Here is a 67,076-nt window from a genome sequence, read left to right as displayed (position 1 = left end):
GGAAATTCGGCAGGGCAGAAAGACCAACTGTGGCGTGTGCCTTGTTTTGGAAGCAGTTATTGTTTTTGTTTGTATCTGACCAGTTTATAGCTCTGTGAAAGTGGATCTGCAATATTTTTGCTGTCATTACAGTTGACTATATTTCCAACAATTCACTGAACTGAATAGCGAGCATGATGAAAAATTGTTTTTGAAGAGGTAGCTAGAAGTAGGTATTTTATTATACAGGTTGATGGGCCTGAAATTTCACATCACCATTTTATGCAGAGAATGTCATACAACTTTTATAAAACATCCAATTAGCTTATCACTATAACTTGTTACTTGTGTGACTTGTGTATCATGACATTTAGAGTTACAAAAAAGCAACTTGTACAGTTGTATTTATGTATTTCTAATGCATCATCACCAGAAATCATTTCAATGGGATCAGTGTATGTGCTTCTCTATTTTAGTTTTGCCTTTGCTAAAGGCTGAAAAAGCAGCATCATATGATAAGCCAAAGGTTCGGTGAATCTGTATCAGTTTTATTTGCCACATTATAAAGCAAAACAAAGTGTGGTTTGTTTTCAGTAAAAAGCAATGGCCAACAGTGTGACCCAGTGCAATAAGAAGACGATCAGCAACATTGAGTGAGCAACATATGCTATGAGTTTATACTGTAAATACTCATCCACAAATAACATTTTGCCTGACATGACCTGGAAACCATGGCAACAACACAGCATCATTTGTGGAGAGTCTCCTTCCTGCTCAGATGGAGGTGAAAAAACAAATAAAAACAGAAGAATGGATGTTTGCAGCGGTTACAGATAATGAATGGAAACAAGGATCTGCTGCCGCCCTTCATGACTGACACATGAGTGATGAATTTCCATAATCTCTCAGACTGTACATCAAGCCACAGCTCCATCCTCCGACTCTGCCCTTTTAACTTATGGCTCTATCCACCCACTTTGTGCGCTAATCAAAGTGGCATGCTTTCTTTTTCATTTGTATAATGATAATGATGACAGCAGTATGTGTGTGTGTGTGTGTGTGTATGTGTGTTCTGCAGCCTGGTGATATAATTACAGGATTCTGCTGCCTCTAAGTATTAGGACCATTTAACAGTTTTTACTGGGTTTCCCCGTTCCTAGCAACAAGAGACTGATTACAGCTTAAAAGCTGAAATTCCTATAAATGACTCATCATTCACTATTTGAGCTAATGAGCAATGCAATAGCTCAAGTCAAATATAAGAGATGAGATCATCCTTGATGTAGTTTTATTGCCTAAACCTAGCCTTCATGACTGTCTGTTAATTACGTAACTGCACGTTAAGGATGTAACGTCATTGTGGGGAGCAAATTCATATGATATCATACCGACTATTGTGTTTGTATTTTTTTAGTATTATATGTTTCATATGAACCGCTCTCTGAGGATATGTTGTTTATTCATGTTCACCTGTTTTTTGTGGCAAAACCCTGTTTTGAAATGCAGCAATATCTTGGTGAAAAAAACAACTGGCAGACAACACAATGATGGCACGGTATAAAACACTTGATATATGTTGCACTATCCCCAGTGGAAACACAGTGACAGGTTGCCAAAAAACATCTATGTATTGATAAGTAAATAGCTGCTAGAAACACATAACTTGCTAAAACAAACAAACAAACAGTCACCGTAAAGTATCCATGGTTTGCAGATGATATAATTCCTGACGTAGCCTTAACACTAAACTCCTGTGTATATCTATTGACAAACTGAATACATACATACACACACACACACACACACACATATATAGTTCCCTTGAATCCATTGATTTTAATTTCGATAATAATGGTTTTCATCAAAGACATTAACTCCAAATTGCATGGTTGTCATTATTTTCCATATCATATTCATTAAATTGAACATGCTGTCCTGTGGCCGAGTGCCAAACCAGAGAAAATTTAGTGCCTTGTTCAGGGAGCTTGTTGAACTTAGCATGACATTAATTTTGAAATGGAAGCATTGAAAGGCGAACTATGGACTTTAAGCTTCTGTGTGCAGCAAGAAAAAAAGATACTTTTCAACCTCAAGTGATGAGGTTGATCTAATCGGGCAACTTTCTTTCTCTAAACACCATTTTTTGTCAACGCTTATACTGAGATGTAAGAAAAAGCAAATATGTTGATAAAGGTGTATATGTACATACATTAACCCAACTGGCAACCAACATTGTTAGAGCTTTATTTTTTGGTTAAATTTAGAGTGTGATATAATGTGACCAAAATTTAATGTCACGACTTCATCTAATAAGTGTTGTTAAGTAACCAAAATGTCTACAAAACATTTTATGCCAGTGTCATCTTGCAAATGTCATACCACTCTTCCACCAAAACTAGCAAGCTTACACAGGTGTTTTAAATTTGGATAAACCTGCTGAAAATAGGCTATAGACTCCTTTCTCATTGCCAGTAAAGTTAAGTTGGGGACATGGCTCAGCAGCAGACAAGTATGCCTTTTTCTGTGTGTAGTTTGTTTTTGATGTGTCTCGTACGAGGCCACAGACAGGACGGAGAACAGGTTAGTGGCAGACAGCAGAAAGCAGCATGGATGGAGAACAGTAAAAAATGTATGGTGGTTACCTCTTTTTATATAACGCTTACGTATTTAGCCTCTGTTTCAAACTCATTGCAGACTAATTTGGATTGATGTTTCAGCACTGCTTGGAAGAAAACAGGTGGTAATTAGTAGCGGCATGTCATTGCATCTTGATTGTTCAGGGGCTAAAATTAGGTTGTTACCCGGGTATTGTGTTTTCATTGAAGTCAACTGGGGCCGTAGGGGATAAATACCTGTGACTACTGCAGAGTGGTTTGACGTGGGTGAGACTGATGATTGTTACTTTCAACATTACTTTAAAAAGCCAGACATTGGTGGGTTTTAGCGTGTTTTTTTGTGAAGAGGAAAGGGCCTTTATTGCAGAGGATGTAGAACAAAACCCAACGTCTGCAAAATATCATAATATAAATGTAAAGACATTGTGAAATTCCTACGTTGTCATTCCAACCAAAATTTAATGTCTGTTGTAAAAGTCCCAACGTCTCTCTGTCATCATGTTAACCATTTGGTGCCTGTTGGGTGGTGACAAAAATAAAGGAATAAAACACCATTTGCCTTTGCACAAGTCTCTGGTCATTCTTCGATTACATAATTCTTTCCACCTGTATTAATTTCTTGTATTTAGCATATGATTTGCCTCATTGTCATTCTCATCAAACCCTTCGGTGACCCCTCATGCCTTGTATGAAAATACCTGCATTAATGTCCCTGAATCATTCATTTATATGCAATCACAACTCTGTGTGCTTTAAAAAAGGACAGTAACCCATATTACAAATGTATTAACAGTGAATAAGAGGCTGCCATCATTTAAATAAATTAAATCAAATAACTTTCCATAGTTGATATTTCACACATTGTGAATGAGTTCTGACTGAATCAGCTATACAGCAATGTTGGAATGAAACCAGATTAATTGTTAGAGCTAATGACTAATTACTGACTCGCTTTTCAAGCATCAGTTAACATTTGCCAAATAAGCCACTTTGTCACAACAATTAAAAGCAATGATTTAGCGAAAATTGTCTCAGTTAATGATTATTTTGCTTGTACTTTATTCAAACAAATAGAAAAGATTTACGCCAAGTCCTTTCATCTGCTGCTTTATACATCCGGCGAGAGAGATACAGAAACCCATAATTAACATCATAAGTGTAAAGAAAGAGGGAGAGGTTAGGCCAGGTGCTGAAGTGGCTGTTAATGGCTCAATTTGTGTTAATGGCACAGACCAATGCATTCAGGAGTGTCATATTTATTTCAGAAATGGAGGAGTCATGACAGCAGAAACTCTTGTTGGTGAAAAGGAAATACAGTAACACCTAGTTGGAGCAGTTACGTGGCGATTACCTTCTGGTAACAACCCTTTAGGAGTACTGTCGGCATGGAAACACAAAGCAGATCTATGGTTAAGCTAGGCCTTTATGTCTGCAGAGTTCTGTACACTTCTGAGGGTACAATACTGAAAGTGTTTGGTGTAAACTATATATATCAAAAGTGTGAGTTCATCAAAGGGATTTTGGTTACTGTTAACCTGGCGATTTCATTTTACTGTGTATGTAAATTATACTTGATCACCTTTAAAACTGTAAAGATACCATGCCAATAAAACTATTCGGTATAAGCCATAAAATCCACTATTGTCAATTTGTTATGTGGGACAACTTAAAATTTAAGCTGGAATGAATTTACCTCCTACAACAGGACCAGTATTGCGTGTCTAGCCTGCGGTCAGAGTGGGACAGGTCAAAGGTCACTGAGGAAACAAAGATTCACATAATTTGTGTTGTCAGTTTCAGGGTCCGTGCTCATTTCACTTTCTCCAAATTTTATGAGACTGGAAGTCTACCTCCTCGTCTGAAAGCCACAGACCTCACAGGCATGAGACAAAGATAATGAAAATTGCATTGTTGAATTAAATCAAGGATTATATTTCAGCCAAATGAGAAGGGTAATTTAATTTCTCCAAATTCAGGGGTCATTTGTGGTAACAAACACAGGAGCCTCCTTGCAGGGCGAGTCTCTCTGCAGACTCAAAGCTGCTGTTGTGTTTGTCAGCATGATAGATGATAAGATGACAGATAAAAGAATTACAAGCGCTCTCAGTCTGATTTTAATGAAGGACAGCTTTTTAATATCATTGCCTTTGTTGTTACTGTCAGTGTGAAAGGCTGATATTGCAGTGGCTGAAGAGATAAGTGTGTGTATTGGGAGAAGATTATGTAATACACAAAGTGAGATGTTGCATGTTTTAGTGCTTCCTCTGCATGTTTTTTTTTCATATAATGTGAGTGGCACAAAATACAGAAACCTAGTGGTGGTTTTGCATCTCTTAGTAGTTTTCATATGACCCTCATTTTAAAATGATGAGACTACTTTAAAAGAGAAGCATTTTACAAAAATCTAAATCTTTTTTGGTTATATATTTCTTTAACAAGTTATTTTTTCTAATTATAGGCTGCAGCACACCAATATACTGCCAAAAAAGAACTCCTACTCTTGGTAGCACATCAGAGGCTGACAAATTGCAGCGCTGAACATGTGGGAGGTTATTATTTTTCTTTCACTGCTTTAATTTTCTGGTATCGTCAAGGTCCACAAATAATCCTGAGAAAGGTCTAGAATACATGCTTCAGTTAGGATTGCATATTGCACACATGCAGAAGTGCCGAAAGAATTCAAGGAGACACAATATGGCCAAAAAAGACACAACCCCAAAAGTCACTAAAAGGCCTCAAGAAGTTATGTTAAGAAATTAGGGAATTTCAGTTTGTGGTGTGTTTTATACTGTCTGTTTTGCCTGTTTGTGCTTTGAAAAAGATTTTCCTCTTAGGGGACAAATAAACTACCTTGACATTGTGGCCAAACCCTGCAATTACAACTTCCAGGTCCATCACATGATGCCATGGGCTTTTTCTCATAGACTTGGGAGCCTTGTAGTTACCTTACAATCCTGCACCTTGTTGTTTTTCAATCACAAATAACGCCCTGGCTCAGATAATGGAGCCTGACACCTACCTTGTCTGGGGGAAGAAACATTTGCAATTACAGTCCAAACCATGCTCCTTCCTAGCAATCAGTGCGACAGCTACATTTGCTGCAGTACTTTGAATAGCATCGGAGTCTCACTGCGAGGAAGTGTCCCGTCTAACACCTCACCATGCAACACTTGAGGCATGAAGAAGAAGCACTTTTAAGAATTACTACGTTCATCTGGCCCTGGAATTGCTGTTGCTGCAGCCATCTGGTCAATAGCTGCTTCTCAGATTGACAGCTAAACTTGAAAAGAATAAAAAGCCCAAAACACTTATGTTTCACAGCAGCATGAGGAAACCGTGGGAACAAGCTGTGTGCTCACTACAGATAGTAATTGTTCCAAAACGCTATATTTTTGTTCTTTGAGCTGCAGTAATCAGAAGGAAACTGTAGCTTCTGGAGGAAGAGGCTGTCAATCTGCTTAGCACAGATTATTTTTTTAAATGCTTTACTCAAACGTTGACCCTTAAAAGACCATACTCATTTTCAGTCATTTAATATGGAACTTTGTGCAACATTAAGCCCTCTTTTGGAGCATCTTTATCAAAATGTGAAAAGCTTATTTCGTCTTCACCGTATGGCAGTTTTACACCTCCACTGAAAGGTCCTGGGCCAATAATCTTTCCTCTTGTGTAGGTAGATAATACCATGAGCCAAAGAGGAGGAAATAGCTTTTGAAAATTGTATACCAGATGCAGTGGAAGTGGTAATGATTACTGGTGTGTGTAGGTGTGTGTGTCTGTGTGTGTGTGTAGTGTGTGTGGTGTGGAAGCAAGATGAGTTTGCAATACAGTTTCCCAGAAATGCTACAATTTGCAATTATTGCTTTCTTACTGTGATGACGCCTGAGTCAAGAACATAAAGGAGTAAATGCAGGCCAGTCAGTCAGTCAGGGTTCAAACACTTAAATCAGCATCACATTTGACACTTGAAAAAAAAAATCAGTAGTAGTTACATAGAATAAGGGAAGTGAGGATTCATCAACAGACTTCAGCTTCTCAACTTTGCTGTGATTGGCATAATGTGACATTTTTCTTGCACCTTTCTCAAACTGCTGGAGCTCTTTTCTTCGCTCTCAGTATCAACTTGTGCAACTGCACATTCAAAAGTCTTTAAACATCAATAGAGGTCTGTAGTAGAGGTATCGGCTATGTCAGAGTTTGGCAACACAATACTTGTTGGTAGAATTCTCAGTCTGAACCTGAGCCCTGTAAGACCGGATGTACCTGCTACGTACAAGTACACATGATGGCTGCCACGCTTCCCCTGTGTGGTTTTGGCACGTCAGCTGTGCATGCCCTCCAGAATTAACAGACATGAGATGCAGTATGTATATAAACAGCAGGGGGCAGTGTAGAGGCAGATTTAGAGGCCTTATACATGACGTTGTCACCACTGTCACCCTTTTGGCCAAGTTGGGTAGGGCTCAGGTTCGGTATTTTTTATTTATTTATTTTTTCTCAAATACATAAATAAATCATTAATCACTATAATAATCACTAACTATAATCACTTAATTTATTTAAATATTATTCAACTGTAAATCGAACATTTATTGTAGATATTGAATATTCATTAATTGATTGATATCTTTTATCTTATATCTTCTTCTCTTTTTTGGCATGTTGAGAACTCTTGTTAGTTGGATCACTCCAATGTGGTGTTGGACTTTTCAAATATACCTGTACAAAAAAAATTATAATAATAAAACAGACTCATTCTTTAATTTCTTCCAGTATGAGCAACAGCCTGATCCACAGGCAACAAGACACACAGTGTCATTGCAGCAACCATGTTAAAGAAGAGATAATTGGAGACTAATCTAATATGTTGCCTGTTGCAGGTAAACAGCAGGCGATGGATTAAAATCTGGTTAGCCCATATCCATTCCCTGCCGGTATAATTTCCACACAGATGGCACTTGTTCTCTGGTGAGATAGCAGAAAACACTAATATTATGAGTAAAAAACATGTGGAGATGAACCACAAACACTGCGGAGCTGTTTCCCCATTCCTATTCATTGTGGCTGTGAGCGGCTGAGTAAGTGATATCTGCTGTGACGTACATGGCAGGGAGCACTGCGATCTTAACACCCACACTATTCATCAAAGTGACGTGACGTTTCCATCCAAGCCTAACCCAAGCCTGAAACCACTGCAGCAGTTTTGTCCCTGAGCCTGATGAAAAAAAAGCAACAAAAAGGTAGGCCTATATAGATTATTATGCAGATGATGATCCACTCTTTGCTGCATGTTACTGACATACTGTATCTCTCCCACTGCTGGGGAGGTAGAAGCAAACACTGCCAACCAAGTCGCCTTGCAGCCCCCCAATCTTCCTCTCTCTTTCTCATTTTCCATCCCTCTTTGTGTGAACTACATTTTTCTTCCCCAGTTCCCCACTGTATTGCTCCATTGTTCTGTCCCTTTCCCCCTCTCAGTTTCAGCCCCCCCTCTTTCACTCTCTTTCACTTTTGATTCAGTCCATTAAAACTTCTGCCTTTTATGCATGAGGATCGCCAGTTTCTTTTTTAATTTTTTTATTTTTTTTTATGTGTAGGGAACAAAGGCATGGGTGGTTAGGATAAGATAACAAAAGCACATTGTTAGGTTTGGGAAAAAACATGTTGGTTTTGCTCAACATTCATATGGGAAGGGTGCTAGGGACAGACATATCTATTGCTCGTCTGGATCCCTCCTCAGCCGCTCTTCCTGAGGTTTCTACCATTCCTTTGCCCCTATAACAGGGGTTTTTTGGGGGAGTATTTTCTTAGATGATGTGAGGGTCTAAGGACAGAGGGATGTCGTATGCTGTAAAGCCCTCTGAGGCAAACTGTGTTTTGTGATAATGGGTTTTATAAATAAAATTGACTTGACTTGACTGGACTCCTGCATAAAAATTCCAGGCTTTGTTGGACCAATTCAGCACCAATCCTGCCTGCCCTATAAGGACCTTTGGGGTAACTGGCAGCATTTCAATCTGACACTGTCCACGGTGTATTATGCTGCCATGCCAAGTTCCAGCTAACCTGTAACATGTAACATAGAGAAAGCTTCCTTCTGGCCGCATTACACACTGACACCGCCCAGTGGCATATCATGCTGCCGAGATGATGGCTTTTGGTGCCAGTGTCTGATACCAAAATCACCAACAAAGCAGCAATTTTTGATGACTTTGGAGTGACAATGGGCTGGGCCACCATGAAAAACTTCTGGAAACCACAGTATACAGCACACACACAGTCAGAGTTTTGGAGTTTCCAATACGCATTAGCTATTAGTCTCTACAGGAACATCCTTTTTGTTGTAAATCAAAGAAACCAGAAAAGCAGACCTCTGTGGTTTGGTGATGTTGTTGTTTTTCCAGTGATAGTGTCTACAGGGAGCAGCAAAGTGGAGTTAAATATAAAAGCCCAATTCACTTGTATGGATCCTCCAGTTGAGCTCTCAGACGTATATTGATTATTCTGTCATTGTCTCTGACCGCTTTTTGTCACTCGCCTGTGAAAAGACCGGTAAGTGCTCAGGCGTCTGAGCTTAAAGCAAAGTGAAGGTTATTGTGTAAATTAGTGTGTGTATGTCTGTGTGTGTGTGTGTGTGTGTGTGTGTGTGTGTGTGTGTGTGTGTGTTTAAACCTAAAAGAGTGACAGACAGTGGAGGAGTAGCCATAGAATCTGGAAAAAAATCAAATTATTATTAAGCCCTATCATTTTTCTGTTCTAAAGACACCTTTTGAATTAAGGAATCAATCTACTGAGGAGTGCGTGTGTCACACCATTAAAGAAAGATGTCATTCTGTCAGTGTTATGAATACTTCCCATAATTTCACCACACAGTGCTGTTATTTAAAAAGCTCACTCTGTGTGTTATTTGTCACAGCTGCTGGCATTGTGTGTGCGTGCATCTTGCATTCTGCAAACCTGCCTGTCAAACAAACAACCCCCAAGGAAAAGTTCCTTATTTTCTTCATGACAGGATGCAGTGCTGATCCAATAACAATCTTTGATTCTGCAGAAGGAAAAAACTCTGGAAAGAGCAGAGTCATTGGTAACAAAGAAAGACCCTACACTATCATCATCATGAATAGAGCAGCAGAGGTTCATATTACTGTGGAGCTGCTATCTGTATCTTTTTCTAAGAAAAAAAAAGTGAATTCTGTGACTCATGTGTGACATATGCTGCCTAATATGTAACTGTTGGCAACTTCTCAAGCATCTTCAGCCAACCCACCTTCTGTCGATTCATCTTTAGCTGATAAAGACTCACACTAATACCTTCTCCTGCACCTAATTAAAGCTCATTATGTTGGTATTATAAATCGTTCCCCCAAAGAGACCAAAGCCAAGAATTAATCCCAACAAAAGCCTGAAACATACTTCTCTACATTCCTGTATACACATGTTTATCAGTGTTGTTAATGAACATCAGTGAGGCTTGTCTTTCATACTTATGTTCATATTTGAGGCAATGGGCCTCTGGGCACATATTGTATCTGCAAAGGGCCCCACCATATCTCCTTAACAGGCACAAGATACAGAGACCTAGTGGTGGTTTTGCATCTTTTTGTACTTATTCTGACATTAGATTAGATAGAAAATATTCTGCATACAGTCCAAATTACAGCAAAGAATTTAATATTACAGCAGACTCACTCACTTTGACTGATCTGAACACCATCTGAAACACTTGATATCTAATATTCAGCAGCGAGCCTTGCTGCTGGGACCCCTAAATATAAAAGAAAATGGATGTACTGGTCCCCCTTCGCCCTGATCAACATTACAATAAACTGGCATTATTATTCTCTAAACTTTGTGAGGTAGACTTTCTGACTTTTCTAGTTTGACAATCTAAGCATAAACTACTCTTGTCTTGTTTATCGTTAATGTGTAGCTTGTCAATTTTGTGACCTGGAGCACACTTGTAACATGTCACTGAACATATCACTGAAGAGTACAATAATTGCCACAGTCATTTCAAGTGACCCTTCAGGAGTGAGAATGATGTATGGACAAGCAGAACAGACACATTACTCTGTAGTTTATAGCCCTTATGTGGTTTGTGATGAAAGTTGCAATTGAGAGGCCCCATTAGAACAACATCAACATTTTAAATTTATAATATTATTCTTTCATTGCTTAATCACACTCTCATGGATACATTTTATTGCATTGTGCACTCACAGCCCGCTGGTTATCTCCTCTCACCAGACTGCATACTGAAGTGTGTGTGTGAGTTTATGTGTGTGTGTGTGTAAGCTCAATCAGCATTACCTTTCACATTAATCTTAATTAACCCCCTGTTGTTGAGGTGTACCACTGAGAAAGAGCGATATGGGATAGGTGACACTGACATCTCAGTGGGTGGTGAAGAACACGGGGGCATCGAAGTCTGATGTAAGAGAAAATCTGAGAGTCACTGCCAACCTTTAAACATGTTTCAAATAATAGATAACTACTGTAAATGGTGATATTTATATTGTTATAACAGAAATAACTACAGCATCTGTGCAGTTTTCATCTTTGGCACTAGCCTTTATAGCTTGAGACCAGCATGATATTCAAATTTTTCCATTCCCTTTAAGGCATGCCTAAACCCATTGATGGTGTTGCTTTGAGTCTCCAGCTGTGACATTCTGTGCATGAAGTTTAGTTTTGCCTCTTTCCTGCCATTGCAAGTATCACTGTTGAAGGAAATGAAAAAAAATGCTATTTTACTAGTTACTGTTTAAGACACGTGGTACATTTTTGACTTATGTTACAAAAAATGTCTTCCAATGTGAAACAAAGAACATGCCTCCCATCTGTTGAAAAAAATGTTATTATAAAAGCGAGTTGCACTTAAATGCTGCATTTGATGCTGAATTTTTGGCATATGGGCGCTGTATGCAACATCAAGAGCACATCTAGGATTCAGAGTCTTAGCTGAGATTGTCTGCACATGGTTCTTAACATGGCGGTTGCTTAGGCAACGGCTATAAAATATCTTATTTTGATCCAAAGAAGCAAAATGACAGGCAGCTCCAGCCAATCTACCTTTCTATATTGTGATGTAATAAACAACATGTTAGGGCACTTTAATTGTTGGATGCATGTAAATGGGAGTGCTAGAGGAATATTCTTTTTCAGTATTTAGCTAATTATAATTATTGTCATTTTGTCAGAATAAGGGTGAAAAAATGTGCATGAAAATAAACTTAGTAATAAATCCCTCTTCAGTGATAACAAATGCTTCTACACTAATAAGTGCCTTTTCGGTGATAAACAAATGTGTTTCTAGTAATAACCAAATGTATTTTTATATTTGGTGGTTATATTGGATCTCAAATAAATTAAATATATCGCCTGTGGGCATTCGTTTTGGCAAGCAAATCTCTTACACAGAAACATTTAAAAAAGCCCAGATGCAGGTGACACAGTGTTAACACGTTATTTAATATTGCCTCCACTGAGGTTTTAAAATGTACATAATCACCCTCAAACAGCAAAAGACAGAACTGAAGTCTAAAAAGGGCCTAAAGACTAGAGTGTCTGGCTGACAGTGTCTGCCAACATGAGGTCTGCATTAGATTGAGGAAGGATCAGAATATCCTGAGTGTGTGTTTCCTCACCTCTCTTAAGCCCTCAGAAAGGGCGCCGTTACACCCTGATAGTCCCAAAGGGGAAATGCACCAAGCTGCTCCCAATTCTTAATTAGGAGTCAGTCCATACACACTGCGCAGCAGGTGATCTGAATAACCCTCCAATCATCTCTACGCTGCTAGACTGCTACAATATGATTACCCTAAAAAACCCCAGAGGTTTAAAAATAAACTCCACAACATTTTTCCTGAGGTGCTATCACAGTGTAATTTTGCCGAGGACACCTTGGCCTGTTAATCTGACTTAACATTAAGATCACATGGTCAGCGTCATTTTTAAAATGGTGGTTTGACATTTTATCCTGAACCCAAACTGATCATTTGTGGCACAGACACTGAACTCATTCATTCACTCTGTTTTCGCTGTGTATTTTCCTCTTTGTAGAGCACACCATGTGAAATTACTTTACCCTGACTCACTTCTTTCTCCGCCTGTTTCTCTCAATTTGTCTCTCCCCTGTGTGTGTATCTCACTCAGCATAACAAGTGCCGTCGAGGCTAGAAATGCTGAACCTATTAAAGTAGCGCTCCGTAAATTTTTAATGATTCTCAATAATTAATCAGTTACATGTCCAGGTAGGATGGTGTAGGGCTTGGTCTGACTATTGGCAACCTTGCAGGGGATGAAGAGGGATGGCAGGTTAACAAGCAGGCACGTTTTGGTAACTTTTTTAAACAAGGCTGATGGCTTCCCTCAAGATTGCCAGCTGGCCTTATAATGGTGAAGAAAGTTCTCCAGCACCATGTGACGTTAAAATGATCTGCTCTCCACACAAGTCCACACCAAACCTGACTCTGGTCCTCAGAGGACAATCCCGGAGGAGTCGGACTAAAGTGGCTTACTCTCTTCACACTTAATCTATAATATGTAATTGGCTTGAAACCGCATGTGAATACACCAAACTATGAATGCCCAAGAGGCGGAATATATATATATATATATATATATATATATATATATATATATATATATATATACTTTTTTTAAACCATAACCAAGTGTTTTTTCTGCCTAAACCCTTTCACACTTTATTCAGAGTGTTGTTGAAATGTAAATTTTAAGCATATTTGTTAAATAATAACATGCAAATACTCATGGTTTGCTGAAATGGACAACACCAACATTTTCTGTTGTTTGGTTTGCACATATGAAGCTCCACCTGCATCTATAATAGAGAAGCGTTTCAACAAAGCGTTGGACCCTTAGCACTAATGTGTGTTTGTCAGGAAGGGATAACACAGCGTTGTATAATGATTGAGTGAAATGTTGTTGACCTTATCCACTTCAACTCCTTCATTTTTCTTTGAACGTCTATGATATCCAAAAGGTGCCCTCGACTGCCTGATGAATACCTTGTCAAGACTGCTGGGTAATTATTGTTGCTGCACAAACTGCTGATTTTCCTCCCCTGCACTCCAGGCTTTATACTTCAAAGCACTACAGGCACCAGAGCGAGCTCACATTGTGTGTGTTAATTTAATGGCCATGTATGTGTGTGCGTTAGCAGGTGTTTCATGTGTACACACACAAGAGTTCATTTTGCTCAGTTGTTCATGATGATTGATTTCCGCAGAGCTCAGTTGAACGAACAGGAGATGAAAGACCTTTGTCTACCTTGAAACCACAATTATTCTTTTTGAGTTCTGTCATCTATCAAGGACCAGCAACTGGAACAACCACACACATTTGCCCCATAAAACTTCATAGAACGAAGATGTTTTAGAAAGACTTAATTATATTTATGGTCTCACTTACTTAACTTAAATTCAGTCTCTCTAAAGCAAACACATATCTGGAGGAGTTGATACTTCACCTTTAGAAAAATTACAGATGACGAAAAGCCCATTTCTTATCACAAAGCCCATTTCAAACCACAACAACACTTGGTGGTGGTTTGGAAAAGATCATAATTTAGCTTAAAATACCTCCTCTGGTGGAAAAAGAGCCACTGGAAAAGCAGGGAAAGTGTGCAAAAAGACACCTAGGTCTAATTGCTCAAACATGGCTGAGAATCAGCATTAAGACTTGGTTAAAAAACACCTGGGATCGGTTGCTCAGACCCCACTGAGAAATACCATGAACAGTCGGCAAAAACAACCAGAATGGAATTCTGCTGGGAAGCCATGCAACCAGTCAATAAAACCACTTGGGCTTGGTGACTCAGACACCGCTGAGAAACGCCACAGAAGGTTGGTAAAATCAACCAAGATCATTTGCTCAAATGTCAATGAGAAATGGTACAAAGGGTTGGTAAAACCACCTGGGACCGGTGTCTCAAAAGCTGCTGAGAAATGCAGTGAAGAGTCTTTCAGAGAAATGGGCTTATGGTCCAACTGGACAGTTTTTAACTAATTATGCTTTGAAATTTTGGCAACGCACCAGAGTGTCATATTAAGCTTTCTTTAAATATGGGTTTTTTTTTGTGGTTTTTAACAACAAAAAGTCAAAACGTGTGTGGAGTTGTGCACCACTTTCATATATGTGAATTTGATTAGAGATGATAGATCAATATCAAAGCAAACATAAAGGCTCCTGCTGCTGAAATACTGCTGATAATTTACTGCAGGAAGAAACTGCAGCCTCAGTAGAAATGATTCAGGTTCATTCAGCAGGATTTGGTGTTGAGGTGCGATTTGTTTGTGATACCTGAGTCATTACAATGCAAGCTTGCAGGCAAGAGTATGAAATATACATGTTCAGTCATATAAAATACATTCAACTTTCAGCATTTATATTTGCTGATGTTGCAGGTCATCTGTACTGAGTTTTTTCCAGCTATTGCTGCCACAGTCTGACCAGGAATACTGCAGTATGTTTGTATTACTCTATATGAATAAACAAGCAGGGAACTGAAACTGATCTCCAACTATTTGTTCATTAGATGCAATATAAATATTTTGGAGAAATTTTGAATATCCACAAAATATCCACATCACTGAGCACAGCTCCCTCAAATTAACCACAAATAGATGATGTAAAACCTTTAAATTGGAGTTAGTTTTAATGTGTTCATGGATTAACTTAAAATCACAAAGCACATAATCTGATTTATAATTAATGTTAGATTTCTGTAGGAAAGCACTTTGTAAGCACCTTTTGTCAAACAGGTCACAGGGGAACTGTAAAATGGCTTACTTTACCAGTGTCTGGCATTTTGCTGTGACATCAGACGAGATTACTATGGTAATCGAGTCCATTAACGCAACAAAGTCACCGATAATAAGATTACTGTCATGTAACAAAAGCCACATGTTCCTGCGACAGGTGCTGTCTTGTTCGAGAGAAACAATCTGCAAATTAGGACAAGAGATGCTGAAGCATGAGGTTATATCTCACAAGGAGATTATTAATGAGATGACAAAAAGAGGGGTGCATTCATTAAATTGCTTACTGTCCAAAAATTCCACATTGAAACTCTTAAAACATACCCCAAACCTCCTCCTGAGTAAGATTACAAAAGTTGACGATGTATCAATGTAACAGTTGTCTGGTAACAAGGTTCGGAAACAGCCTTAATCAGGCTTTATACCTCATGTCCTCAGAGCACTCATGTTTAGTAACTCTAATTTAGTTTTGAAGAATAACAATATTTTAATAGATGAAATGCTTTCAAAGTAAATGGAAATTCAGATCATAACAGATAGCAAATAAACATGAGCTGGCAGGCAATTTAGAGATAAGTCTTGTGTCATTGCATGAATCGGGCTGCGAGAGCTTCTTTAATGTAGGTAGAGGCTTTTGAATGAAGTTTTTCACCTTTGTCCTTGATGAGAAATACAACTGCGTTGTCTGACTTTCCACCAAAGCTATGACATAATTAGAAGAAGAAGAAGAAATAGAAATTGCTGTAAAGGACCAATATGTTCGAGCTCCCAACTCATCAGATACAGCAGTGCGATCATTGGCCGTATGCTTCAAACTATGATGCTCTGGGTACCCCTCTAGCCAGCCTGGTCTCACTACCAGAGCGTCAGAAAAGGGCACTGCTTGGGCAGTGGTCCTTAGTGTCAGATACAGACGTCAATGTACTCTCTAGCGTCTGTTTGAGATGTACTGGGCTTGCAACTAACTCCAATGTAATCCACATCAACAACAGACAGTCAGAGCAAGGGGCATAGTGCAAAGAGTAAGAAAATCATCATAGATGGTTCGGTCCAAAAAGTACAGTACGTTGACCCAGGAGACGGATGTTTGTGTCCCACGTGAAATATAAAGTCTACGTTAAGTAACTTGACTGACATGATTAATGCCAACCACAATATTTCCAAACCCTAACCAAGTAGTCGTGTTGTAATGTAAGTGTAAAGTAATGAACCCCCTGCATCATGATACAATGAAAAAAGCTTCTGCCCAAGTGTCAAAATATGATGAGTAGAGATGAGATCAAGTTGCTCTAGCTTGAGTTTTGGACATGTCAGTTTGCACTCTCTACATGCATAGTGTCTTTCAAAATAAATTACTGTGTTTAAAGTAAACACAAGTTTCAGTACCAAAACTATATCAGGTTGAGACAAAAAACCCAACAACCTGCTTTTCATATTTATGTATTTCTAGCATCATTATAGATGTTTAAAAAATACTTGATGCCAAGAGTGACAAAATAGAAAATAGTTTCTTACTGAAGCAGACTACAGCAAAAAAATAGCCCTAAAGCTAAGTTAGAAAGATATACTCACTGTCATATTCCAACAGCGTAAACATTGCAGAACTGTTGTAGATCTGCTGGTAAACAAATGTTTAAAGCATAAATTGTATGAAGCCATATAAAGCCCATTTTATCAAATTCGGTAAAACGGTATGGCCCCTCCCCCACCATGTGACTTTGTGTATACTTGCTTAGTAAGATCTTTTAGATGCTCAAGATTATCCTCTGTATGTAACATACCATTTCGCTGCACTGCATTTGAGCAACCAGCATTTTATGTAAAAGTTATAAATCAGTGGAACACTGCCTGATGATGTGAGGAGCTGCAGCTCTATCAGGACTTTCAAAACCAGCCTGAAAAGACAGTTAAAAGCTACACAGCTCTGTACTCACCGACCTTGAACTCTGGATTTAATAACTTTTTAAAAAAATTGACACATTCACTTGTGATGCACTGTTGTGTGTGGCTTTTCATAGTGTGTTTTATGTAGGATGTGCTTTTTGTGTAGTTTTACGTTGCATTACCTGTCACGTCTTCTTTGTATCATATTATATATTTTACTATTGTGTGTATTGTTTGACTTGTGTGGTTTTTTTTCTTTTCTTTCTCTCCTTTTCTTGTATATTTTTATGTTATTTGTGCTGCGTCTTTGTTCTGACCTGCGGAGGGACTAGAGATGAAAATAAGCTTTAAGCAAAGATCTAGTATGTTGCACCAAATGGTATCATTTATGTTTTAAACTGTACATGGTCCCTTTTAAATAAATAAAAGTATATTCCATCAGCAGCAGCACCATCACTATTAAATGTCACCTTGAGTGCTAATGACTAATACTCCTGAATCCTTGCTGACCTGACCTCTGACCTGTTCGAAGACATTAAGTGGACAGAAAATTCATCCTCAGGGGATTAATAGGACATATAACGCTTGTTGACTATAGTGTGAAATTCTCAGCTTCTTGGTAGTGTTGTTATCTGCTGCTCAGAGACATTTCCATTTTTCTCTCACTCTCCATCTGGCTGCAGGCACTGTGGCTCACTGCACCAATAACACACTGCCCTGTTAAAGGTCATACACAGTGAGCTGATTATATAGGTAAAATAACCCCAAATAAAGTGAATAAACACCAGCAGAGTTCCCTGTTTAATATCATGCTTATTAGATGCTGCTGCCAGAGAATCCATCATGACATATTAAAATAGAATTGTCTTTTTATCAATCTTAAGTTATTTACAAACAGAAACCAAAAGCTTTGCAGGACTGCCAAGAGTACATATACCATATATAGAGCTAAAAATATGCAGCTTCAGCATTCATAGCAATTACAGAACAGCTGTAACCATAGCAACATAAGCAAATCCAGCAGTCAATAAGAAGTCTTTAGTTCTGTATTGGACAAAATGAATAGTATCCACTTGACTTCTTGACTTCACAGTGACATAACTGGTTGTGACAGAAGCTAAAATGGGAATCAGAAACACAAGATCAGATCTGATGATGTATTAGACACCAGAGCTTCTTGTATTAACAAAGAAACTGATATTTTAATAATTAATAATAATAATAGTAATAAGAAGAATTAATAATAATAATTAATTTTAATAATAAAACAGTAATATCAAGGTTTTAGCATAAGGTTTTATTTAATGATTATGATATAACAACTTCTACGCTACGCTCCTTGCGGTTTGATTGACTCATACCATTTCAAGATATGAGCTGTCACATATCATGACTTTGTCAGTTGGACTTTTGCATCTACATGTTAATATTTTATGTTCGGGGTACTGTCCTGAGTCTGCTGCTGATGTTCCGCGTTACCACAAATAACACTGGGACATCAACAAAAGCTCATGGTTAGGATTAGGCAACAAAAACGGCTGTTTATGTTTAGAAAAATACATCATGGTTATTCTTTTGGGAAGCGAACACTGGGCTCCTGGGTGAAAGTCCAGGATTTGTTGGACTCAACCACCACAGCCCCAGGGACCATCCACTTCTATATATAACAACCCGTTTTGATACTGAAGTTGTCAAATATTGCAGCTTTTGCAGTGATTTCAGCGTAAGATCCCAACATCAAAAGTTACCTTTTGTGGCTGTTGATATGCTGCTAGGCATTGTTAGCTGAGAACAAGGCCAGAAAGAACCATCTGTGGTGTATTATGCTTTGTTTGTATGGGTCTTATCTTGAGGTCAGAGGTCTAGTGATGATTACATCTTGGAGCTAGATGAGTAGAATATTGATACCAGGTGTAGCTGTCACAGAAAAATATGTTTCTTTTGTACAGAGTTCCATGTTACTGCAGAGAAAATGTCTTGTTTAAATGTCTACAAGTTCTTTGGCGTGTTACTACCTCCTACTGGTCACATTGTGTATTGCACTTGATAGTCAGCATGCAGCGTCACATGATCAAAAAAAAGGGAAACCTGCTGCCAAGAAAACAGACGCTGGTCGGTGAAAACAAGAAAATGGACACTAAAGGACTGTAACATCTCCTAAATTTTGGTCAGAAGGCGCACACGGTATGTTTTATAATTTATTTTGAACAGATGGTTTATTGAAGTTGAGGATTTATTTGTGCTGACAAAATGCTTGTGTTTGTATTGTTTATTTTACACAGTTTTTCATGGTGTTTGCTGTGCAAAGAGGAAAATAAATGCTGGTCAAACATCAGTTGGAGCGTGGCTTATCTGTACCAGAAGAAAACTTTGGGAGCAGTTATACCAGGCTTAAATGACATGGACTGTGGCCCCTTGGGGTTTTTTTGTGATTGATCACAGTAGGTGAGGAATGTTTACTGATGAATGTGTAGATGTTTGTACCTACATAAGAGATTTCCTTGAGCTGTAGGAGATAGAGCTTCGCATTGGTCCTGAATCTTCTCCCAGGCAGGACATGGTGCCTGGTGGATGCTGAACTTTGTTGTAATAAATTGATTCTTATGCAACCATGTCGGTGTCAGCAGAGGTTTCTTCATCGTCTACACATCATTGCTACTTAAGAAACAACGACAGGTGTTTTGATACACTGTCAGATGACATCATGCCACAGCAGGATGATACGCAAACAGGCAGCGTCAGTTAAGAATGTTACTGGATGAAACCTGTTGCGTTGGCAAAATACACTGCTGGATGGCGTCACTTGAAACGTTGCTAGGAACAACAAAAGGAGCATGAAGATCCCTACAGGGTGGGTGGGAATGGCAGTGGATGGATCCAACAAACTCTGGACTTTCATGTGGGGGTCAGGTGTTTGCTTCCACACCTTTTTTGCCAACAGCAGCTGAGGATGATCGAAGGAAACAAGTCTTCTCCGTGTGTAAGACTTTCTGTCAAAATGAATCTGCCTTTCTCAGCATGTGAGTGCAGATTGGATGTTTCGCTGATTCAAAGTCATTTGCAGGAGAAGAGAGGAAGAGATGGGCAGGAAAGGAAAAGAATGAGAGGAAATAGGAAAGGACAAAGTAGCAAACAATCATGAATGATGATTTATGTTGGAAAAAGTGCTTTCTGGATACAATCCCCTGAAAGCCTTTAAAAGGGTCAAGCACAAACATGTTGGGCATTGCTTTATAGTTTTATTACTGTCATACTACATACTGCAATGTATTACTTTTTTCTTTTGCAGCAGAGGGATTCTTTCCTCGGTTAACTCAGCCACTGGAAGACTGAAATGTCAGCAGAAGTGGGGATTATGGGTTATTCTCGCCATTATCTTCCATTGTGCACTCAGACAAAGATTTTTTACAGCTTCAGCAGCAGTAATAGCTCATCTACGTTGGACATTTCTGCACACACACATACTTTGTTTTACACAAACACACACTCTCGGGACGAGCTGAACTGCAACTGACAATCAAATTACTGTAAATCCTTGTCAGTCTTGGTTTTGTCACACCTGCATGTCATGGTGAGTAATAAGTTACATAAATCATATAGACTGCCTCACTAAATTCAGATTAATTTAATTAGTGCACTAACAATTGCCCTTCAGGGCATGTAGCCATGTCAACTTGAAGTCTGCTTCCACTTACCGATAAATTGCTGCCTGGATATGAGTCGATGCTTGTGATGGAGATTATTGGTCAAAGCAAGGAAAGAGCTCTCTCTTTACCCTTCACGCATTCCCCAGAAAAAAAGGTTGGAATTGTATGTTTCTGCACACCACAGATTCATTAAAATGTATTGTTTCAACAATGCTGTGTTTAAGGTGTGGTTACATTTAAAACGTATTGGTTATGGTTAGGAAAAGATCATGTTTGGCTTAAAATACCCAGTTTTTGGGGCACAATCTTCACAATCTGGAATCAGATGCCAATACGACATCAGAAAGATGTTGGACTCTTACACTGGACCTTAACTTTTGGTTGTGAAGAAAGTCAAATGGATGGTCTGTTTTGTTCGCCATACCTTACAACTAAATGTCATTATGCTACGTCTAGATGACATTGGCAATAGATGATTTCCTGACGTTGAATTTTGGTCACCCGCTATCACTACCTTAAATTTATTCAATGTCTAACAATATTAATGGCCAGCTGGGATAGTCACAGCTACAAAACACCCATGTTTGGTGACTAAATCTATTTTGTTGTTCGTTGGTCTTGTACAGTCGTCTGCAGCTTGCCTCACATTTTGACAAACTTTCAGCAATGCTGGGGTTAATGTGTGATTGAAGAAAGAAGCTGAGAAAATTGGACTGACAACATTTCAAATGTCTACCAATGTTATAATTTAGCATTGTGTGGATGTTATTATTAAGTTATGCAGACACAGCTGGGAAGCGACTGTTTGATACAAAAACTCAAAGTTTGGTACCAAAAATGCAGCTGGGAAAAAGCAATGACTCACACCTTGTTTTGTTGGTCTTGTACAGTTGTCTGCAGCTTGGCAGGTGTCGCTGCATCATTTAAACAATGCTGTGGTTAACGTGTGGTTAGGTTTAGGTATAAAAACCACTTGGGTAATATCTGGAAAATATTATGTTGTGGCTTAAAATATCCAGTTTTGGGGATGCAATCCCACCAGGAAATGCAGCACTGTCTCAGGAAAAAAACCCTACTTTTTGTGGTACTATCCCCAGTAGAAAGACAGTGACTGGTTGCAGCAAAAAACACCCATAATTGGTGTAAAAACAGCCATGACTTTGACTATTGTGTGCTGGTCTCAAACAACAGTCTGTAGGTTGTTAGGCGTCTCACCTTGGTGTCACACCATCAACCATCCCCTCCACCACCAAGTCAGCTGATACACTATGTCACTTTGGAAATGTTATATGTATGAAATGTGCAAATATAAGGCATTTGTGGTTTGCAGAAATGGCTGGCAACACAGGACGTTTTTGATGACTTCCAGGTGTTTCATGGTTTTCTTGAGTAAAACTGCATGCAAATAGCACATGCTACACTTTTGTTGTGCTTTTCTTTTTCTTTCTTTCTTTCTTTTTTAGTTTTTGCCCAAAGCAGAAAGAGAACAGTCACTCTATTTAGCAGCATCTGCCAGTGTGCTCTTTAGCCAGGTACTCTAAATCTAAACTTTCTCCTCAGAAGCCACCAGGGCAAGGTGGACAGCTTCTTGGATGATGCTAGAAAGAGCCAGAGTGGTCTTTCATAATGTATACTGTACAAATGTGAGGCATCCTCATGATGAGCTTTAGCGCTTTTTGCACAATCTCAGCTGTGTGGAGCACCTTAGATAATATGTTCATCCATTGTCGTGTGAAAATTTGCAGCACGGGAAGCCTCTGAAGTGTTGGACAGTGCGCAGCTCCCCTGTATTTTTTACAGCAGGAGCGCACAGTGTCCACAGCAGCAGTGGGAGCGCAGCGAAGGGCAGCGCATCCAGCATGCCACACCGGTGAATCCCTCCTCTGACAGACACATCCAAACCTCTGCGTCCTCCCATCAAGACGCCTCACTGGGCAACAATGTGTCCAAACACCTGGATTTCACAGAAGCGTTTTTTTTCCACTTGTTTCTTTTACACTCGGTTTTAGCGCGTCTTCTGGTGGGAACGCGATGTCCTGGATGTATTTTCTCGGGAGATTGTAAATTGGAGGGGAGCGCAGCTCGCTGGAGAAGCCATGTGGAGAGCGGCCACGTCTCTTGGTGCGAGCACCGGAGGCAAAAAGCGACACTAACAGGAGATCATTATTTGTGCTTTCTTGGAGGAAAAAGATCCGTCGATGAGGAAACATAGAGAGAAGAGATGGTAGAGAAGTAAGTGCGTTAACAACTGGTGGAAATTCAGCATTTTATTAATTAAGAGCTTAAAAATAATCTGCATGACTTGTATTAACTGTACACCTCCACAGAGTAATAATTTGGTTTAAAAAAGGGGAAACAAAGAAGAAAAAAAGATGTTTCTGTATTGTTAAATAGTGAGTTTCTAGTGAAGTTCTAGAATTTTTCTGCCTCTATTACATTAATCATATTTAATCTTTATCATAGGCTACCTTTATTGCGCTTTTACTACAAATATATTTTGCATGTGAAAAGCAATTTAAAACAACAGAAATGAAGAAAATGCTTGTGCGGTTATATAATATCACATTTAGTTTAAAAAACATTTTTTTATGGGTTGATTTGATAAGCTCACCATTGAGTGAGTTATCCTCTCCATAAGTTATTTACTGTAAAATACTGGCTATTACGACCCCATGGGGTGGTTATGTAATAAAATCTAGTGTAGCAAGCTGTTTGGGAAACAGGATTGTGACAAAGAGTGTTTAATTTTTAATGAGCTTCCATTTGGTCGTGATATTCATTGGTATTGCGGGACCCAGAAGCAAAGAAAAAACATCGTTTAAATTACCATTTCTGTATGCAGACATAACCTGTTTTCACAATATATATATATATATATATATATATATATATATATATATATATATATATATATATATATATATATATATATTTGATCATATAATATATATATATATATGTATTTGAGTTTTGTTGATTTTATTGCAATGAATGCACTGACTTAATGTTTGAATACTCTATAGTTAGGAAGCCTTAAAGAGTTAAATCCAGGTGGAAATCAAAATGCCCTCTTTAGATTCAACTCAAATGAGAAATCTAAGATATGGAAATGCGTGTCCATATGCCATAAATGTTTCTGTTGGATAGTTAAAGGTGGTGAACTGTGTTGCAGACCATGCTCTGTATAGCTGCTGCAGGTCATTATAATAGAGAAAGGTGCTGCTCCACTGGTTCCTTATTGGAGGAATTACTATAGGAGGAAATTGGCTTTATGGTAAAATCACAGGAGGGAGTATTAAGTTCCCATGTGTCAGATTCTGCAGTGCACTGAAAACCTGCAGCTAATTTGTCTTTTAAACAGGTGGGGATAATAAAAGTTATTAAAAAAGAATATTTTGCAGTAGTGTTCAAATGTTACACTCTTATAAATAAGGATTCAAATACAGTTCTCCCTGAAGGGCTGAGGGCTTAATGTATCTTTATCTAGAATCCCCTTAATTCAAATAATTTTACTTGCCATAGATGATATGATATTATACAATAGTTAATTGGGTACCTGTATTGGATGGACACTGAGTTAATTGGTTAATGGGCAGAGATATTGTCAAAATTGAAATAATAAAGGTTGTAGTAGTGATTTCACAAATTCGACAGGACCACATCAACCATGGTCCTGTAGGAGCCTTCAAAAAGCCCAGGGTGGCAGGACCTGGTTCCCTTGACCTCAGGTTAACCTCCTAAACTAAATCTATGATTAACTGAACACTGTATAACGGAGTAGAATAGAAAAATGGTTTTCCAGGCCTGAAAATGGTTTGGAAAGGTATATCTATTATTTTGTCGATTTTTTAAATTCTATTAATAAAATGCTCAAAACATGTTCAGCATTACAATTATGTTTAAAATCTAGTGCTGTGCAATGTGACTGTTGATTGGATCTTCATTTTACTATCCACCCAAAGACTTTGATGTTTTGCAAAGTATCCGTATGTGCCAGTGTGATCTATTGGCGTACGCAGCTAGTTGGCGGCGGGAATGTCTACCATGCGAGAACAGATAGTAAGTGCCTGCAGTGTGCTTATCGGTAAATGCTCGGGTTTTTTCATAGGCCTACCCATTTTAATCTGCTTACTATATAAAGCCATGGAAATGGGGAGAAATATTATGGAAGAGTTCAGTAAATGTTTCCAAATTAAGCTGTGAAAATTTTTTGGAACCCTGGTTCTCAATGAATTTAAAAGAGTTTTCAGTAGAACCCCTGTGTGGGTTCTTGATGAAACTTTTAGAATATAAAAAAAAAATCTTTGTAGAGCCCTGTGGGTGGGTTGTAGATAAAGTCCTTGAAAAATTAAATGATTCTTGGTAGAAGCCTCTGGGTGGAATTTTGTTAGCAAGCACAAAAGGGGGGAACAGTTTTGGTAGAAACCCCAGAGAGGACTGTAGTTGGAACCACTGCACCTGAAGGGTTCTCTGTAGAATCTTTCAGAAAGGGTTATGGGTCAAACCTTTCAAGGATGGTTCTAGGTATAACCCTTATGTTGGGTTCTAGGTTGAAAGATTCTACCACAAACCAAAAGTGTTCTACTGTGGGGACACCCTAAAGAACCCTATATGGTTCTAGTTAGCACCTTTATTTGTAAGCTTTTAGATCTATTTGGGAACACTGTATGAGTTTAATATCCATGACTTAAAGAAAGTACTAAAGATATTGCAGTTGCCTTTAATAATACATTTAAAATTCTCCAGATTGCTAATTATTTGAATGACTCATTCTCTTATGTAGAGCTGAAGCGATTAGTGGATTAATCAATAAGTCAAGTGACAGAAAAAAGAACACAATTTTGATAATTGATTCATCATTTAAGATATTTTTAGGCAGAAAGGTCAAACGCTCTCTGGTTCCTGCTTCTACAATGTGAGGATTAATTGCTTTTCTTGTCATTGCAAACTGAATATTTTTAAGTTTGGTTTGACAGAAATGATAGATTGAAGACTCATCTTGAGCTCTGAGAATTATTGTTATATATTTTGTTTAACTGATCGATCAAGAAATTAACCACCAAAATAATCAATGATGAAAATAATTGTATGAAACACATGGTCCATGTTGTAGCCTAGTTCTGTCCATATCTAATGGATCCACACAATTTTATCCTCACAGTGGCCGCACCTGACCTTCTTGACCCAAAGTCTGCTGCCCACAACTCCAAACCTCGCCTGTCATTCTCGGTCAAACCGGTGGTGCTCAATGTTCCAGAGGAAGAGTGCGACACCCGGACTACCGTCATGAGGTGGAAAACTGTGTCGGCCATCTTCTTCTTGGTGGTGCTTTACCTCATTATAGGGGCGACGGTGTTTAAAGCGCTGGAGCAGCCTCACGAGAGCTCCCAGAAGCTGGCCATTCTCGCAGAAAAACTGGACTTCTTGGCCATGCACGCCTGCGTCAACTCCTCTGAGCTGGAGGATTTGGTCAAGGTGGGTGGAAGCATCAACATCATATTAATAATTCAAAATCAGACAGCGGTGATGACTGACAACATTTATAAAAGTATTCCACATTGTGTTTCTAGGTGTTATAAATATTGTATTCTATTTACATTGTTTGTTTTAGAATTAATGTGCATCAGTGCTTTAACCTGAGGATTTTTTCAGCCAGTTGAACTGATGGAGACTAAGATTGTTTATGCACATTTATTCTGTGGCCCCTGAAGGCTTTATTATATCAACAAATGTCCATATTTCTCTTACCAAGGTTTTGAATATTATATCCTACCAAACAAGGCATTACATTTCAACACAATTCAAGAGGCCACTGTTCACTCCCCATTTCCAACTTCCAGTCAATGCTGTATTTTTAAACCATAATTGTTCCCTTATCTTTACCACATGTTTAGTATAGTCCAGTCTACTATAGTAGGGTACAGTCACCATGACAGCAAAGGTCCCCTAACTTTACAAAGTAGGTATTTTAACATAAATTGTCACCTTAAAGGGATGCTTTGCTGATTTCCAACCAGCTTTGGGTAGTAAGTGGGAAATTAAGCTGTCAAATAGACCCGCACTTGTAAAATGCTTTTCTAGTTGTGCAACCACTCAAAGCGCTTTCACACGACGAGTCACATTCACACACATATTCACACACTAGTGGCCAAGGCAGGGTGCCACCTGCTACTCAGTTTAACCAATCACACACTAATGGAACAGCAATCAGGAGTAATTTGGGGTTTAGTAGCTTTACTGGTAGTACAAGATTATTTCTTGAGAGCTGTCATTGTTTCTAACGCACAAATTCACATTTCATCACCTGCCAGCGGGAGCATTTATTGGTCTGGTGTGGCACAGTGCATTCTTCTAATTGTTGGTCTTCTACATCTTAAGCAAAAGTGAATGCCACAGTGCTTTTTTTTTAGTATAACTGTGTTCTCTAATCATGTAACACCAAGTTCAAGATTATTGGCATCTTACAACTGCATACAGCCTGATTTGATTTTATTTTCAGCAGTGAAATACTTCTTTAACTAAGTACTTAATGTTTTTGTACCTAAATCCAATCAAACCTTAACCACAGCATTGTCACGTCTGTAAAACCAAACTTTTTTCAACAGTTATTTGTAATGGTTTTGTAATGCATGGAAAAATGACCTTGTCTTGATATCGGAAAACATTTCTATACCATATGTCATTCTAAAGGGCAGATACAAACAGTGCAGCCAGTTTTGACATTTAATTTTTAAGGACTTATTTATTCCAAGTAGGGGTGTCAATCTTTCAGTATCTCACGATTCGATTTTGACTATTGGGGTCATGATTTGATTCAGAATCAATTTCTTGATTCAAAACGATTTCCGATTCAAAATAGATTCCAGATTCAAAATATAGGAGGTGTAATTTCAGCATCTACTCCAGTCTGTTTTGCCAGCGGCATATTATGTTATGAAAGCAAAGTGTGTCTGAAATTATGGAGGTTTTATTACGTACAAGATTTTTTGCTGTAGAAAACCTTTCTCCCAAATGTTGGGAATTAGAAAGTTAAAAAATAAACATTATAGTTCGAAAAATGGACACATTTTTCCAATAAAAGTCCCATCGTTTTTTTGCAGTTGTTTGTGTATCCCATTATCTGTGCCATTCTGCAAAACAGCTCTTATCTGTGATGCTGCAGAGGACCTCATCACGCTCCTGACACTTTAGAGAGGGGCCTGATTCTCGCAGTGAACACAGTTTACATCCATATGAAGCCCAGCTGCCTGTTACACTGTCTCCTGGTTTACCCTTGTCTCATTATTATTATTATTATTATTATTATTATTATTATTATTATTATTATTATTATTATAGGCTACCAGAGTTTATTCTAATGCGCGAGGCGCTACCAATAACACAGAACGATAGATACAGTAGGATTAGACCAATCACAGTGCAGTTTGCTTCAGATGACGTATGGCGTATGTAGGCGGATACAAAGCGGTGGCTCGTCTTCTGATTGGTCGAAAAGACCGAAACAAATCTCTTACCTCTCCATGGAACTCTGGGAAACCAATATGGCGTTTAGCATCGATGCTAATGTACTTTTATCATCAAAATGTGGATTAAATATGGACGGAAGACACCCAATATCGGATCTATCATTATGTATTTATTGAACAAGGTCCCGTAAAAAAACCCGAATTCCCAGACTGGATACTGAGGCTTCTAAAAGAGCTACGATGCATCAGAGCCATCCCTCTGAACGGCACAGCCGGCAGCTTTCACCGGCGAAAACAGTAAGACGATCCGACAAACGGTCTCAAAATTATTAAGACTGTTCTTAATGAAAACATTTTAGAGGGTTAAGAATAGTCTATATTTAGTAAATATAATCTATAATCGATGTTTAGGATTTTTGAATCAATTCTGAATTGCTTAAAACTTTTCAGTTCTTCTGTAAATGGATTTTTTTCCCCACCCCTATTCCAATGCTTCCTGCCACAGCTGATCTATGCTAACATTTTCCTCCTTAAATATGATACAAAATGCTGTAGGCCACTACATGAAATATTATAGAAAACTGTCAATTTGTTATAATCTAGCAGTTGTTGTTAGGACCCACAATGGAGACATTAGAGACAGATGGTAGTTTAAATGGTTTAGTGCTCAGTTTGTGATAGTAAAACAGGGCACAGGTTTCCAAAAACAAGGCAAAAACTCCTAGAGCCCTCACAAAAATACTGTTAAGGGTGAAGGCTGAGGTGTTACTGCTAAAGGGTTCAAAACAAACTGGCAAAGACTGGAGAGTAGAGCCAGGCTTAAATCAGGTAGATCGCAATCAGGGTAGATGATCATCAGGTGTGTGAGGAGCTGCAGGTGTGAGGAGTTCAGCTGGAGAGCAGATTGCAGCTCAGCCACGCCTAAGACACACACAGACAGGGGAAACAAACTGGGGACAAACGTTCAACAAGAAGGGAGGTGAAAACACTGGACAAATAATTGGAACAAAACAAAGTACTGCAGATCCCAACACAAATGAAACTTGGAGTTTCTTAAAGCGATGCTACTCATGTGTCAAAGATATTTAAATTGATGTATTATGATGTAGTCTTATTGAAGTCAAAATATGAACTTTGCATTTATGGTGAATACGAAATATATAAGTAAGATATTAATAAACATTGGATTGGATTCAGTATGGGCAAAAAAAGAAGAGAAATCTCTGTAATTTTGCCTGTGGTATTGACTTTCTAACAAGAATAAGTGATAACTGTCACTTCATGTAAAACTAGGGGCCTGCACATGGTTGGCCTTTTTGTTAGTCCCTCTATGCTGGAAATAAATTCAGAATCTGAGTTTAAGTAAAACATAAAGGCAGACTAAATTAAATGAGTCATTCAGTTCATTCAATTGCAAAACAGTCACATAAAAATGCTTTAAAAATGTCAGCGCTGAGTGAGCAGTCTTCTAATAAAAGACATCCACTGACTCCATGACCCCTCCTTCATGGATTAGTGGATCTCACCATCAACCAAACTTGTCATGGTTGATGAAAAACATCTCCTCCTGGGAAATCTCGCTGGCACATTGGACTTGTGGATGATTATTTTTTTCCTCTAATGTGCCAGAGCTGAAAGGTCTTTAAATCCCGGGGAAACCGATTTGTCCGCCGATGCTAATTTTGGCCTCCGCTATAGCTGAACCCTTTTCAACTAAAAGTGCCTCCTAATACCAAAGCAGTCTCTAAGCTCACTGCATATGTGATATGCAAGAAATTATTTCTCATACACTCTTAGAAGTAAAAGTTCTAACCAGAACTATATGGGGTTCTATGGTGTGTCCCCATAGGAGAACATATTTTGGTTCCCTGTTGTACCATTTACAAAAGTTCCACCTGGAACACTTTCAAAGAGTCAAACCTTGGACTCAACATACACTTACACCGAGAGCCAGTGTCCGAAATTAACTTTTTGACTCTTAGGCCCCTCAGGAAGAACCCATTTTGTACTTTTATTTCTAAGACTGTACAGTATGATGGTAAAACATTTTATTGTATATGGTATAATGATATAACTGTAATCTATATTGTCAGAAGAATTATCTGTAAGTATATGAAAACATGTTGTGAACAAAGGACACATGCAACTGGAAACAGAAAAGGGATTGTTAGTTTATATCTTTTTCCTGCTTCCATATTAGTTTACCTGTAAAGTAACAGTTAATGGTATATATGACATTTTTTTTAATAAACAAGGATCCAAAACTTTTTTTTTATTTTTACAACTTTCTCACAATACACTGTATACAGCGGTGTAGTACTGAGATTATTAGCCAGTAGAGAAAGGGATTTTCATTCATGAGCAAGTCTGTACATTGGATTTTGGCACAGACTCAAGCTCCAGTGGAGCCACTTTAATTACACTGACATCCAATATTTTGCATTATTCCTTATAGCAGAGCATCAGTGTAGTTTCTAATATGGTAAAAGACTCATGATGAAGAACAAAAAAAAAAAAAAGCATACTGCAACATGCAGACATTCCTGTTTTAACGACATATGCCTGTGCCTGGTCATTGTGAGAAAACTTTAATGACTTTCTACGAGAATTATTTCTTCACATTGATGAAGTGGGCTGCAGTATAAAAGACATACTTTGGAGCAGTTCAAATATTTCATGCATATTCACCATTATTCTGAAAAGAATATATTATTTTGACATTATATATTAATGTTTTCCATCCTCTGGGTTTGACATTAGAGATGCAGTGGCTTGCTGATTAAATATTTATATATTAGACTTTCAGTCATGTTTGAATTGTTTGTGAAGAAGGAGCTTTAAATGGGATCTAGATGACGTCAAAGCTATTTCAATATGTGACTTCAGGAACTGTTTTCATTGTGATGGCATTCAGTGACATTTACAGTATATGCTTTGACCATATTAAAATTGACCCAAGCTGACAAGGATTTGTTATTGAATAATGTTCACCTCCTACTGAATGTAAATGAGACTGTTTTCGATTAAGAAGGGCTGGTAACAGATGGCGGTTATTTGGCTTTAAGATGCTGAGATAATATTCAAAGATGGTGATTATGCTTTTTGTCCTGAGATCATCATCTATCAGATTGACTGTTGGTAATTATCTCATATCAGGAGTAGATTTAATGAATGTGGAGCTGTGGATGAAGGAAAACAGCCTGCTCTGAAATCCAAACCCTCTTCTTGTATATTACCATAAACATACAGTAAAGCTCCTCTTTTGTAAAGACAGAATACTTCTTAAAAGCACACAATAGTTGATGTATGTGTGCTGGTCCACATCTTCTCATTTTTGTAATGTATTCTTTCCCTCTGCAGCACATTAGTCGGCCAGTGAACGTGATTGTAACTGTTGCTTTTGGCCATTGGTGAAAAGAATTGACTTAGGTCATGTAGGACTTTACATTAAAGAGCATGCATAACTAATTTTAAAACCTATTGGTGTTATATGATGCCTGAGTGGAGTTCTCAGATTGAATATTTAGTTAACAAATCTGCCACATTAAATCCATAATAATATTAACTACTCTAACGGCAGCTCTAAGGACATGTGGTCTTCAATGTGAGGCCAACAGAACTATTCAGTTATATCAGACTAGCTGCTTGCTTTGATATAAGTTATAACCTAGAGCAGATTAATTTGCAGAGATATTTTGCTTGCTGTAATGTGTTATTAGTAGACTATGGCATAGTTACACAATGGATGTAGGTAAAGACATGCTTGGCTGTCCTCATCACCACAGGTATAAAGAAGAGCATAGATTTCAATAGTGGATATTTCTAATAAAGAGTGAAGCGCATACACACACATGCAGGTGCACACACAGGCCATTGTACACACATGTACACACGCTTGGCGATTTTCTCGCTAGACTTAGCAACTTAAATTTAGACATTGTTTTTGCAAGTTTGTGCACAGCGTTTCTCTGTCCCTCCCCCGTGCTGCTGTGTGCACACAGGCAGGAGAAAGATATCAGCCACTCTGTGCCTCCATGGGTCCAGGAACAAAAGTGTTTGCTGATGCTTGAAATGTTTGAGTTTGCATCAATGTAACATCACCGGTCTGTCTTTCTTCGTCTAGTGCCAACTCGCCGAGGCCTGCCGCTTTGCTCACAGTCTACAGAGCGTCAAAATGCTGCCTTCTCCTCTGGAGAGAGTCAGACAGCCTGTGCGCTTGTTTATTCAAAGTTCATAAATATTGAACATGTAACCCATCCAAATTACACCAAATACAAAAAGGCACTCCCATGGGTGCGAGGCAATACACTCGTCAAGAAGTAATTTGGATGAACAGTTCAAAGATATGTGGAGGACACACTAACATACACACTTACACACAGACAGAGGTTACTCTTACTTACTCACTTTTCGATAGATTTTTTTCAAGAAATAGCTTAGTAGGATCATAGACTATAAAATAGTGGACATAGCTACTGTGATGTCACCCACTGGATGGTAACCATCTTGGTTTTTTGGTGCTACAAGTGACCATATTTAGGTGAGAGGCTGGCGCTGTGAAGGAGGGGTGGAGCTAACTGAGAAGCCAAGGCGGCTGTCGATAGATAGCCTGTCACTCAAAGCAACGCGCTCTGAAATATGAATAACTTTAAGCCTTAATACAATGGGACTGACTCGCTTTTGGAGCCAGTTTCAAATGGCCATTCAGAGAACTGCAGTTTTTGGCACTTCGGGCAGATATTACCTGAATGGCACAAACTTGAAGGTATTTTAAAAACTTAAAAGATTTGGGTATTTTAAGAAAACATTCAAGGACTGAGCCAGGAAACCTCCCCACCTCCGTCCTCCACGTCTGCCTCTAAGGCTTCGGCCTCAGAAAAGCCAAAAGTCAATTTAGGGCAAACTGCCCACTGTCCCCCCAAATTGTCTTTTCAGCCAATGGTGTGTTTGTTTTCAGGCACAACATGACTCCTTCTGTCACTGACCTTTCCACTGAATCAGTCTGTGTGCATTTACACTTTACAGAAACAAACAGTCCTGGACCTCAGAAAAACTGCTAAATGAACCCGATTAATTCTTGGCTCATGATTTTAACTGGGAAATTTGCCTATAGGAGGCTTTTAAGAGCACTTTAATCTTTTCCTAATGCCATTAGGCTAATTGTGTGCCAGTTTCTTCAGCATGTATTTAACACAGATCTTGTGGTCTCAGTGTTTTTACTTAACAAGAGTCCGACTGAACAGCCCTGCTTATAATCCATCAGACGTAACCTCGAGAGCGCAGCAGCCTTGAAGGCAATCTCTCTCTTGTGATGATTTATTGATAAACGCCTTCAATACAGGTGACCCCCACTCATTTTTTGCTTAATTATGTATACAAACACACACAAACACACACACACACACACACACACACACACACACACACACACACACACACACACACACATTTGTAGGCTCCTGCTGATCAAAAGCTAGTCAGCAGAGAATCAAGGAGGGATGTGCTCTCAAAGGGAGTAATTAAAAAAGTGAGTGATGTCAAAAAGCTCAGACGGTTCAGTCTCTCCTGGCTGTTTGGCTCAGCTCAGAGAGCGCCACTGTGGTCTTCACATTATCCTGTCTTATCGTTTCCCATGGCCACGGTTAGTTTGCCAAGACAGTGAATTAATAAAGCTACTTTGGCTGGGAAACAAAGAGGCTGACTGAGCCAAACATTTCTGATGGCGTGATTTGGCTAAATTATGTTTTTAGAGGCGCAGTGGATGCAGCGTTTCTGAATTGTATCTTTAAATCCTCTCCTTTTTTGTGTTTTGGAATTATAATGAGATAGAAGAGATATGAACACTGCTTAAGTGTTCACTTTTAACATCTTGTAGTTGTCTCATTTTGGGTAGATTTTTTTACTCAAAAGCTAAAAAAAAATCGCTTCACAAGTGCAATTTGAAAAATGCAGCCAATTTCTGTGTGTATCTCTGCAGAAGCATAATTCCTATGCTGCATGCAGTCTTTTGATCTGTCCTTAATAGAAAATCATTTCCTCACCTCCTTCTATTGGTTTTTGTACATGCTGATAGTTTTGGTTTTCTTTGTCCAGTTTTCATTGAAAATATTTTCTGCCAAAGAAATTAAATCTGTTAGTAACAAGGTCCTTGATTCTCAAAGCACCAAAAACTAAATTCGGTTTCCTCTGTACGGCATTTGGTGAAGGATATTTTAAAACCCGAGCAAATAAAACTCTACATGTCGAGAGGTACATTATACGGACAAAAGTATTGGGCTACCTACACATTATACCTACAGGTGTCATAACAGCTTTTATGGCATATTATTCTAAATCCATAGGCATTAATACAGAGTTGATCCCCCCTTTGCAGCTGTAACAGCTTACACTCTTCTGGGAAGGCTTTCAAGATTTTGTAGTGTGTCTGTGGGAATTTAAGCCCATTATTCCAGATTTTATACACCAGTGGCAATGGGACTGAGTGAAACACCTGAATTCAGTAATTAAGAGGTGTGGCCCAGTACTTTTGTCCGTATAGTGTGGTTAAACCCTGTGGCCGGACAAGAATGTTGATATTCGATGATCCTGCAGGAACCCAGGATCATGTTCAGTGATTATACTTTTTGTAGTATTTGTAGTGTAGTGTCCAATGACAGCCGTTTTAAATTCTTCACTTCTTCACTACAATAACAGTGCATGTCAAGTTTGATGAGGAACTGTTAGGAAATATATTTTTTTAATGATAAAGATGAAGGTTAGTATCATGTCTGTGGCTGGATGCAAGCTCCACATTCTTACTTTCCACATCGCTAAAAAGAAAATAGTTCCTACATGAAACTGCTCACAACAAGGTCTGTAGATTATCCAGAGTAATCATGTTTTCAGACAAAAAACCCCAACTTTGAGCACCACAAGCTGAGTGCTATTCATTATATTGAAGAGAGGGCAGACATCTCTACTGCCCAGATTTATGTCTTTGTGTTTGTCATCTTCTGTGGAATAGCAACATACCGTTTCCTGGCAAATCTCAAAGTAACACTACATCACAGCACTGCCATTAGCCCATATCTCTCCACCCTCTGACCCATCATGTCATGTTAACGCTTGTGTCGTTACATTAGTGCCTGGTCCCTCTCTTTCCCATCCATTATTCATCCATTTCAGCTCTCACAAGCTCGAACTTTACTGCCTTATCACACTCAACAGTCATAGGCTAATGAAAGCTCTCTGAGTTTCACTAAGGATGATGAATCGCAACGCCCTGACATTGCAGTGACCCTTAACTGTGTGTGTGCATAGGCAGAAAAAGCCGACACTGCTGATTCAGGAAAACTGTGCAGGACAGTATGCTGTACATGATTACTGTAGCATTACTGCTCTGTTGCTAGAGGTTTATTTATGTAAAGTATAAATAATAGAAATAAACATAGAGAGCTACTCCCCGACAAGAACAAGTCTTTCATTTATTAATGTGCACCACAGAAGAATTATAACATTTTTATTGCACTCAGTGGGCAAAAATCCCACGGTGAATAACAGCTTCAGTCCAGTAGAATGTTTTTTTGCGATTTATTAGCTGCAGCGGCGTCTGCTGCTCCCCTGAGGTCTCAAAGCTTTTCTCTTTCTCTATTCTCAGTAATGACTCTGTATCTTGAGAAACCACTTGGGCCGAGTTTTGTCTCACTGCAGGGAATCTGTTTTAAAAACAAAAAAAAAGGTGAGATCAGTTTAATCCAGTGTTCAGAGGAAGTGACATTTTTCCAAGCATCTCACACTGCTGTAGCTGTTCAACTTTCCATTGTAGCACATCAGAGATGCAATTCTGTGTGCTAATGGAGGGCAGTCTTATTACGAGAGATTTCAAGTAAAGTTTAAAAACATGGCTTCTTGATTTTAGTAGAATGGTGACCTTTAATTTGTAAAGACAATTGTTGCTGATAGATTTTTTCAGCTGTAGCTAGTTAATTAGCTAATGTTAATGTGTCTGGCATGCAAATTTGCATTTCCTAGGATAGCAAAGGAATGACCCGCCCTATTTCCTGTGAGTGGCTACTACTTGTTGCCTTTGTTGGTTGTGTTGTTTAGGGTTAGGCAAGTGAAGTGAAGTGAGATTGGTTAGGGTTAGACTAAATGTCAGGGTAAGCCCATCAGAGGCAGAGTAAGCGAGCCATTCCTTCACCATCCTGGGATTCATGAATTTGCATCCAGCTTAAGATACTTTTTAAGGTTTCCATCTGACCCCTTTTTTAAAATGAGAACCCTAAAAGCAGTCTTGAACATGTTTGATGGAGGGCTACCAACGCTCATGCACTGACCATCAGAGTGATGCAGTTGACACTTTTCACACGCTCTCATGTAACACGTTCATTTTCTCATGCAATGTAAAAGTAATTTATAACTGACGACGTGGAAAAGAGGAGACTAACAGTGCTCACACAGACAAGACAAAGCAGCACAGCAAAACATCAGAAACGAAGCTGCTGGATTTTGGTGTGCATACATTCATGCTTACGGTTTATTTCTTTTAAAGTATTTTCACTCACATTACTGTACAGCAAAAGTCAGCTCAAATATAGGGTAATCATCTATAAACTCTCATGAATTTAATAAATGTTTTTCTTCAGAGGTTTGCTGAAATTTTCAACTTAATCGTGTCAAGGATCACTCACAATATAACCATGTGCAATTATATGTTTTTTGCTTAACACTTTTTTTTGATAATTGAAAGGATAAAAGATAAAAAATCCTTTGACAGGTTTGCCGAAGTTTCAATGCTGTCCTCATCAGAGCAACCTTGACAGCGACCATGACAAATTTGAAGTTATCTCAAAGAAGGCTTTTTAAAAATGCATTTATTTTTAAATCACCTCAAAGTAACACACAAAATTTCCTAATTTTTAAACTCTCATAATATATCTTCCCTCTGAGGTTTGCTGAAATTTTCAATGTGATTCTTTTCAGGATGACCCTAATTTCACTATCTCACTCCAAATTAAATTCCAAAATTGGCAGTCTCGCTGAATGGTTACTTGGACTATATGATATAATACTAAAAGAATGAGAATAAAGCTAAATGTTCCAAATAAAAACAGCATGTTTTCACCATAACATTAGAAGAGAAAGGCTTTCAGGGTGATGACTTAATAATTCCTTGGCAAATGTCTTATCTTGTGCAATGATGCTCAGGCTACTGTGTGTAAACTTCTATAAATCCAGTAAAGATCAGGACAGAGCTGCTGATTCAGTCCTGAAGAAGTGATACCTAATGTATGGCCCACAAGCTGTTATAGAGTGCAGAGTGGACCACCAACCATTTTCTAATGCACTGTAAAAATGATTTGGTTCACATTTGATTTTTTTCTTCTCTGGATGTAAATAAGGTACAGGAGTACAAAAACAGAATAAAAAGAGCTCGTTTATTTAACAGGAAGAAGTGCCGTGTGTGGACCCCTCGACTTTGGGATTAACTCAGGTACTGAAGGTAGTAAGTAGTAGGTTAGAGCAGATTAACACACTCCTCACTCCATTCAAATTAACTCTTGTATTTTAGATACTGGCTGTATAAAATGTTATATTGAACAAGAAGGCCAGTTTGATGTACTGCCAAATTAACGAAAATAAGATGGCTTATTTTGATGAAATGACCATTCAGTTCGCGGTCAGCAGCTCTATTTTCAGTCTGCATGCCAATGGCACGCTCCCTCAAAATTTGACACATCTGTGCCATTGTGTTGTGTGAACAAACTGAACATTTTAGAGGCCTTGTCTTTTATTGTGACCATCCCAAGGCACACCTGTGTAGTGATCATGCAGTTTAACCAGCCTGTGATGTGCCACACCTGTCAGGTGGATGGATCATTTTGGAAAAGGAGAAGTGCTCACTAACAACAATTTAAAAAACAACATGCAACCAGAATTTAGAAGAAGTATATCCATTGTGTGCATGAAAAGGTCTCGGGTCTTTAACTAGAACCTGTGAAATATGGGAGCAAAAACAAGTGTTGCATTTGAATTTTTTATTTTGTGTATTTACAGTCTACGGTACAAACTCGCTGTATCTGTAAAGCAGAGATGCACATTTTTAGTTTGTGGCTTTGCACTTCACTGCTCCTCATATCTATGTTTAGGTGATCGTGGGTGTGAAAGAAATCGTGAAGTGGTGTGTTTTCCCTGCAGCTGGTGGCCTCACTCCCCTCTTGTTTTCTGTCATGAGAGCGCAGCACTGATTGGGAACAAACAGGGCTGTTCTGTTTCCTGCACAGCCGAACGGTGTCAAATGTGCTTGCCACACTCAGCTGTGACTCGTGTCACAGCCAGTGCCAAAGTACTCTCCCACATACACACACACTCAAAGTCAGCTAGTCACCTGGGCGAGACAAATGACCACATCAGCCAGAGTCACAGGACTAATCAAACAATCAGTCAGGAAGTGTCTTAAAGCGTTTGACCCTGCAGCTTGAGTGCTGGATATATCAGTTTCTAAACATACTTCATGCAAACATGCTGGGTTATAACATGAATTTAAATGTGAGAAAGCACTTTGTAATTTGGGGCATAATGTGTTACATAAATGACATTAGTGCGTGTGTTGCCAAATTAGTGGCATGGCTAAATTGACTACCTGCTTTTTAAAATATTTACAGGCTGAAATTAGGGTCTTGAAAAGATTGAGCTTGTAAAATGAAGTACAGCAATGAATGTACATGTGTAAAATGGATTATTAGAAGTATTTTTAACCCTCTGAAACCTGGATCGACATTAGTTTTCTTGTACTGTGTGCAGACACCCTTAACAAGCTATTTAACCCTTTAAAACCTGAAAAAATGGTTTGATTTATTTCATTAGAAAGTTTCATTTATTTCAAAGTAGTTTCATTAGTAAAAAGTGATATGAGAATGACCTCAAAAATAGTTGGAAGAGAATGGAAATGCAGTTTAAAAAAAACTACCCATAAACTAGGGAAAATATACAGAAAACTATATATATAATTACTATAATTCTAGATGTAGAATCATCAGATTTTTTTCTTGTAACTTTTGAACTACTTGCAGTTTTTGGGCCCTGTTTTGTTAAATTGCATTTTGAGAATGTGTAAATAATTTGTAAGTAAATGTTTGGCTTTTCTTTTGAGTGTTTAAAATTTAAACCTTCCGTATACATACATAAAGTAGACAGATGCCTCTTACTGTTTCTCACAGCTCCTAATTAGCTTTGGTTGGATGTTTATCCTGGCTGTCATCTATTCCCCAAGAAAATTGATGCACGCGGCTAATTGTCTTACGTTCCTCGGCTCACCTCATACCACACTCCCACTGGGACACAACGCATTACGCGCTAACTTTTTCTTCTTCTTTTTTTACTTTCCTCTCCAGCAAGTGGTTTCAGCAGTCCGAGCAGGTGTGAACCCTTCAGGAAATGCATCCAATCAGACGAGCCTCTGGGACATCAGTTCCTCCTTTTTCTTTGCTGGGACTGTTATCACCACCATTGGTAAGTTGTTTTTTACCGCTATTCTTTTCCCTTTTTAGAGCCGTCTGAAGATACTTCACACTAGCTGTATGCAATTCTTTGAAAAAGCATATAAAATGTAATGATGTTTACTTTTTAAGATGTGGAGTATTTTTGGCTTTATAAGCACAGTCCATTTTTCATGTCTTCACTCCTCACTAAGCTAATGGGATATTTCTGTTAGATTTTGGATTATTGGAGAACATAGGCTCTGTGGCAAACAAACGTTTATGATACTTACACATTTTGTTAAGCAAAATAATTCCACAAATGATTACAGCACAAAAGGTGAAGGTCTCTTAAGCTTGTGTTAACCACAGACCTTCTTTCAGGCATATTACCAAATACCCATTCAAAAGTTCTTTGAGAGAAGGAAAGTGCTGAAATATTTGCTTGCAAAAAAACAAAACAAAAAACAGGCATAAAACCATAAAAACAAAATACACTTATTGGAAAAACTGAACATCTGACTCCTTGAGTAGCATTTCGCAACCAAACCTCTCCTCAAGTACCACTCGTCCTGCAACACAGCTGATTAAACTGATCTCGTTATGAACTCTTGAATCTGCTTGATACCAAGCTGATCATTTCATTCAGATGTGTTGCAGCAAGGAGAGACCTAAAACATGCAGGTCACATAGTAATCAAGGAGAGGTTTGGAAAACGCTGCCTTAGAGGGCTTTTAGTACAACCGAATGGTTTAACATGGGGGTCTTTGGGGATTTACTCTGTTTTGGAGCCAACCTTAAGTGGCCAGTCGATGAACTGCAGTTTTCGGCACTTCCACGTTGGCTTTATTTTTCAGCCTCAGAGGTTGCGGCTTGGTTTGAACACTTGGACAGACTCATACCAGCCTTGGACCACAAAAGTTGTGTGTGTCTACAGGGCTCATTCTTAAATTGTGCCAAAATGAGGTACTCCTCTTTGCAATCTCTTATTAATTAACAACAACGGAAATTAGGTTGGCAGCTTTGTATCAGAATCGTGCATCAGAAAGTTAATGCGTGTTAACTGAATAAGAACTAGCCAAAAGAGCTTAAATTGATCTGACACTACAGAAGAATATGATTATGAAGGTCTATAATGTGCTCATTTGCTCTTAGTTACTGTAATCTAGGAGCTGTCAGCTCTACCGGCCTGTAGCACATTCTCTGTCACCTCCAGCTGTAAGAGATTACTAATCAGGAAAACAGAACAGCTCTCTCTCTCTCTCTCGCTCACACACACACACACACACACACACACACACACTGAGCGTGTCTGACATCTCATCTGTCTTTCATATCAGTGCATCTGTTTAGTAGGCTGATGGGCTCCATTTCACATCTCTAGCCACCTGTCAGAGCTCACTCTCCAGTCAGGACATTTAATTTGTGTTGGAAGAAACTGATTTTGCTTGTTTATCAGATGAATGGCCATCATGTGCAAACCAAGTACAATCTTGATTTATATATTTTTTTGACATGAAAGTTCACATGCTCAATAGTGTATTTCCATCCCCTGATCTGCTCAGAAGTCCATCCTGGTCAGTAGTGATTTTTTTAAACCCTTTGTGAGAGCCACTATGCTTGACATGACCCAGAAATATATGCATTGATATGATATGCAAAACGAACAACCTAGAGTTTACGTTTCTGCTAAAAACCATTGCTATAAAGAACCTACATTCTGTTGGATATATTGTAAAAAAAAAATTTTTTAAAAATTGGAAGAAGACAGCAAGTACTCAAACGTATATGTCTTACGTGTGACCTCTGATGCACAGCTGATATCATAAGTGATATGTTTACATGAGCGCACAACTGATAGTTACAGTTTTTTCCTTACACAAGTTTACAGAAGTATATTTTAAGACTATGGGTCCCCAGTGGGCAAAGGTATGAACCCCCCCCCCCCTTCTCTCGTATACAGAAGCAAAAAACTTTTGCTGCATCTTTTTGTGGTTTAGTGTGTCTCTGTGGTATTTTCTTCTGTCTCTGTGGTAGTTTTTTGCCTCTTCGTAGTTGTTGCAGGTCTCTTTAAAGTAATTTTGTCTCTCCATTGATCGTTTTGAGTCTCACTGTATTCATTTATTTATGTTTTTGTGGTTGTTTCTCCCTTTTTTGTAGTTATTTTGTGACTCTTTGCAGTTCCTTTAAATCTCTGTTGTGGTCATTTTGAGTCTTTTCTTGGTCAATACGTATTAATCTGAGGGACATTTTCTAGGTGAAGGCCATCATCCAAAGTCATGTTTGATTGCAAGTTGTTTGTGAGATTTCTAGAGTGAGGACTGGTTCTTCATGAATCTGTTGTGGTGTGTTGTTTTGGCCAAATAGTTGCTGTCTGCACATTGTTGGATCAGAACGGTGAGATTTGAAAAACTGTACAGCAACCCTAACCTCCCGTATCCCCTTTTCCACATTTTGCCGCACTGCACCAAGCTTGAGCTTGTTCTCTGCTCTCCAAAGTTGCAAAATGTTTTTGGCCAACACCAGCACACACACCCAGCTGGTCTTATCTGGCTCATCCAAGCAGACCTCCACATATTAGCGTGTCTGTTTGGTGGGCTGTTGAGCTTCATGTCACGTCTCCAGGATCCTGGCGAAGCTCATTCCTCAGTCAGAAAATGTTACAAGTGTTGAAATAACTTGATTTTGCCCTCTGGTTGGAAAAGATGTGAGCTTTTGGTAACCGTGTGTCGAGAAAAAGCTTCACTGTGGGTTCTCCGTTTGCTCACCTTAAACTGAGTGTGTTGACTTTATGTTTTCCACACAGACACTGCAGTGATCTAGTCCACCTTGCTCTTTACAAAAGGCCAATTTACTGATGTTTGACTTAAAGATGTTGTGGTCTTTCTCATGAAAAGAGCCACAGTAGTGGTTCAATTGCTGTAGCAGAGTAAAAGGACCACTTTGTGGCTTTAATTTATCTAGAGAAGGTTGAAAGGTGAAGGTAATACAGCAGCAAAGTGCTTGAGCTTTCATAGCTTTGATTTTTGCCGCAGAGGCTTTCAGGTGGTGTTTTGTGTGTATCACCTGCGATGCTCGTTGGTGTAAACAGCACATAATTGCTGTGCTGTCTGCTGGCAATCATCATAATTCTACCTGATTACTACAAAATGTGTGGCCGTTGCTGCTCAGATAAGCTTATTCCTAAAGCCATTGTGTAATTTGAAAAAACACAATCAAGCCCAGAAAGGAAAACAGTCATTACAGATTGCTCCCCCTCTCAGCTTCAGTCTCTTCTGTCTGTCCTTGATCCAGGTCGAGGTTATTGAGCAAGAGCAGATTGATTTGTTTATGCGGGGATCCTTAATTGGATGTGCAGTATTGAGGCAAAGCATCTTTCCCCCCAGTTATTTTCATCCGTATACTTAATCCAGGAAGTGAATTCCCTCTCCTCTCCAGGGAGTAAAAGAGGTGCAGTAACGATTGATGTCACAGTATTTCGTCCCTGTGGGATTCCTCAGTCTCAGCAGCTGTTACAGTCCTTCACGTTTCCTATAGTGTTCAGATCAAATGAATCTCACATGAAGTATCCTTTAGCATGTAAAAGAAGTCATTAGTATTCTTGCTTATAATCCTGCCTCCCTTTGGCTCTGTTATAAAGGTGTTTCAAGAGGAGCTCAGGTGTCCTGGACTTCAATATTTTATATTATCTATAATGTCATAAAACATGTCCTTTACTTAACCCTTTGAAACCTGAGCAAATTAAGTTGATTTCTTTTAAAAGCATGGGAAGAAGGTCACTCTCTCTCTCTCTCAAACACAGAACAACCTCAAATCCAACTGGAAAACTAGTCAGTGCTGATCAAGTATAAATCAAGATTATGTTACTGCAATGCCTACTTCTCTCCTAAAATGTCTTTAGAAGCACATTTTAGTGCACTGTTTAGCTGTGATAAAAATGTGTAGGCTGGAAGTGGGCACCATACTGTGTCCTGTATGGTATTGAAGGCTGAAAAATTGAGACCAAATGGTGAAACTGCCTATTCCTTGTCTTAAATGTTTTTGAAACATATTTTAGCTAACTGTTTAACTGTAATATGAGATATTTTTTTACCAGCTTGCCGACATATTGCTTCCTGCAGAATAACAGCAAAGCTTGCATTACATCACCCATCATCGAGAGCATTTATTTGTCTGGTGCGGTACAGTGCATTCTGGCTGTTGTAGGTTGTAAGTCTTGATCATAAGCAAATGCCAGGGCCTTTTTCTCTGGTCATGTAGCACCAGTGTCAGAAGTACTTGAGTCTTTCTACCGCATAGGAAGCCCATTTTTATGACACGACCATCTTTCCAGCAGAGAAATATGCCGTTATTTGTTGATTTTGAATGCAAAAGTAGAACCATGTTTAACTATAGAGCATAGTTATAGTGATAACAATGAGACAATGTTCAGCTTACTTTAATGCCACCTGAAAACCACCCTGACAGTGTTTCATTGGTGTCTATTTCTGCAAATAAATGATCCACAAAACCACAAAAGCAACACTGCAGCAGAAGCTAATGAAGTCACTCAGTTAAATGTCGTGCCATCGTTTTCTCTCCTCACATCACTTAATGAATTCAGAAGGAAGTCATTAAGCTTTTATTGTCCACTGCAAATGCATTCGTTCCTTCAAGAGATGGGCCGTGATGTTGATGACCATGCTATAATTACATAACGGAGTCAGTAGTGTCATGAATAAAGTGATACTGACAAATGGGGTTGTCCATTTTTAGGTCTCAGCTCATTATAAAGTGGAAATCTTGAATTTAATGTATTATTCATGAAGGCAATGTTGAAGTCAAGTGTGAAACAATTAAATGACCTATCAGCATTTTACTAAGTGTGGTGTTTAACCTTTGATTTAAGTCTTGTAAGAGAAAAGTGAGCAGAATCATGATGTTCACATGTTGCACTTCTTATTTTTTTCACCCTATACTTATACTGTGACACTGTGAATTTTTAGCAACTAAATTTCACTATTCATATGTTCTCTGGGTGTTTTTTTATATAAGCCAGTATAGGTTTCTAGCACACCCTCACATGTACTTTACATATGTTTTGTCACCATTGTGCTTTGTATTATGTGGGAAAAAAATAAACTAAACTAAACGGGTCCAAGTTTCAAAAGCAAGCAAGCAAGGCCACAGCCATGGAGTCAACAACAGGAGTTTGAGAGCCCCCCGTCCCCCAGAAAACAAAACAAAAGTTGAAAAATCATTTACTACTACATGATTTATCGTAAGCAAGATTTATCGTATCCTTTACTGGAAGGTGTAAAGTAATCAGTAATCAAATTTCTCCAAAAGGAGACAATAAAGGCTAATCTTAATCTTAATCTTAATCATATGAGTCTGGAAAGGCATGCATGTTAGCTCTAACTGCAAAAGATTGTTTGGCTGAGGCATACAACTGTGAGGCGGTAATTCTAGCTTTTTTTCTATTTTGATCACATTTGAATTGAAGAAAGGTCAATTTTCTTTGAAAGCCACTGTTTAATCCCAATGCATGACTCTAAATCTTTGAGTTTGCAGAGCATAACTTGCTTTTCACCTCTGCTAATATGATAGCTTTTAAAGCTTAGGTGAGAATATAAAAAAGGATTCATCTGTAGTAAAAACACGAGTGCAGGTTCAAATCACGGTGCTGTTGTGTCTCATTTCTTTTTCAGAGGCACCCAGAGGTGTTAAAAACGAATCCGGCATCCTGTCTGCTTTTGAGCTAATCATGAAATTAGTGAGACTTGGTTGTCAATTTTTCTCACATTGAGTATCACCCCCTCTCCAGTGTGAGACTGGGAAGTCATTAGAGGGCTCCCTGCAGCGCATATCCTTAGACAGATGACTGCATTAATAGAGAAAAGTGGATGTAGTTCATTATGCAGACCCATGACGAAGCACTAAATAATGAAAGTCATATTGCTGAATCTGTAGACTCAGCTTTAAATAAGGAACAGGTCTTTTAGGTTCTGTGTTTACCCGAACTGTGACGTCTATAAGCCCCATCTGCTTTCCTAGCTGCACATGATGATGGGTTAGAGAGAAGATGAAAGGCAGTGAACCAGTGATGGACTCACATTAGAGAGTATGTTTGTGTGTGTGTGTGTGTGTGTATGTGTGTGTGTGTGTGTGTTCATACAACATACTATGTGCATCTTACTCTGTCTATTCATTTTGGGTTTTCATTTTGTTTTTCACTCACGTCAGACCTGCTTGAGGACTGCGGGTTTAAATTATAAACTCTGGTCTGAGTCAGTGCTTTAACAAGACCTGCATCTCTCACGCTGACAAGCTCAAAGCTGTTCTGTTGCATCTGTCTGCAATAATGTTACAGCACAGTCAGGCAAAAAGTTTTCTTTTTTAGCCATTTTAGTTTTAAATCATTAATTATTCTGCCAGCTTTGATGAAACACTATTAAGATGCAGAATATGCAACAAATAGAAAATACACGCTGACAAGTAACGTTTATTGCTTGTGTTACTATAGTGTATAAGGACGACACTTACCAGAACTGTCTTTCAGCATTTTATTCCAGGGCACTAGCTTAACATCCCTGCAGAAACAAAACATTGACGTGTTTTTTCTTGCATAAGCAACAGATACTTCCCAGGGAAAAGACCAAAACAAAATCAAAAGAAAAGAATATAATATGCACACTGATATTTGCAAAGAAAATAAATACAACTCTCATAATATTAATAAATAACCAACATTCCTTTAAAAAAATGTAACAAAACATAGCCGCACATAAACCCACATACAGAGACAGAGCATCTCTTTTGTGTAAACGTTCTCTGTGTCTGTACAACACTGAGAGCAGAGTTACAAAATGCTCCTAGTCAGCATGCTTTCAAGTCTCTAGTACAAACTGCCACACGCGCATCAGCAATCTTCTCTTGTAATCTATGCATAATGCATAAAAGCAAGTCTCATAAAGTCACATATATACCAATAAGGAGAGTTATGAATATGTGTAACTTCTATACGCTGGAATTCCATTTTGAAGCCTTATTTTAAATTTTGGCCATTTGTTCTTAGTATGTATACCTCTAAAACTGATGCACAATAATTCATGTATAACAGATGTAATCATGAGCCAGTAAACCCACATAATCTTTAGGGCTGCGATCATGTGACCAATGCGCTGATGGAGTAAAGAAGCAGTAAAATATAGAACAAAGTCCCTTGCAGCGAGGCATGTTGGGTTGGTAGATGTGTCAAAAAAACACAGGACGTTCCCTCAGGAGACCAGCATTCATGTTCCACCTGAAATCCTTAAAGTTTGTTTAATATGGGAGTTAAAGGACATCTTGATCAAAGATTACTACAAGGATCCCTCTGCCAATGCCATCTAGAGAAACTCTAACTTTGGATAGTTTCTAGCCTCAAGTGGCCATTAGAGGAACTGCAGTTTTTGGCACTTCTGCATTTTTCAGCCCCAGAAGTTACTGCTTGGTATTTTCAAAGGCAAAAGGTGTACAAATGAAGACATACAAAATGCACACGAACCTAACACAGCAAATTAATTTTTTTTTTTACAGAAAAGTGTACAAATTCAACATTAGAACATATTTACTTTAATAAAATAGGACCAGCACTTTACACAAGGCGTAAAACAGTTGAGAAATGTAACCTGTATCTCTTAAAATAACTGTCTCACAGGAATTTACAATGTCAACAAGCACACTGCTAAATGTTTTAGTTATTTCATACTGACACTTTGAATTAAAGCTGCCTGCTGAGCTAACAAACTCTCTGTGTCTCCTCTCTGGCAGGATTTGGGAACATCTCTCCCCACACAGAAGGTGGGCGGATCTTCTGTATAATTTACGCTCTGCTTGGGATTCCCCTGTTTGGATTTTTACTGGCTGGCGTCGGGGACCAGTTGGGGACCATTTTCGGGAAAGGCATCGCCAGAGTAGAGAGAATGATTGTGGTGAGCTCCTTTGTCTACACGAGCTTGTTTTTATCTCTGAATTATTTGCAGCTTGCTGTATGTTTACCTTTGTGCAATGAGCTGTTTTAATGTTGATGATGCAGTCACATTTGACAACTTAATTATCCAGGTGATGCAGCTGTAAAATTATGCTGCCTTTCCTTTATAGGCCTGCAAGTAGCAAGGTTAAAGCTGCAACATAAACACCTCTAATTATTGTAATCAAAGATTCACACTCAAAGTACAGGATCTGCTTTTTCCTCAGACTTCAGCACTCAGCTGTGTGGATGAAGTGGATGCAGTTTTTGGGTTGCCATGCCAACAGACTCCTGGAAACCAATATGAAATGCAAACAGTTTGTTTCAGCACTGAAAGCTCAAATAAGTGAAGCTGTTTCAGAGCAATAATTCAGATTTCAGCAAAGAAAATTGTTGTTTGTGTTGCTGAACTCACCGCCCTGTTCCTGTCTTATTTCTTTGTTTATGGCAGTGGAATAAACCAGCAGCACAAAGATCGATAACTCTAAAATAATGATACTGCAGGCCTATTTACCACACTGCAAGTCACATTTTTACTGGTATCCATATACACACACACATACAGAGTGCGCATGGACATAAAAACATGTTATTTTTCTACCAGGGCAGTTCCCTCAACTATTAGTCATGCTGGACAGAATATGGAGTCTGCTGGACAATCTGGTTGATGGATAGTCATTACATTTCTCCTGGAAACTTAAAGGTTGAAAAATAAGCAATCAAACAGCTGCTCAGTGTGTAAACCAATAAGGGTGATATCTGACAACAGAGAGTTTATCTGCCAATAGTAAAAACAAGTACTTATTCATACTTACTAGTCCTAGTTATTTAAGTTTTGTTTTTTTCCTCTGTGCAGCTAATGAATGACAAGGAAGATAATAATGAATCGTAATGACAAAAAATGTAACTTAATCGGACGGAAACAATTCAGTCTTTCACAAAAATAGGCAGCTTGTTGTAAAAGTGGTTTCATTCGGATGACTGGAGGATCAGGTGATGAGGAGAGGGTCAAGTTCAGTGGGATTGTAGGAGTTAAGGGGAGGGATGAAAAGGGGTCATTTTTTGTCCTACAAACAATGGCAGCCTCTCGTCTCCCACTTTAAAAACAACGCAGTCTTTTCCTTTGGTCTAGAGTAGGTCAGGTTGACATGTTGATCTTGTGTATTGCCTGTTGACCCCTTTTTAAAATAAATTAAATAAACAAAATATTACCTTTTTAATTCTAATTTAAATGTTTTATTAGTTGCACATTTAATTTATATTTATGTTTATTATTTATTTTTGTTTTGCTCTTCTGGAGGGTTAAAGGGGGAATATTTCTGTTAAAAAAGAAAAGCATAAATCTGTACTACTGTGAATTGTTGAATACAATTTGGCTACAAGAAAAAGGGTTGTTTGCCAGTGATGAAGGGTACCTGAAGGCTGTGTATAATGGGATGATCGGGTTGGGAGTAGAGGAGAGGGATAAAGGGGGGTCGAGTTTGTGTGGATGGATGGAGTTGTGGTGAGGCTGGAGTGAAGTCAGGGGTTGAGACTCAGTGTCGAGGACAGCTCTGTGCTGTGTAATCTCCTCTGGGAGTTCATACAAGGACCGTCTTGCTGCTGAGAAGGTGGAGAGGTGAAAAACAGGGTTTTTGGGAGAGAGTTGTGAGATCTGAGACAAACAGGAGACAAAGGGTTAGACACACCTATATAGGTCACAGCAGGTGATTGCATTGATTAGGCACAGGTGGTTGAATTAGGTGCAGGTGATTTGAATTAGTGGGAGAGATGAAGTGTGGTCTTTAACCTTAGTTAAAGTAACATGATATGAAGAAAAATGTGCTGTAGCTGCAATAATTTAAACAATTGTATATTAAAATTATATTTCAAATGCATAAATAAGTTTAGTTTGGTGAATATGAAGATAAAATAAGTACAAGTAAGAAAAACATGTTTTTCTCGTAAAAAGTATGTTAATCATTTGAAGCATGAACAAAGTAGATGTATTTTTGTTTCAAAAACATGTGATGAATGAAATGGGCAAAGAAATCAATGTTAAAAAAGTACAAGAAAATTACCTGGAAATTAGTAAAAAATAAAATATAAATAAATAATGAGAAATAACCTGGAAAAGGTGCTTAAATTGTGACATAATTTTGAATGGGTAATTATGATAATTATAAATATAGTTTTCCCTAGCTTGTTTTTTTTTTCTTTAGACATGTTTTCTTTTTTTCCCCATATTTTTAAAAGAAATTGCAAGAAAAGTTTTGTCGCTCCAGGTTTCAAGAGGGTTAATCCACATCCTTAAAATGATGGAGATGATTATGCATTGTGTGAGAGTAATGAATTGCATTATGTAGTTAGGATTTTGTCCTGAAGTGAGCAACAGTTAGAGTAATGTGACATTTCAGCAGAATGCTGAGAAGGGAGAAAAAATGAGTTTGCTGTATAGTGGAGAAAAACAGCACAAATGTTCGCAGTGACACATAATTCAAATCTGAATTAGTGTTAAAAGTTAAAAGTGAGAAGCTGTTAACATTAACGCGCCCTGTTACTCTTGGTGTTACTGTGATTGGAGTAATAGTCTGTTTAGCCAGCTAATATCATCATGGCCCAATTTGAGGATGGAAGGGTGAAAATCTTCCTCCAGTGATGTGAAACAATTCAGACTGCTGGCAGGGGGTGTAATCATGATTAGCTGTCTTTACGTGCCTGATGATGGAGTCCCGCAATGACATGCTGCAACTAAGATCCAGGGACAAAGAGACTGAGTTAACAAACAAAGCCACTTTGGATAAGGTTTGGAAAAGATTTTGGTTTTGGATCAGTGTTAATCCTTTTCTTATGATTTAAGTCACTGTGGACAATATTAAACAAAAAACACCATCTTTCCTCAGTGCTTTGAACATAACCATACAAAAGTTTAATAATGCTTTTGTTTTATATTAGAGGATATTTTTGGAAAACAAATAAAATACTTTGTCAGTGAACATTTTACTGATACTGTATCAACAGTATCAACATTGTGCGACTTGCCACATACGCTAATTAATCTTGCATCCTAATTATGCTGATAAATACATAATGTGGGTGGCATTTTATTTCCCTGTTTGCTGTTGCCAATAACTATTACATAAACATAATTTCTAGGAAACATCGTTATGCAGAAAAGCACATGGGCAGCACCAGTGGTAAAAAATCTCAAAATCATACTCCCACATTCTTCTACTAGAGCTTGTTTTCAGGATGTTTTCTAGTATCAGTACAGTGCAGTCATGTTTCTGCATACAGTCATCGATGTAGGACTGAAACAAAGACTGGTTAAAAGAGATGATGTAGCCAACATTACATTCCCCACTGGTTTGTGGACTACTAATTTGAAGCTTCAAGTTTGATATTTTGGCCACCACCAACGTATTAGTGTTTTTTTTTTTGATCCAGAAATGATCATGTTTGGCCGACAGGGTGGAACTAACCCTAAAGCTGGCTGCTAGCTCGATTAGCACCATAGAAATAGCTAGATGTTTGCACGTTGCATTCACAGCTATGGCTAACTGTCAATATTCATTCATTATCCAAACTGCTTTTTTAGGGTAACATGAGCGCTGGGGCCTGTTCCATGCAGCAGTTGGCAAGAGGTGGGCTACACCCTGGATAAGTTGCCAGACAATCATTCACACTCATATTACACCTACAGGCAATTTAAAGTCACCAGTTAACCTGACCTTCATGTCTTTGAGGAAGGAAACCGACGAACCAAGAGAAAACCCATACTGGTAATATGCCAACGCTAATTGTCACTAACAAAAAACTTGCTCTAAACCATTAAAACAGAATATACATATACATATACATACTGGAAAAACTGTAAATCTGACTCCATAGAGGGTCTTTTAGTAGCCAACTACAACAAAAACTACAACTTTTGCTGAACAAAACCTTTTTAGGTGAACAAACCAAAGCACATTGCCAAGGTATAGGTCATGCCCTAAACCATACCCTGCTTTATAGTCGATTTTACAGCAATTTACAAAATAAACATCATGCTGTATTGAGTAAGGCTTGAAACTATTGATTTAAGCCATAAACTCATAAAGAAAATATTTACTGAGATGATAAATCAGATGAAAAGTAGGGTCATTTTTGACTTGCATACAATCAGGCTTCTTTTGGCAACCACTGGAGTAGCCCCCTGCTGGCCATTAGTAAGAATGCAGGTATAAGGCACTTCTGCACTGGTTTCACTTTTCAGACCCGGAGATAACACCTGTAATGCTGAGATGTGAAGTCAGAGAAAATTGTCTTGGTAAAAAAAGCACATACTTAGTTGCAACAGGTTAATTTAATTTTTGATTCATTGCCGGCTCTCTGGCTTCCCTCCCTGGGAGGAAGAAGAAAGGTTTGTAGTAGGCTCGAGCAATGGAAATAGATGTACTGTTGCATTTGCTTAATTAGCCTGTACAAAAGATGCTGGCTAAGAAACCTCTTCAGGTCCCTCTGGAAAATGTTAATGATTTTTTCTTCAGTTAATTTCGTTTTGCAGGGCTCACTGTAGGTCTCTGTAAATTGTATACTACTGTACGGTACTTTTTTAGTGTGGCAAGGACATTATTCATCACAGACTCAGTGATCTGAGGTCAGTCTGCTCTTTATGCTTCCCCTCTGTGGCACTGTGCTTTGTGCTTACATAACTGGAAGGGAAAAGGGCACGATACACAGGGAACCAGCTAAAAGCAGTCACCTCAAGTGGAAAGGGAAGCAGAGAAAACAGCAGCATGCAAGATATCCTCTGATGTTCTGTAACTGTGATGCAAAATAGGAACAGCGGGGCACCAGTCCAACTTAAATTCTCGTAATTACAGTTGATAGCACAGGCTTTAAGTAAAATGAATTCCCTATATCTGTTACTATGACTGTGTGTGAAATATTTGATAAATCGGCAATAATACAGTACATGTGAGGCATGTCAAGTCACTTGCCACCTCTCTGCAGCTCAAGCGGGCGGGCCATCTGACAGCAAAAGTTATGTCACGAGCTTGGCAGACTGACGTTTGAGATGTTAGAAAACAGCAAATGTATTCCTCGAAGGAGGTCAAAGGAAGTGAGTCATCGCTATATGGAGTGAGCATTAAAAAAAAAAAAAACGCCTGTGGCATATTAGAGACTGGGGATATGGGCTGCATGTTAACTTCAATTATACCTTGTGGACTAAACTGAAAAATGTTAATGTTGGCCAATGAAACAAATTACACCACTAATCACACTGCAAAGTAACACAAAACCATCGACCCCATTCAAATTCAGGCATGTTTTTGCATTCATAGCCTCTTTACTCCTCATATCCTTTGCTCTGGTGTTTAAATTAGTTCACCTTAAAATCCAAAACACATATTTTTCCTCTTACCTGTAGTGCTTTTTATCAGTCGAGATTGTTTTGGTGTGAGTTGCTGAGCGTTTGAGCTATTGGCCATAGAGATGTCCACCCTTAAATATATAGGAACTAGATAGCACTTGGCTTGTGGTGCTCAAAGTGCCAAAAAAAATTGTATAGCGTTAGTTCAGGCATGCAACAGTGTCAAGCTTAGCTCACATCCCAAATAAATCAGTTGATCTCAAGCAGCCCAGTCATCTGATGAAACAGCTGATTGATTCTTTTTTATGCAACAATTGGCAAATCTCATTTCAGGGCACCATGGTTAAACTGCTTTAGCCTGCCTACTGTTGCCGCTTCCTCTGCAAGCCACTTTGCAATCTGTTTACACCCCAGCTCCTCCTTTTCATGTTGCGTTTGACTTATCAATAGCATTTCTGTTTGCCATTGATGCTTGCTCTGTTCTGTACCCGGGGGGTCTTTGCTGCTGCTCTCTTTGTCTTTGGCTTTTCACATAGGCGTGTGGAGGGCGGAGAGGTGTGCTTTCTCCACCTTTGGCTTTCCACATATGCACGAGGAAGGGCAGAGAAGTCCCAGTAGAGAGCCACACCGTCAAATATCATAGTGCCAGTGGAAATAGGGTTTTCTTTGATTAAAGTGGTCCTGATTCAAAAACATTTTTGTGAATGAGGATACACTGAGATGCTGTACACAAGTCTTGCCTATCCGGTCAGAAAAACTGCAGCAATCTGGGAGTTCAGTCAACAACCTTAAATATTGTCCCAAAGGAGTAAAGGCAGACGTGTACATTAACCGCTGTATCCAGTATCAAGAGACATCCAATTAGCAGTGTGAGAAGTTGTGGTTAATTGACCAAACAGAAGCAAAAAAAAAAAAATAAGTGCAAACTGTTTTGAATATTCAAGGTAATAACCACAATAAGAGCAACTGCTGTAAGAAGTCAGCTACACAATATTATAAGAAGTTCACCAAATGTTCACAAATTGTCTCTCCTGACTGCATCCAGCATGCATGTGCTGAATTGCCATAGATAGCTGCATAAAAGGCTTACACAACACACAACATTTATGTAACTGGATAGTCACATCACCAGTTTCTGACAGTCTACTTGAAAATACATTCAGAACAGAGAATATACAGTAAGTGCTACTTTTTAACTGGAGGTTGAGCTCATAACAGAACTGTAAATAGTCTATGAGTGAGCAATATACAGTATGTGTAGGCCATTTATAACCAGCATGAAATTTACATGATAATGAGCTACATGTAGTGATAAATAAGATAACAGTTTAATTTACAAGCAATTTATAGAAATCACAGACAACCATTTCACACATAACTAAATCTGCCTTTCTTTGTGACACTGGCTGAGCTTGTTGAGTGACATAAAAATCCTTTGGGTCCATTTGATGATTATGTCTTGTTTTTGGGGGGAACTGTTCCTTTAATGTTTCTGCATGTGGAAATCACGTTCGCTTAAACTAGTCTTTCATCTCCCACCAGAAGTGGCAAGTCAGCCAGACGAAGATTCGTGTCATCTCCACACTGATCTTCATCCTCTTTGGATGCCTCATCTTTGTGGCCCTGCCAGTCGTCATTTTCAAGCACATTGAGGGCTGGAGCACGCTCGAGTCCATCTACTTTGTCGTCATCACCCTCACCACAATCGGATTTGGAGACTTTGTTGCTGGTGAAAAAGGTCACTTAATTTTCTTTCTAAATTAGAGGCCTACTTTGCTTTTTAATGTCTGATGCCCACTTTTGGAATCAGTGTATTTATAGTAAAAGTCTGACTCAGCAATAACCCTCCTTTTGGCTCGCTTTTATGTTCTGTGCCTCACATAATGATATTTTCACTTAATGATATATCCACATTTTGATACATATGTTCTGACACTTTTTTATAATGCATCTGAATCCCTGCCATATGTTAAGTGCCCCTATCTTTTGGACCAGAAACAGATAAGGACAAGAATACTTAAATGAATACTAAAAAGTGCAGACATAAATTGTCTTTTGTGTTGGAACATTTATCAGAGCCATCCCATGCCAGTGCAATGGAACCATGTCTCCCAGCCTGAATGTTTAAAATAATAGTTTAGCATTGTTTGAAATATACTTATTTGCTTCCTTGCGGTGAATAAAGTGTGACGTTTTTGTGTCTGTGAGAGAGAAAAGCAAGTGAGAGACAGTGAGAGTGTGTGTGTATGTATCTTTAAATTTGTGCAGGTGGTATTAGCTTGATTTGACCTGCATGATAAACAGGAAGGAGAGGCAGATGGGAAAAATCACAAACACTTAGCTGCTAGATTAAACTTCCCTGAGCAGGCTCTAATGATTATAGATTAGATTACTGTAACTACCGGGTCTGGCACAGGTGGCGCAAAGTAAGCCTGCACTGCTGTTAGTGAAGCTGGTGCTGTAATGGATGGTTATCCATCTGCACGGTGAGCGGGCTGCCTCTGCTGCATCATAACAGTTGATTTATGAAAGGCACATCCAAAAATACAGCACATAATGGAAGCCAAAATGGCATTTAAATGTACTAAATGTAATGTTTGCATATTGAAAGGACTTGTACAGACTTATTATATATTTAAGCACAGTAAAGTAAGTCCCGGCAGCTGATGTAACATCCATCAAGCACAACCTCAAGTGCTGCATCAGACATGTCAGAGATATATTTACTTCTACTCTGCTGGTCACAACCTTAAGAGGGAACCATAAACTTTCATTCTAATGACTTTCTTCCCTCATCAAGACTTTTTCAGAGTACCTGATTTAATAAAGTTTACTATGTAAAAAGCCAGTTCAGTCAGGGGGCCCTATGTTTGACCTGACACACACATTGTGTAAGTAGCACATGTACTTGATCCCATGGGTGTGTAGGTTCTTTAATGGGGTGTGGTCAGGTGCATTGTTATTTTTAAGCTGCAGAAAGCAGTGGTGCCAAAACCTGGTCTAAAGTCAGAATGGTACACTGGTACACTCTGCTTGTAACACTCACAGGGATGCATGGATGGATTGCACATGAAATAATACATAATTAATGAGGAAAATATTGATGACATTCTCTAAAATGTCAACGTAGCAGAAAGCAGAGCAGTTGGATAGCTCTAAATGCACTTGCACTATGCACTTAAGATCATGCACTACAGATCTAAAAGGGCCCAAAATACTAAACTGAACTAATTTTCACTTTCACTTATATCACCGAGGTGACACAAATCTATTGCCTTTTATTAATAAGAATATACTTGATTTATGCACTTACAGTATTTGCAGAAGTTTCCATTGTCAGATTCAAGTCAAGATTTTATAACGTTGCTCTATGAGCAATTTCCGTTCATCATTATCAGAGCATCATCATCATAGAAATGGATTTACAGTAAAAGATAACATCTCTTTTATGATTTTTTAAAATCATTTTATTCTTATTAGTCTCAGTTTCTCTCCTGCTTTATACTTTATATATTCTTACAAGATAGTCCAACTCAGGACAGTCAAACACCCAGGGGTAATTAAAGGCAACAGTGCAGCAGAAAGACATGCCTACAATGGAAAGACCGAGGCTCATTAAATGATACAAGTATGACAGTAGAAGACCCTTTTTACTAATCTGGCTTAATCGCCAGCATCAGGCCTTCTCACACTAAAATCAGTCTTGTTTTTGTTCTTCCTCAGAATTATATTGTTTGGGAAACAGTTACACGTCTTCCAAGATTAAAGAACAGACTTGTGTAAAACATCTGTTGTGTCTTTGGTTCTGTAGGTGGGTCAGATAATCCAGACTTTCTGAACTACTACAAGCCTGTGGTGTGGTTCTGGATCCTGGTGGGCCTGGCGTACTTCGCTGCTGTGCTCAGTATGATTGGAGACTGGTTCCGGGTCATCTCCAAGAAAACTAAAGAGGAGGTACGTGCTGATGTGATGTGAGTCATGTCACACCAGAGGCGATGCAAGTGGGAGATAAAAAAGGAGTTTGATTGCTGTATGATTGAAACACTACTGAAGAAGCAACCGCTGCCAGTCCCACCATGCTTCACAGAATTTGCCACTGGTGTTGAAGAAGAATATAAAGACAGACGGATAAATTCACCAAGAAGGGATTGGGGCCGCTGATAGAGCCATGAATTGCACATCACTTGCAACCACTATCTGCCCTGACTCAAAGTCGAGATCACAAAAGATATTGGGCTAATTATATTACAGCATGAAAAAAAACAACCCAGAGTGGCCAACAGAGCGGCCAATAGAAGAAGTTAAACCCTGTGGCTCCGCAGGGCTCCACTGTCAGCACTGAAGCTCTGTGGCTGGCTTCCAGACTTCAGGGCACTTTGTGGCACTTATGTCTCCATGTGCATGCTCATGTACCAAAATTTGGCCGATGGATTTAACGTAAATCAATACAGACGTAATAAGGTTGGTATTTTGACTCTGATGAAGATGCAGTGAGGTAAGGAAGTGTTAGTTGTTTGCACCTTTTTGAATATTTAAGTCAATCATGTGCTCCAGTATTTTTTTCGGGTGCAGTCCTTGTGAATTGGCCTATTGACTTGTTTGCTGTAATTATGTTGATACCCTTAAAAGTATCAAGCTCGGTACCTAACCTGAGTCATGTGGAGATCCATCTTGCAGCAAGAACTTTTATGGCTGCACTTAAGCCAGCAAAAAAAAAGTCTCTCTAATGGTTTAATAGAGTAGGAGAAGACTCATCGTTCAACAGCAGCAAACATAATATTGTAGACGGACAGACATTTGCAGTAAGTCCACAGGTGTGATCATATCCGTCTACTGCTGTAGAGTGTAATACCTCACAGTGATTTCCAGTTCACTCTTCAAACTGCAGTGATGAATCTCCGTCCTGGCGGCATCCCTGTGGATAAAATGCCATCTTGTGCAAAGTAGATTAAATTTTTGGTGCATTTCCAGCAGCTGCTGCAGAGTAATAAGATACCTTGCTGTTCTGGCAGGCTCGTTATTTACATATAAAAAAGATGGAGAGAAACACACGTCCACGTGCACAAGCAATCTGCTGCATAAACCCACCACATGAACATCTCATTTCTTTTTTCTATATCACATATGAAAGGGGTGGGGGTGGGGGTATATGGCAATCTGCAGGAATCCTTGCACAGGCATAATTAGGCATGTCGCTGTGACTGAGAGAGAAGGTTCAGTGGGTGGCTGGGGGTTTGGGTCGGGGGAGGGGGGGTGAGAGTGATCAAGCAGAGAAAGTGAGAAGAAGGATGAGAAAGCACGTACTCGAGTGTTTGCGCTTTAGTGTGTGTGTCTGATTTGTCACACATAGACACATCCCATAAATTTTTTACTCGAATGCTCAGAAGTCCACTTTAAACAAGCACACATCAGTGCCTCACAGATAATTAAATAGCCCAGAGAAAGAGGCCTGATGTGTTATGAGGGGGAGATTAATGATGCGTTGGTTGCCTCTCAAGGACCATAAACGAACGTGCCTACAGATACAGTACATGGTCTCCAGAAACCAGGGCCATTAGGTCACACATAGTGGACTTTTATTTTTTATTGCTTGAGGCATCGACAGTCAAGTTCAAACAAAACAGTGAAGTGATACGTGGGTTAGGTGCAACATGTCCTCACCTTACCACATCTCTCAAATTGCATCCAAATCGTAGCACAAACCTACTTTTAAAATCACTTCTTATTCGCAAATTGTCCATTATCCTTTACCCACACAACAGCAAGCTTGTTATGACAGCCAAAGTAGTTCTTGAATAATGAGGCCATAAGCATTTTGGGGACCAAACAGTTCTGGGTACTCGCTGTAACTGTATTCACCTTTCAGGGCTTTTAGCATTCACACCATGGCTTTAATAATCATTTCTAAATAATTCTGAATCAGATGCTGAGTGGCAGGTCGCCAATAATTACCATCACATCTATCTCAAAGAAAATGTTTTTCTTAGTTCAGTCCTTTCCCTTAATCTCCACATCTGCAGTGGCACCCTAAAAATTTGCTGCAAATAATAAACGAAAGTTAGAGAGTTATTTCATGTGTGTCGCTAATTGGAGGGCAGCCAAGAATGTGAAGGCAAAACCTGTTAAACACTCATCTGCGCAAATTAATGGACATGGCCTTTATGTTCACATGAGTGAACTCCATTAATAATAGGTCAGCTGTTCACATTTTAATTGTCAGTTCTATTAACCTGTTCTGTCTGTCAATGAATAAATGAAATATGGACAGGGTTTTTGTGCACCGTCTGTCACCATTTATGCAAAAAATGACAAAAAATACCACCACTGCGGTCCCATTTTCACTTTACTCTACTTAGACATGAAAATGTTTCAACCACACATTAAGTTCATCTCTTTATGCACAACTGTTACCCAGGAAATGTAAAGTATTTAAGGATGAATATGTTTTTTGATTGTCTTGTTTAATTTGATCAAACTGTATACTGCGAATACACACTTTTACTTTTTGATTTCCAAGCAGACATGGTTTTAGAATCATTTCTGCATCATGTATTTGCACAAACTCCCACCTGTACGTGTCTGTATACTGCCTGCCAAAAAGTGCAGCATGTATGGATTTTGTGATGGGTATAACATCATATGGAGGAACAGGTTGTGCCAGATCACCTGCAGGCATTAATCTCCAATCTGGCTCCGCAGGTTGGGGAGTTTCGGGCTCATGCAGCCGAGTGGACAGCAAACGTGTCAGCGGAGTTCAAAGAGACCCGACGGCGACTGAGCGTTGACATTTATGACAAGTTCCAACGTGCTGCATCCATCAAGCGTAAGCTGTCATCCGAGCTGGGTATCAACACGTCCATCAACCAGGAAATGACTCCTGGCAAGAGAACGCTGTCCGCCAACCTGTGTGATGACAGAGAGGCCTACCCCAACCTGACTCTCTCCCTCAGCCCTGTCACGGGGTCGCTTGCCAGGAACGGCAGCCTCTATCTGAACGGCCTCAGCCCGGACTACGCTGACCGGCGGGAGATCGCCATCATCGAAAATCTAAAATAAGCAGCATGAACGTGAGACTCAGGGAACTGAGTGAAACACATCTGGTGGTGGACAACGCTTAAAAACACATCCACACTTTTGTGCTTATTGACTGATCATCTGTGATAAGATACCTGTGTGTGCGCATTCATCAAGTGGATTGTGCCCCACTCATTGACTGAAAACCTTGAGAGTGACTAAACACAGATCGATCGTTGAGCTCCCTACTTTAATGTGTGATTAAATCTCCAACACATGATGTGGTAGCTCGCAGGTTCCATTCATCAAATGGAGGAGGCCAGCTTCCTTTCATCGTGTCCGTGCCAACGCGATCGACAGCTGCGCTAGCCATTGAGCCAAATCAGAAGCGTGCTCCAGACTGGAACAAATGATTGTATTTAGAGGGATGAGTTTAGCAAACTCTAATGAGCAGGAAGGAAATGAACGCCCATATTGAGGTAGCAACGCACTGGACATTTTCTTCTAACATCACAATCCTGAGAACACACAAAAATAAATACATTCATCAAACTTAGAAAGCAATAGATGCATCTGTGCTCATCATCTCTTTGAATTTCCAGAGGCCCTGAAATCTGCATCAGATAAAGAGGATCCTCACTGCTGAAAACACTCCATAATTAACAATGAACACTTGCTCCTGACGACGCAGCCGTCCTGTGCCAACACAAAGGAATGTGGATTTTCTCTTTTTCATTTCTTCCAGTATGAATTTATATGCCTTGCAATTCGCCGATCAGTCTGCCCTCGCTAAAGAGATGAATGTTGACATTGTTGTTCCTCCATGACTGACATTCAGCTTTTCACCCTAAGGAATAATCCACTTGTGCCTTACTGAAAACCACATGAGAAGATGATGATGCAGGAAGGACTGAGACAGGCTTTGTTTGTCCCCTCATACTTGTTATATATGTCATATATACTTATGAGCACAGCAGTAAAAAAAGACATTCAGGAGGTATCTTTGGATGAAAAAATAAGAAGCAAATGGACATAGAGGACATGGACATTTTGATTTACGTCATTTTTAGAGGAATCTGTAAAGTATGCATGACAGCAAAGTGGAGAAACTGTTTCTAAACAACTGGTAAAATGTCACCTTTTTGTCTGCCAGTGTGAATAAGCCATTTTCTGCCGTCTTAATGTGTTGAGTTACATTAACCACACAGTGATCAGACCCCATTCACCCTTATACCAAAGTAATGATCCTGACCTCAGTGTGATTAAAATAAGTAAAAGAAGTAATTTTTGTTATTTCTAGAAATTTCCCGCTGTTATCTTATTTTCTTGAAAAGTTTTGTGCATCAAAACTATATATTTTTCCCCAATTGAAAATAAACCCCATCATGTATGGTACTGTGGCGATGAAAGCTGTATCTTACTGCTTTTTATGCTGAAGCCATCATCACTACCTTTACAAATAAAGTTAGTCAACTGATTCAGATTAGATACTCTATATCCTACCAATACTGAATGTAGACCATCAGAAACCTCTGTTTGCTGTATATCACTGCAGTGAATAAATGAAATACTTAAGGAGGTGTATGAGTTGCAACACATAAAGAGAGGCATTGATTTAAATAAATGCCTCCCTGCGGCTGATATGGTGTTGATTAAAATTAGGAAAAAGGCACAGTTAATGTCTCTCCTCAATTCTTAAAACAGACTATACATTTTTTATTTCATTATTTAATCAGGCCTTTTAAAAAAAAGAAATCAGGACATTTCTTCAAGTATGACAATGGATTGCTTTTAATTACATTATGCAAGGACATTTAAAGTTCTGGTTTCATCCTGTTGAATGATTTGGATTGTGTCTCTTCTGGTGTTATTCAGTGCTTTTATCCAGCACAATATGCTGTACTATTCTCAATACATTTGAAAGTGTTATTTGCAGTTTGTAGCATTGAAATAAATTTACAATACAGTGTGACTTACAAGACACTACGGGCAAACTAAGCATACTTGTCTGCAAAACCAAATGTCTGTAATTCATTTGCTATTTGGTGGAAAAGAGCATTTTTTGTGTTAGCATTGTGGCAGTTGCACCAGCTCTTTGTAAGTTTTAAAGCAAAGCCTTACTTAACTTTTTAGGTCGAGACTTATGTGTCAATATAATGACAGAAAGACACTGGACTCTTACTTTGGAAATTCTAATCGGAATGAAAATCGGGATGTTCTAAATATCTAATGATGTCTAAATTTCACGTTTTGTGGTCTTGGATTTCGTCTGCATAACTCATAACTAAATGTCATTATTGTATGACAGAATGACATTTGCATGAGATACGACTTTAAACCAACAAAATATCAACGTCATCTGGTGTCAGTATTCTGCGTTAAATTGACATTGGCATTAGTTGTTTTCCTGACATTGAATTTCGGTCACTTGACGTCACATTCTAAATTCAACCAAATAATGTCTCTGGACTTAAGTGGCACTAAATATTACTAAATATACTAAATATTTAAACACGTGTAACAGGTACATAGCTGACTGAATTAACTGTCAAAACATGTGTGAGCTTGCTCATATATTACCAGTTGAAAATGAAGACTAAAGAGATAATGTATTATGGTCAACTCATCTATGGTCACACTGCCATCAGTTGGAGTCTTTGTGGTGTGTGAGACACAGACGACTTCAGTATGTCTGGACCTTAAACTTAATAAGGCGTCAACAACACTACAAGAGAGTTGCTGGAACATAAAGACATTAAAATTTTGACGCATCTGCAAAAAGGTTACATACCTAACATATCCATGATTCACAGAAACGTACGATGCCTACATTTATTAAATTTAATAACAATATATCATTCTGTTTTCTAAAACTGTAAATTTTGATTCAAAGTCATTACAGATGTTTACTTGCAACCGATTCACACATGAAAAGATTCGTTACTAAGACATTTCTAAAGTTTTAAATGCTCAAATGGGAAACTAGCTGGCACTCGAGTCACAAAAAGCTGGTGCAACACAGTCAAGGACAGTATTTGTAAGTTACAACTGTGCTCTCTTTGTCTGTTCTGAATCTCCTGATTTTCTTGAAAAGGTTGTCACAAGCAACCAGCACCTGACTGTACTGTAAGGTCATTAGCTGATGTGTAATCAAGTCAAAGAGGAGTAACGAGGAGATTTTGAAGAAGATAAGATAATAATGATAGGAAACTCTTTCAGACATGGTTGTGTTTTTTAAGAATACCAATATGTTCTTGTGTTTCTGAAAATCAATCAATAACATCAAAACACTTACTGTATGTTGTCCTGACTTGCAGTACACTGAGAGAAAGACTATACATTAATGCCTGGAGGGAAGCGGTGCAAACTGTAGTGCAGCTGCTCAAAGCAAAGCCCCCAGAAGTCGTCCTATTGCTTTTTCCCAGTCGGCCATGTGATTGACAGCCAGTGAGAGGCGAGCTGTCAGTGCAGCAGAAAGTCAAGGAGCGCTGTCAATGAAGCGTTATGTAATATGTCAGGCCTTACTGGGCCACATGTTAAGATACCCGTGCATGATTGTGTTTACAATGTGTGTGTGTGTGTGCGTGCATGAATGAATGGGCGAATGTGTGTGTGCACTGGGGTTTGACAAAACTCATTTCATTTCCACCTACAGCTTTTTCACAGGGCATCCTCTTCTTCTCCCTGGTGACAGTTTTTTAATTAAGTCTGAGGCTTCGTCAAAAGCCCAGTTGAAGCATGTTGAATGTACCTATCCATTCATGACGGCAGAGATGAGCCTCATTATGAATGTAAGCACATTTATGATTTAACATTGTGATATTTTTTTGCAAAAGAGTTCTGTAAGCTCAGTGGGTATGTTGGGAAAACATCTACAGGCTTTTTAAGCCACTGGCCCTCATTTAATTAAAAAAACACATTGCCATAAAAATATGATAATGTACCAATCATAGTCATATTGATCTTAATGGATAACAGTGTTATCTAGTTTTAGAAATTATGAAAATGTAAATCTGAGACATTTGAGATTCATTTCTCATTATCAACAGCTTCCGCAAACATGTACATGAATATCTTTGAATGAGACCCATTATACCAAGGCAAACAAATGTGTTACTAATTTTCCAATTAACCCCTCTGTAAAAAAAAATGTCCATATACATATGAGGGCCAATGTCTACACATACACACTCAAGCATTGCATGCCACTTTAAATGTTCTTCTAGTGTAGATCAGATAATTGCAGGCTTTGCATTGATTTTGTATGACAACCATGTGTTTTCAGTAAGTTAATATATTAATGTGGGTATGTCACTTAAAATCATGACAAACTTTTCAGGAGGTTTAGAATAAAATATTTTATATGTAAAAAACCTGTGTGTGTTCATGGAAAAGTATGTTGTATTCTATATTTTACTTGTCAGCAGATTCAATGGAGAGACCAAAAAGACAGCAGTTAGTTTATACCCTAATATTTTCTGATATCTGAAGCCTGTCGGTGCCACTCAGCCCAGAGTTCACTGGATCCTACTGGATATTGCAACTGGTTGGAGGAGCAAAAGAGGGTCAGGCAGGCAGACGTGGCTTGAAGTTGAGAGACAGGCAAGGTATCAAAAATGGCTAGATCGCAGCGCAAAGATCTTGTTTAAGCACAGAGTCATAAACTCAGTTCAGCTGATTACAAAACCACATGTGGCGACGGTGTAATCTGGTGCTGAGTGAAGGAAGGTCTGGAGTCCTTACAGAAGTGGTGATGAGTTGATCGGCAGCACCTGTGCAGTAGTGTCAGGAAAACAAGCCACGCCTCCAATTAACACTCAGACAGACAAGACACACATACACTTGACAGACAGGAGAGGACACTAGGAAAACATGAAATGGAGGACACATAAGGGAGCAGGCAGACAATGTCACAGCCTGGACCGTGACATCAAAGTCATTGTGACCTTGCATCTGTCTCACTCTTTTGAATGTAATATCTCAAGATGGCCTTGAGGAAATTCCCTTAAATTTCACAAAACCAGAGACATTTGGTCAGATACTCTGTTGACACTATTGTGAGTTTTTCTGCTAGCACGACAATTTATCAGGGTTTGACTCAAAACTACAGTGCGCAATGCAACATTGCGATATATTTCTGTGTGTATTTAATAGTTTTAGGCATATGGCAGATAAAAATAACCTATATTATGTTTAAGCTATATATGCCATACACATAAATAAGATTAAAAATACTTTCATAGTAGGATTCCTGTTTTGTTTTCCACCGGGATATTACATTCCTACACTAAAGTGCGTGTGTGTGTGTGTGTGTGTGTGTGTCATCCTTATTTTGAATAGAGTTATACAGCATTTGTCTCAGATAAACAACCTGCAGATGGCTGTTATGCAGCTCAATAATAAAAGACAAACTGACAAACATGATAATGGATCAGGGCTGACAAACTGATCTGAGTCACAAGTTGCAAAATCTTCTTCATGGCTCACAAGCACATCGTGGATCGAGAAGGCTGCCACTCATTTCGTGACACGTTCGCTTCACTTGTGCATCTTCACCTTTTGTTTAGAGGATTTCTATTTGCACTGTTTGTACAGATTCCCAACGGTCTGTCTGCTACTTTCTTATGTACAAAACAACATGTAATCTGCAATATAAAGACGAAACCCACTCTGATCAGCATCTGTGACCGTTTTCCCCTAATGCGAACTGACAGGTTACTTAATGACTCTAAAGATAGAGAGTGACATTGCATGTCACCTTGCAGTCTCTTTCTTGTCAACAGAGACAGGACCATAAGTACATTTTCAGATGCTGCCTTATACTAAGAGGACAGGACCTACGACTCTGTGCCCCTAAAATGGGAGCCAGTATGAGTCATTGTGAGTCACAATGAGTTGATTGTGCATTGGCTTTATATAGACCCCAAAACACAACATGTTTTGCACAGGGGACTTGATTTTTGAGTGTTTTATCATGGAAAATCTATAGACTCCAGGTATTTATTTTGGGTAGGATTTGAAAGTTTTGTTAAGCAGTATGAAGATGTCGCAGGGAGTACACCATACTTTATATAACTGCATTCGTGCAGTCACTCAAAGCAGTCAAACTGATAATTCAGATGCAAAGAGGGAGAATTTAGTATCCTGCAGACGGGCAACCACAGAACCGGTTGGAGATTGGGTGGTTCATTAGCGATTCTGTCTACTGTGACATCAGAGAAAAACTGTGACTCAGCCACCAAACACTGCTGTCTCGGGCTGGAGAGGTACATGGTGAGAGTGACGGTAACCTCACACATCGAGAGGGAGCTGCAGATGTGTGTGAGTAGGTTGTGTGTGGGTGGGAGGGTGGTTTGTGTGTATGGGTTGTGTGGGTGTGTGGAACTGCTCACTGTGACAGGTCCTTTGCAGACTGTCTAATTCAGCAGTATTATTCAGCTTATAATTGGTCTTATAATGCCTTTTCCTTTGTCTCTCTCTTTTTGTTTTTTTGAAGTAAGTTCCTTTGCACCCATTATGAACTGCTGCGGCAAGCTGCTGAGACCACAAAACACAAGCTGAATAAGTTGGGAGAATATTGGTTTGATAAATACTGTTTGTTTGCCTCCATTGTGAGACACCCACTGTGGCACCCACTCACCATTTTGTTAGCATGTAGAGCCAAGTCACTGTATTGACGACCTCAGCTGAGTCGGATGCGTGTCATTGTGGAAACATAAAAAGGCAGAACATGTGAGGTTCTTTGGAATTCAATCAATGCTTGCCAATATCTGCCTTGCCTCTAGACAACAAAGCTTTCAGGAGTAGTACAACATTTCCAGACATACACCTCTACAAATCCTTGCAGACACAGTTAGATTGGAAGAACAATAGCACTCACCAACGAATCCTTATACAACGGT

At 38.8% G+C, this 67,076-nt stretch overlaps 1 protein-coding gene across 1 annotated transcript; it reads left to right on the top strand.

Annotated features, from left to right (window-relative positions):
* Positions 1 to 22,645: 22,645 nt before the first annotated feature.
* kcnk2b (potassium channel, subfamily K, member 2b) lies at positions 22,646 to 64,512 on the top strand. The gene is made up of 7 exons (XM_088089624.1): positions 22,646 to 23,139; positions 26,069 to 26,382; positions 39,746 to 39,863; positions 47,624 to 47,784; positions 54,703 to 54,898; positions 56,972 to 57,114; positions 59,860 to 64,512. Coding segments are annotated over exons 1-7 (1,290 nt in total). The 5' UTR covers positions 22,646 to 23,138; the 3' UTR covers positions 60,217 to 64,512.
* The last annotated feature ends 2,564 nt before the right edge of the window (positions 64,513 to 67,076 follow it).

This window comes from Plectropomus leopardus, chromosome 16 (assembly GCF_026936395.1).
Source record: "Plectropomus leopardus strain MGB_pleo_1.0 chromosome 16, ASM2693639v1, whole genome shotgun sequence".
Taxonomy (NCBI): domain Eukaryota; kingdom Metazoa; phylum Chordata; class Actinopteri; order Perciformes; family Serranidae; genus Plectropomus; species Plectropomus leopardus.
Note: the sequence above shows the minus strand (reverse complement) of the source record. Positions and strands in the feature narration are given on the sequence as shown.

Coding starts and splice junctions, on each gene's coding strand:
- kcnk2b (XM_088089624.1), top strand. Junction 39,864..47,623: donor GACTGTTATCACCACCATTG/GTAAGTTGTTTT, acceptor CCTCTCTGGCAG/GATTTGGGAACATCTCTCCC. Junction 54,899..56,971: donor CTTTGTTGCTGGTGAAAAAG/GTCACTTAATTT, acceptor TTGGTTCTGTAG/GTGGGTCAGATAATCCAGAC.